This window comes from Melanaphis sacchari, unplaced genomic scaffold (genome assembly GCF_002803265.2).
Source record: "Melanaphis sacchari strain LSU unplaced genomic scaffold, SCAv2.0 Contig96_pilon_pilon, whole genome shotgun sequence".
Classification (NCBI taxonomy): Eukaryota; Metazoa; Arthropoda; class Insecta; order Hemiptera; family Aphididae; genus Melanaphis; species Melanaphis sacchari.
This window is the reverse complement of record NW_020271686.1, coordinates 989-53,877: the sequence shown is the minus strand read 5'-3', so window position 1 is coordinate 53,877 and position 52,889 is coordinate 989. Positions and strand designations below refer to the sequence as shown.

Sequence of the window (52,889 nt, the reverse complement as noted above, 5' to 3'; positions counted from 1 at the left end):
AATAAATGAGATATTAACAACTTACTGTACATGGCATTCGCGCGTCTTCCAATTATAATAAACATTACTAATTACAAATTACCACACTACTATACAATTCATTAATTTTAACATTTTAACTATCATGATAAAAAAAATAATAAATTATAACATGATTCTTAATTCTTATATATTTTTTGTTATAAGATATTTATGAAGGATAAAAACCCTTACACACATAAATAATCGAATACCCATACTGAAAAAAAACATGTTAATTTTATCTTAATTTATAATATGTATTTAATGACCTAACCTAACTACTATAACCTCTATCTGGTCATACGGAATTCAAATTTGGAGTCGAGCCAAACAAAGCACTTATATACTAGCTTTCCAGTTTATATGTCTTAAAAAAAACTAGATCCCTGTGATATGTGAATAAACAATTCATTGCATAACGACTTATACAAATCATACAAGATAAATAAAGTTATATATCCACTAAACAGTTGGTACAAAAAATTCTGTTTAGAACTTAATTTAAACCAAAATATCCTATTTCTTATTCCGTTTCTCGTATGATATAAATCGATATTTTTCTTTAAAAGTATAATACCGTAAACTGCTTTGTCCATTTTCATTTATTACTAAAATAAAAATTGCCACCTTCTTATTAATTTTAATATTATAACTATAAGTAACATTCTATATATTATTTTCATGCATGACCATCAAATATCAAATTTAAATTAAATTACAAATTATTATGATAAAATATAGTCAAAATTAATTTTTTGTACTGAATAGCTTAGAATTATTTTAACTTCAAATCAAAATATAATATACAAATTATTGTATTTTTTTTTTTTTTTTAATTTTATAACATTTATATTATTAATTTATGAGTATTATATATATTATATACATTATACTTATATAAGAAAACAAATCAATTACCTTATTTTTATTATAAATGTTGTAATTTATATGTAATACAAATAAAATAAGTAAATTAATACAAACTAAAATATGTGATGCTTACGATCTGTAATTTTGCCAATAACGAAATTCGAACCAATAATTAAATATTTTATTAATATTATTATAAAAGAATTATATCCTTTTTAAAAAAATAAATACTAGCATTTAATAATAAGTACAAGTATATTATATGAGTACCTACTCTATTATAACATGAAAATCTGACAAAAAATAACTTTCATTCAATTCAAAACTAGTTTTTTATTTCAAATAATATTTCAGTGGTTATTTTATTGTTAATATGTCATAAAGGCTATTATCTAATAATGTTTGTAAAATATTTTAAACGAATGCTCATAATACATATCCTTGTGCGCTACCTTAATGTATGTACACAACATTTAAGACTAACGATGTAATCTAAAATATAAACAGAATATCGGGTGTAATGTTATAACTTATAACTTATAAGCATATAAAAAAAAAAAAAAATCCAGAATTTTGTTTACCCAGTTCTATTCGAACTATATTTGTCCATGTCTTTTTATATATTGATTATATGTGTCAAAATTATTATACTATTTGTAAGAAATATCATTACGGCAAACTAGAACACAGTGCTTTTACGTTGATTGTTATATATCTTAACGATGATCGTTTTATCAATGCATTTTAAGGTGATAAATAATAAAAATTGTCCAACAAGATAACACAATTCGTTACAAAAAATTATAAGCACGTATAAAAATAGAGCTATCAAACAAGGTAATTATTGCATATCTTGCATCCCTTAAATACGTACCTAGTCCCCAACTCTGTGTATTACATAGTGTAATTTTTTAAGCGAGCCCAACTCATTTTTATGTGTTTACGTTATACATTTATTCACATTCTGATCTTTAGCATTTTTAAGATAAAAATAGACTTATAATAGTTACATTATTTTAACACACCTACATATTCTAATTATATAAATGGTTGAGTTGGTTGACATTATTTAGTAGTAACTATATTATAGATATTTTTTAATATTTATAACTTAAAGTTTTCTTTTAACATTATACTTATTTCATATTGGTTCTTAAAATTCGATAAAGTTATACTTAAAGCTTAAATATTTTAACAGTAAAAATCATTGGAATAATTTGAACATTTTGTATCATAATTAATGTTTAAACATTAAATGCATTTTAACTGATTTTTGTATTATACTTAGATATTATCATAAACATAAATTATTATTTTAATTAGATAAGTACTATATTTCAAATACAAAATTAAGGCTGAAATTGAATATAATTAGATACATTCACCTACATAAATTTGGTAAATTAAATACAAATTAAAATATTTAAAGAAATACAATAATAATAAATAAATAGTTGTAACATAAAGAATATTAGAGGACTATAAATTAAATTTAGGGAAAATATGACTATAAAAAAATATAATGTATAATTAATTTTATATTTTAATCTAATACTAACTCCATTTCATCGGGATGTTTTGAGTATTTAGTTTTATGTTCTTCAAATAGTTTAGTAAGTTCATCGATAAATATACTGTGGTATTTCTCTATATCTTCTTTTTCTGGTTTAGCAATTTTCGGTACATCAATTGGCTTGCCCACTAAAATTATATATGGTTATTTAAAATATATTGTAATATCTAATCTTAAATAGATAATGATTATATTTTTTTTTTTTATTATTATTATTATTAATCTTATTTAAGCCCGACAACTAAGGCCATTAGCTGTGCATAGGAACAGTAGATATTTTGTGTAAGGTTTAGTAAAGTAAGGTTGGAACATATGGGTGTATGTGTGTGCCATGGTCGTCACTAAAAATTCGGGTGGTCACCCATCCGAGAGCTAGCTACGCCGGCCAATGCTTGACCTCGGAACACATTATAGTGACCGAAATCAACCACCGCGTCACGCCAGGTCACTAATGATTATATTTAATGGCTATTAAACCAACGTATCCCTCTTCTTCAATTGTTCAAAATATCAAAATTTGTATTCTATCCCTTTCGTGTTTCAATAATTAACCATCTTAAATACACGATAGTCAGACATTCAGATTAGATTAAATTTGCAATAAAACAAGTTATTCTTAGTTTTTTAAATGTTTAGATAATTATTCTATTTTATACTTATCATTCAAAATTAGGTATTTTGAAGGTCCCTAAATTAATTGTAATTATAATAAAATCTGTTCTTAAAATTATTGCTTATTTAGTTGTTTAAAATGTAATATTGCTGTATAAATATTTATGATATACAATAAAAAAATCAGATTTGAAGGTTATAAGTTATGACTATTTAACTAGAATTGAAATAAAAACAATAAACCAATATAATTTTAAAAACCGTTAAACATAATCACATAAAATAGGTATGTAATATTTTACATTGGTTATAGCAATTATATTTCTTGAGTAGAACGAATTTACATAATAATTTAGCTACCTATATTTTTATTTATGATTTAACTAATACTTTTATTAAAACGACTTAGCTATTTTGTTTATTTCTTATCATGAGTAAACTAATACTTAATTTATTATTCAAATTTCTGAATAATCTTATTTATTATTATAATTTTTTATTAGAATACCATTCAAAAGTTTTATTTACAAGGGAACAAGATGTTAATAAATATTTATTCTTATATATATATATATATATACCAGTATTGTTTTAAATTATACTTAAGATATCAACAAAACTGCAGATTATAACAATTAGATGATAGCTTGAACATTTTTAATAAATCTTCAAGAAATATAAGTTATTATATCAGGTAAATTTAATACAAATGGTAATACTGGTCAGTTTATTTAGCCACATATTAGGTTCAATAATTTTCGTTAATTGAAGATCTGTTAAAAATTCTCAAACTGTTATCTAATTGCTATTATTAGTTTTTTTTTTTTGGTTTCTTAAATATTTTCAATAAAATTGGAAAAATTATTGTTTAAAGTATATTAATACTTTTTTAATGTTAAACAATAAAAAATACTATTTTATCACAAGTTTTCAATATACCTAGATTAACAAAATTGTAGTGTATTGTAATACAATAATAGAAGTAATACATTATGTATTAACTTGTATTACTTATTAAGATATCTTCAAATATAAAGATAATTATATAGTACTTATACTTACCAACAGTAACAATTGGATGTCTACGAGGCACGATACCAAAACTATATTGGAAAAATCCACGTCCTACTGGTACTTTATTTCCACTTTTCCATTTAATTAATTTCAACAATTTACCCCAGATTGAATTTGGCTCAGCTTCGCCTAATCCATACACATTTGTCTCACCAAAAGAAAACACGGGCACTAATGATGCTCTATAAATTAAAGTTTTTAATTTATGATAACGATAAGAAACAATTTTGTATCGACATTTCAAATTTACCCAGTTTGTAAAGCAACTCGGATAAATCCCTTTCTTTTTTTTAATATAAGATGGTATGGCCCTGGAAAAGACTTGAACGCTTCGGAAACACCACCTACCATAAGAACGGCAACGTTACCTTTTTTATTATCCAATAAATTCATCAAACTTTTTTCAGATGATTCTTGAAGACCTGTAAAAATGGATTGTTTATTAAAACTTTAAATAATCTTATCGATATGCAATTACATACAATATGATGTATATAATATACTCGTAATATTAATATAATAATATGTAAATGATATTCTTTTATAGTCTCAGTACTAGTATGCGTTTACTAATATGCTACCTGGAGGAAATTTTAAAACTCCATTATAACCCATTGGTCATCACAAAAAAAGTAAATAATAATAGACGTATTATTACAAATAACAATATTTTAACTAATATATTATTTTATATACTCTGATAATCATTCATACATATACATTCATTCATAAACTAAGTCATACATAATTGTATTCGTCGCTTTTCACTTAAATTAAAAAAATAACTGTTTAATAAAACTTTAAAATAAAGTCTTTTGTCTTCCAATAAAATTGATTGTTTTTCACTTAATTTCTTTTTGTCTAGGCAAAATATAATAGTGTACTAAAATAATTACTAGATACTAAAAAGGTAATATACAAATAAGACATTCAAAATTATTATGTGAAATTAAATTATCAATATGTAGAATTAGGGATACATCAAAAATAATGTTTTTTTTACTAAGTCATATTAATACAGTTACATGCTTATACGTTATGTTCGTATATTATTAGGTATAATATATTTATAGATAAAATCATTCAATTAAGTCAAATATTTTTTTTTAAATAATTTTTTTTTAAGTAAACTTTATTAATACAAAATTAAATCATTATCCGACTTAAACATGTACCTAATTAGATTTAAAGATTCACGAGGTAGAAAATCTTATATTTGTATTTAATTTTAAAAACTATGTCAATAAATTATACTTAAATAACAGTTGTTGGTTGTCAATTGATACATACATCGAATTTGTAATGAAATTAATATACTCACATAAACCAATGCCAATTTCGCGGGTGAATGGCATGCTAAAGTGTAAGTTGAGAGTTATAAGATGTGACGTGAGACCAGGAAATAATTCTGAAAATTGGCCTGCATCCGTCGCAAAATTAGAAAATGATCCAGCACACAATACTCCATGAGGATAAGTGGCAAATAGATACGATTTATCAGCTGGTAAATCGTGAGTTTTTACTAGAGATACTGGAAAATAATTCTTAAAGTAAGTCCACCATGCCAACCTTCTCATAAAGCGAAATCTATAAACATAACATATTATATTATACACTAAATATACGTTTATAAATGTACAGTTAATAATAAAAATGTATAGAAAACTATGGAAGTCGTCTATTTCCGGCATAGTAGATATTTAACGATACTCTTTATTGAGTAGATTACTATAATATATATGTTAAATATTATGATTTAAATATTGCATACCAAAAACGACTGTAAGCCAATATTTCTAAAGAAATTTTATAATTTATAAACATTTGTATAAGTCAATTATTTATTTATCAATATTACAGTATGTTGAATTAATTTTTATCCAAAATGAATCGAATAAATTATATGATAATAATTTATGTAATGAATTATTTTAAATTATTCATTTATATTTTAATACTGACGTCCTTATAGGTACCGTAGAACGGAAGTAAAAGGTCTGTAAAATAAATAGTTTAAAATTTGTGTAAATATTTCGAAAATTTTTTTAGTACAGTTAAACAATGTACAAATTGACGAATTGGTGAAAAGTTTTTCAAAAATTATACCAAGTACAAAAATGAATAGCGCTTATAAATATTTTATATACATTTTAAGTACCTATCTAAGGTTACTTGTTTTTATATTACATCAAAATAAAAAAACAATTTTGTTCATAAATATGATATTGTGTAAATATTTCCATTATTTCAGTTTTTTTTTTAGTTTTTCTCGAATAATATTAAGAAAAGTAATTGGGATTTTTTATCTTATGTTTTGCTTAACTTAATTTTTGATCCCAAATTATCAGAAACCCTCATCCCCAAATTTGAAGGTCAAATAACTTTTTTACTATGTATTTTCGAAGTTTTTTTTTAACGCACATTATCGTAAAATGAATGCATTTATTGTTGCTATCTCTCATCAGCTAAAACTATGTGTATTCATTTGCTATAATGTAAAATGATTTTATAATACCGTTGGATCCGGAAGATGGTAAAATATTTTTATATAAACTAGTAATACAATATCTCTTTTATCAGTTCAAACCCATTAAACATCATACGTCATAGTTAATTTTAAATATTAATCAACTATTCACAATGTTACTCTAGTCTAAAGTAAGTCTGATATCTACAAAACAACTGGTTCAATTTATTTAATATTTGTATATTGACCTTTTACGTATCGGTATTAACTATTAAGTAACAAATACCTAATAACTAAAAACTACTAATACGGCAAAAGAACATTATTCTGATAATTTTTCAATACAGACCATTTTAAAAACATAATATTATTGCATGATTCTAATTTTAAAATAAGGATAATTATTTATTTAGTAAAAATGAAAATATTAATTATTTTTAGACACATTTATCTATACTCTATAGCTGTAGTATAAATTTAAAGTGTAATTCTACTTTATTTACTATAAAGAAACATTTAACAACTTCTATAAATTAATATTATTAAACTTTATTAATCGATACAATATCAATAAAAATAATCTTTTAAGCTCAAAATAATATTTTTATGTTCAATAGTTAATACATTTTAATGAATTAATCCATATTATTAATTTAATCGTACAAAATTCAAAAAATAATAATTTTAATTTTGAGTACTCAGCATAGAATCATTTTTAATGAATGTACAATTATTTTTCAAGGTTATACTCATTTCATAATATTTATGTTATTAATAGCCTAGTGATTAATAAATATTTACAGTTATTCAATTTAAAATTATGTAATTTTTGTATGGGTATTATCGCATGTATTAATATTTTTATAGGTATTCATTTTTTTAATGAATAAAATAAGTGTAATTCTATATTATGTAAAATAATAATTTAACAAATATAATATTATGAACGTTTCAAAATTACTAATTCCGCTCTGCACTTAAGTGTAATCTACATTTAATTTTCAAGTGGATTTAGTTTTCAGTATGTTTATTAAATCAATTTCAGAGGATAAACACAAAACGTGAATTCCTTAAGATATAAATTCAGTGAATATTGTGAGAACCTATTCTATGCACATTTTTCTTTTTCAAATAATGTATGGTATGTACCATACATTATTCGAATTACCATATATTATGTATATCTATATAAACTTATCATTTAAAAAGATTATTTTATAAATGTCAAAACAGTACTGAAACTTATAATATCAATAAATGTTGATATTTACTTTCCGTGATAAAAATTGATTTTAATTATTATACTTATTTTTTAACCAAAAAGTCATTAAATGACCTTTGGTCGTGTTTATTTTATGTCTCACCTATTCGGGTTATTCCACGCTACTGATCGGTCAAGATAGATCCATAAAGCGTACAAGAGTGCTGCCCACCAAAATCGAGTAGCCATTAAAATGTACAAAAGAAAAGCCCATCCTGTTATTCCTCCTAATACTACTAAATAAATCCATGCAGCGGCCGCGAGCGTCTCGAGTCTTCGTCTGAGTGGAATGCACAAAGGCGCGAATTCCACGTCTTTCAGCTTCATTGATGGAATCTGCAAATTACATATAACTCTGATATAACTCTGCTTGCTATCTAATATTAAACTTGAAAATCAAAGGAATTACTTTAAAAATACACTGCCAATACCAAGTGAAACGTCGTCGTCAAAATAAACAGAATTTTAGAATTTTCAAGATTTAAGGCATAAACGTTCACTATCGTTACAAAAATTATGTTTTCGAGAACGTGTCAAGTTCAAAACTGCACGTACACAACCATCGTTGTGAAGCGCATCTCGGGCCTGGCATAGAATTAGAGAGGTGGATTTCGATTTGTACTTTGCCTTGGGTATATATCAATTAGATAGTCATTAATTTATATATACTTTTTTTCAATAATTTATAGTTAACTCAAATAAAGAGATAACGTACAATAATGATAACCAGATAACATTATATCAGGTAAAATATGCATTTATACACCCTGTACACACTATTTATTCCCTAAATCACTAATGTACTCTGCTGAATGCCAATAATATTAAATATTATTACCATTATTGCTACTTATTAATTATGGTTTAACTTACCTTTAATCGTGCGATGTTGCCAGATTAGGTGTTAGTGAATTATAAATTTTTAAAATAATTAAATAGTAGGTATAAGGATTTTCTGCTATTACGCTATTAAAATAATTTACATAACCTTATGGCCAAAAAATATAAATCTAAAATTGAATCATCATTAAAAATTATAATAATTATAATTTATGAAATCCACAAGAATCTAATTTTATATTTACAAAAAACTGGAAACTCCTAACTAAGAAAAATTTTTTAAAAAAATGTAGAAAAACATTTTAAAAATTATTATTTTTTATTTTATTCAGTTTATACATTATGTAACAGTATTATTAATATTTATACTCTGCAATCATTTTAATTATTCAATACTTTAAACACTTTATATTATTTTATATAATTTTATTTTAGTTTATAACGTAGCTATAATGTAACATTGTATTATTAATATAGAATTGTTTTTATTTAAAAAAAAAAAATTTAATTAAATTCTCGAACAAAATTAAACATATTCATAAATTATAAAATTGGGAGCGTAGCCTATAAAAACGTTCGCAATCGTTCGTTTTTTGGCTAAAAAATCAAATTTTTTGATTAGCGATATTCGTTGCAGTCGTGTTATAAAAAAGGTAAAATGTTTGCAACCGTGTTGCACCCATTAATTATTAGTATTTATAATATTGGGTACTTACATTCACAATAATATTAATAATTAAATACGTATTTGTTCATTATTATACAAGTAGACTGAAACATGCATGCAATAGTATAATTTATTATTAGTATAGGTACGCAGATAAATAATAACATTTACACTATGTATAGGATATTGATTTGAATACCTATTAAATTTTGTTTTTTCAAGTAAGTTAACTTATTCCGATTCTATTTTTTTTTTTTGTGTTGAATTAATGAATAGGAATTATCTACTACACTTTTAAACTCAAACCCAACAAAAATATATTTCAATTTTAAACAATTATGAATCACGGTTTTTAAATTTCTATAAACATAATAATAATAATACATTGATAGGTATTATTTTAGTATTTTACAACGATTATTTTATGCATGTACATCACACATATATATCATATTATTTTAATACCTCAAGTACAACGTGCAATATTAAAATTATACTTCATAATATATAACAATATTTTTGTTGTTTTATTTTAAGTTATCTAGTAAAATAATAATTGCACTCACACAGTCACATACAGACACTTAATAATCTTAATTAGTATATTTTAATGTTATGGCTCTTGATAATATACGTACTATCAAAGCTGGCCTTAGGTAAGGGTCAACGGGAGCCTTAGGTAAGGGTCAACGGGACCCCTGCCTGGGCCTCGCGCATTTATGTGACATTTTGGCCTTATTTTATAAAAATTATATTCTAAAGAAACACCTAAAACAAATTGCTCCAGGTCTTTCTCCATCACAAATCCGGCTCTGCCTACCATAAATTAAAAATTTTAATTATTATTATAATTAAATATATCGATGTTTTTTATACTAATTGTTTCTTTAAATTGTTATTGCTTATTGTGTTACATTATTATTTAAATTAATTTACTGTTGTTTTTTTTTTAAAATGTAATGAAAAGAAGTCGTCTACTGATGAAATTTCGTTTGTTTTAATTTTTATTTTATTCCTTACATTTGTATAATATACAAATAAATTAATCACTAAACCTTTCTAATCTGTATCAACGTCCAACGACCAGTACGACAGTGTAACACTGTTAATGTATTAGGTATTATCATTAACTTCGTACCCACTACTACTATAATATTAATAAAATATCTACAAGTCAAAACAAATAACAATATTGATATTTGATACATCTACTTACGTAAATGAACTATAAAACATAAAAAATAAGCTATAAAAAATGAAATATTACACAATTTAACTGATTTAAAAAAAATTTATAAATTCTCAAAGTCTAAAGTCACATACACTGTAGTAAATAATCCTATTTAATATAATATTAAATAACAAAATAATTACATTAACAATTAAATTTAAATTGCAGACTACTATATTATATTTAGGTAGAATTAAATTTAATACTTGTTCACAAACATTTAATTTTCAAAATTGTACCTAACTTGAATCATTTGTCCTTTTTTTAACCGTAATGTATTTGCTATGATTTATTTATTATACACCTAATGCTTAAATTTGATAATAAAACTTAAATATGTATATTGTACAGCTTACAAAAAATAAGTCTAAATATCTAATATTTAAAATAATAATTTATAAATCATGCATACATTTGTGTAAGATCATTAATATAATATGAATTATTCATTCCAACTAATTTTAATTTTTAATCATCTTAATATTCGTTTTTACTTTATTCAGCTCAAAGTTTTATAATTACACAAGTAATCAAAAAAAATTAAGAAATTTAATGATTTTTTTATCATTAAAATATAAATTTTATTATGTTATATATTTATACTAATGGCGAATCTATGAATGGAGGGAAATTAAAAAAATGATACACTCGTCAAAAAATTAAATTTTAATAGCTTTTATAACGAAACCCAAAAATTTTAGTAATATAATTTATACGTGACATACAATGTGTAGAAAAATATTTTATATTGTCTTTTACTATTGAAAAATTTTAAGTCACCACCACTTATTTATATTTTATGTAAAACATAAGTAGGTACTATTGTAGGTATTGAAATTTAAAATATTTTGTCAAAAAGATTACAACTACAATTTACAATAGTCGGCTTGAACTGAACACTCATCCCTCCTTGCGATTGTTTTTAATGAGCAAACCTTTCAATGATTACCTATCTACATTATGTTTATATTTAAATAGTTAACTCATTACCTCCTCAAATGTTGAAATTAACTTAATATGTGATTAATGAAGCTTAATTGAATAAATTTTATGATAAATCTAGTGAATTATATTTTAAAACCGATAAGGCGTTTCATTAGAAAACTTTGTTAAAATTACGGTTTGGTGCTAGGAATGTTGCCTATCTTATTTTGATAAGGTTATTACAAAAATAATAATATGTTTTAGTTATTATTAATTAAATCTTTACTCATTATCCAGGTACCTATTTATTTGTTGAATTAAAATAAATGTTGTATGTTACTATAAATAAATTAAATTTTATATCAAACATAATTTTTTAAATCAAAAGTTAAATTAAGTCTATAGTACCCATTTATTAATTGATTGTTTAAAAAAAGAATTTGATTTGTCTCGTTTAACCAATAGCCTATAACACACTAAAATAAATATAAACTCGAAAATTAACCTTGAGGTGGTAATTTAAAGTTTAGATTTTGAATCACCTAAAATGATATAAATGTATACCTAGACGAGAATAAATAGTTTGTAAAGTAGTACAAATACTCACATAGATTTGTATAAACATAATCATATAAATTTTATATTTTTATGGATTTTAATAAAATTTGTCGTAAAAAAAATAATTGAGAACCATTGATATAGGGAGAGATTTTCTAAGTATGCTCACTTCCAACCAATTAAAAAAAAAAAAAATGTATTAACATTTTGGTTTTTTGGTAATTTTAAATAAGCGTAAAAACTCACAAAATAAAATTCATTAAAATCAAGAAAATGTTCAAATTATTTTATAGTTAAATATTCATAAAATTTTCAATTTTAATAGCAGTTAATAAAGCTATTGTAATTATAATTCAAAATTTCATAAAATGTATTCTTGTAAAAACCTAAAAAAACCTTAAAATAAAAATCACAATTTTTCATTTTCATTTCAAATTTAAATTTCGATAATTTAAAAATTTAAATAAAAAATCATAGTCTTCGTTCAAAACATTTTATTTGGAGGAATTTGATACTTTTCACCACCCATATAATTATTTATTTTGTAAAATTGTACCATTAAAATATTTAGATAAATTATTTATATATTATATAGGTAAGAATTTATAGCAAGAATATATTTACACCGATCTGTTGTTATTGACTTATTAGTTAATAATAGTGAGTAATGTTATATGAATTAATACTAAAATAATTATTAATTAATATATATTATAATATGTAAGCAAATTATTTTTGGAAAAAAATAGTTTAATTTACCATATTACTATAAGAAAAATAAATGTTTTAATGTATATACTTACTTATTTGTATTCTTTAAAAAATAATGTGTGCAATGTATAATTATTTAGTAGATAGGTTTATAATACGTATCATTCATATTTTAAAATAAGTTAAAACATCGATTTTCTTAATTAATACCATAATAAAGCTTACTCTTCGATAAACTTCCATATTCATTAAAGATAGGGGACCTGACTGTAGTATATTTCGAATTTAAGTATAAAGTAGTGATAACATTTTCTTACTTTGGTATCTATTATTATACTTAAATCTTCAATATTTGAAATATTTTACACCATTACACCTACAATTTTACAAATTGAAAAATGATTATTTGTGAAGTAGTACCTACCTATTATATTATTTACAATACAATTATCTAACCTACACCAGCTTCGCATGGAATCGTTATATTACTGATGTTAACAAAAATTGATAACAACGATAATATAATCATATATATGAAAGTAACTCATAGTTTATGTGGCATATATAAATCAACACAATTTATAAATATAAATAAATATGTTTTCTTCATCACTATAAAACATGATCCAAACATTCCAAACTACTCTTTAAACTGTTCAGGTATTTCTTTTAAGAATATCCTTTGAAATTTTAATCTGAATCGATCAATTAGCTTTTAAATTTTAAGTCTATAAACTATAACAAACATTGGCCTATATATATATATATAAATTAGTATAATTATTCAATTCAAATTCTAAATTCTTATTTGTTTTAATCTACATTTTTTCACAAAAAATATGACTAAGTCTTGCATATCCCTAAAAAAATAAAATAAAAATAATAGTGTCCGGTAGAGTAACAAAGTAAATTATTAGATAAGTTAAAAATTAATTCAAAAAATATTTAACAAGTTAATTTACTTAGTTAAAATTAACTTAGAATTTCAACTAAATTTTAATTCTTAACTCAAGAGTGAATGTCCAGCCTTGCTGCACGCTGCTACCGGATGACCGGATGCGGAAGCGGCGACACACCTAAATAATATTTATGACGCACGGACATTGTCACCCCACCCTCCAATCCACCACCCAGTAGGTAGCCATGGTTCCTTCCTGTCATTTCCGTGGTGCGAGTCGGAGACACGGTCCGAGGCACATAATAATGCAGAGGCGTAGAATAGTGGTGTCAAAAATTATGGAAAGAGAAAGCTATACATAATATAATCAAACAATTTACCGTACATTTTGTGTGAACTCTACTCTTCACAGCCCTCAACATGACTTATTAAAAATGTTGGCTCTGATATAATATTCATAAGAAATTTATATATATATATATTATATAAATATATAAAAAACAAAATGAAAAATCGACAAATAAATGTATAGTATTTTGAATTTTTAAACAGAAAAAATAATTTTCATTACTATTTATTATTAATCAAGAATGAGCTAGTTTTGCAAATGTATTCAAGTTTATTATTTTTACTCATTATTTACAAATGGAATAATGAATTATACAAGGAATAATTTATCCTAGAAAACATAATTGTACCATTTATTATATCGTTATAAATTTTCACAAGAAAAGATAAAATAGGTATCTTACATATAAATACAATAGAATAATCGATGTATCCCCGTAGAACGATCATTAAATTTTTTAGAGTTACATTGAGTGAAAACTTGAGAGTAAATCATATATAATTTTTAATAAGCATTTGTAGAATGAATTTTGAATCATCGAAATATTAAAAATGTGCAAGTTAACAAATTATTTTGTAGTTTAAAAATTCATAAATATTTATCTAAAATTTGAAAATTTAATACAAGGTTCCATTAATTTTTACTTATAAAAATAATAAATGTTCTATAAATATTTTTTATAAGCATCGGACACTTACATTTTGACAAGATTAGATGTTCGTGTGTAAAACAACGATTTCTCTTAAAGCTATTTTTTATTTTATGTTATTATTTAAAAAGTATTAATCGTAGGAATTTGAAACATTACACCACTACTTAAAATATTATTTTGTACGATCAATGAAACTTTTAAAATATTTTAGTTAATTTTAAGGTATTTGTTGTAATTTTAAATTATCAATTGTTTTTTAAACTTTTATAAAACAAAATGCGAGGTCTTTCAAAAAAGCTTTAAAATGTAATAAAAGTTTCTTCATAAATTGTTTTTATGTTGTTTATAAATACTTAAAATTTACACAAACAATTTTTTTTTTAACACCTTTGAACTTAAAATCTTGGAAAAATTGCATCCCTATTTAAACGAAAATAACAATTTTAAATATTACTTATTTTTTTGTAGTTCAAAATATATTATTTGTAGTGGTTAACACTTATCGGTATGACGTATATTAATGTTTACCAAACACGATACAAAATGTACTATACGTTGAATTGTATATTTCTGTACAATATATGGATATTTTATCTGTTATCGTAGTAGTTGACAACAAAAATAAAGGTTTAATGATGTTATGGAGACGATTACTCTCAGCTTTTAGTGTCAACTACGACCAATTTCGGACCTTTTATTAGTTCTAGGAGCTAATCATATAAGTTGCTGAAATTTGATATTGAATTTCTAAGTCGTTGGACAGACGATCAATGCCTAGTTCGAGATCCTATACCTTACTGAGAATATAGTCGATTTTCATCACGAAGACCTACGTTTCTCACTAGGTCTAGTGACCTGTGGCCTACTATCTAGTGCGGGTCCCACATCCATCACTATGTATCCGAGGTAGGCTCTTCAATTCTCGGAGTGGCAAGCCAATGCGGTGTTTAGCGACCAGTGGGTTTCATTTCTCTCGTGACACTGATTGAGTTTGAAATTAATGACAGTCGTTCAACCCGAGATGAGAGTATCTCTCCCACCATTCTAGTTTCCCAAGCCAACTGACGATATAAACAGTGATACAATTTTTCTGCTATTATCCATTCGTCAATACTTGACTCCCTATACAATAACAAATATTATTTAAAAATTTATTAACAAATTAAATTCTACAATATTAAAACAGACAAGGCTTATATGAAGTTAAATGTTTTTAAATATAATTTAATAATTACGATAGGCATATTGAATATTATTATTAACGGTTTTTAAAATACTAATCATTTTTCGATTAAGATAATTTACAGTAATTGAATATAAAATGGAAACGGCTTATTTTAATCAAATAGAAAAAATATTCTCGCATGTACAAACGATTATCTATAATATTATAATTTAGAGCATTGATATTTTCAAGCGAGGGTTGGTCAGGTAGGCAGGTGGCTGATAGACTTATCCCTCTTAGTCCATCCCCTCCAAACTATATTATGTTCACCGTACCGTCACGTTAACTAGCCAACCTGCCCGTTCGCCATCGGTTCCATCCGTGTCCGTCCTCTGTCGACCGTATTACACATTTACTCTAGTACTAAAGCAACTCGTTCCACGTGACGTATGTGTACGCGAGTGTACGTTCTTGTTATCAGTCGGTGGTGTGTTATAAATTATAATACTGTACTTTATTGTTTGTGAACCGGTACTGTCCTCGCCGGTTGTTAGTCAATGGTCAATTGATGACAGATAAAACTTCATGTAATAATTTTAATAACACATACATGTGATCGTTAATATCGCTATATTGTTATTACACTAAATAGCATTAATAAGTGCTAATTCTCCACAGTCTTGGAGCTTAACTTTTGCCTGTTGTCATAAAACTTTCCCGTCGAGGTTTCATCGAACATCTTAATCAGGTTAATATACAATAATTTATTTTATTCAATTAGCTTCGTAGTTTTACCTAACCTAGCCTACGGTTTAGGATCTTCCATAGCACAATAAATGAGACGTTAGTTAAGAATTTTGGATAAATAGTTTATCTCAGTGCAAGAAAATTGTATATATCATTAAAGATAATGATCAACTAATCATTCCAATCATCAATACTCTCCGTCTAATAACAGGTATACCTCCCTTCGTTTCCAATCATACTTTAAACTCAAATTTGTACGTAATAACCTCTCAAAAACAGCACGCATCCTTTACAAACTTTTCGATCCTACTTATAATCATTCATTTAAACCTCATCGAAAGAGAACTAAATATAAATAATAATCTTGAAAATCCACCAAGACGCTTAGCTCGCAAAAAATAATGATAAGTGTAAATTAGCTTTGATATTCAGTATTTTAAATGGTCATAGGTAATTTTAGTAAAAATGAGTTTGGTAATTTTTCCTTTTAGTTTATAAGCAAACTGCTAAGAAAATCAAAAAAATTACCTCTTAAAAGTTTCAACTAGGAATAGACTAGGTACTAGACAAGATTTTTAAAAATCGATAGGTAAATTATTGATATAATACTCATGAACTTTTATGCTTACAAGTACACTGTAATAAAAAATCAATATATTCCTGGATAATACACATAATACAAAAATATAATTTTTTTATTATAATATTAAATTTGATAACATGTTTATAACATAATAAATTTACAATATTTATGTATATATAACTTCAGCTCAAGTAGAGATTCAAAGGCTATACCATATTGTGATACATACGTACGTTTTAAAAAGATTTGGTAGCGAGATAAGTTTTAGTACCTAATGTGATTGGCAACAATTTGAAATTAAATGTTCACATTAATACTTTATGATATGAAATTGATGTAGTTTCTTCACTTAAGTATTTGCTAATACAGTAGTATTGTTGTCAAAATATTTCATGTGTTGTAAAAAAGCAATTATTAAAAATTATTTGTAACTTATAAATGAATAAATAGTGAATACCGACATACCATATAGTGATATGAATTTGTACGTGGTTTAAAACAAAAATATTAATCGTAGATACTTAAAATATTTTTAATTACTCAAATTATAGTTGTCTATATACGATGATATTTTCAAAATATTTAGACTAATTTTAGGTTATATTTCATAGGTATATAACATTTTTGGATTTATTTTATTTTTTTATTATTTTTAATGTTTATAAACATTTTTATGCTTGGTAATGAAAATGTAATATAAAATTAATCATAAATTGTACATATAGAGAATTAAAAGTATAAAAAATACAAATGCATAATTTTTTAAGCATTTGAAATTTATTAAAATATTAATTAACTTTTTCACGAATATTTACGAACTATTTTTAGGTTAGTACAGATAATTAAGAATTGATACAATTTTTGATTTTAGCAGTTAAGAATTGAAACTTAATACAAAGTTTTTTATAATCTATATGCTGTTCTTATAAAAACCTCAACAACTTTAAAATACTCTAAATGCTCAATTTTCTTTATAAACATTTCAAATTTAAATCACTTAACTCCGACGCCGAATCGGTTTGTCGCTGCTATGTTTTTTTACAGCCAACAACCAAACAGTGTAGAAACTACACCTAAAATAATTCTACACTTCAATATTTTTCACTCTCAACATTTAAATCAGCATATAATGCTGTAAAATAACGATGATATTTTAATCACCGCAATAATACACCAACTGTTGCTACTTATAATGAGGCCAATTGTACGGTCACATTTATTATATTTTATTATACATTTTTACGGTCGTGTTCCGCTATACATTTAACGGTTGTTTTGATTTAGATTGGATTCTGCGGACATTTTGTTTAGTGCAGAGTACTAGTAAATTAGTAGATCTCAGATAGGTACATCTCGACCAGCGTGAGCATTCAGTCGTGCACATCCATCATGACTGCAGACATTTTGATTTTTAAATATAGACTGCCGACTGCGGTAATGTGGTAAATACTGCAGCGTGGATCGATTCCACATAAAATAACATGACATGACTTATGGTTAAATAATTTATTCGTTGACATTATAATGTCACGACAACAACCATTCAAGTTTATTTTTTATTTTTACCAAATCGTTGCAATCAAATACCTCGTTAGTATTGTTCAGCGGCTACCCGCGGGCATACGTTCCCGCGTTCCTAAAATTAAATAATATATTATTAAGTAAAAACCACTATCGAATTGCGCGAAATCATAGTAGGTAAGTAGGTATACCCGTTTTCTAGAATCTGTATTTTTTTTTTATAAATTCATTTTTGCGGGTAAACCTAATGCTTTTACATGATCCAAATAATTACCTTCGTTTTCTATATAAGGTGAAAATTAAGAAAGTTCTTTGCCGTGATACTATAATTGCGTCGATATATATACTCGTATATATCATACGATAATTATATAATATTATATACTTAAAAAACCAGTAAATATGTATATAATGTATAATATAATACATAGTAATATGAGTTGTAGTTAGTAGGTACGTACACACTACACATAATATAGCCATATAGTCAGTAGACAGTATAAGTACCTACTTATGTAGGTACATACCGAATACAGTATAGTAGCCTGCAGCGAGTACCTAGTACGGACAATTGTATTAGTAATGGAAAACTTAAAAATAACGCATATGCTATAAACTTACATAGGTATTACATGCCTAGTTTATTTTTTGAAAACATGAAGTGTGATATACTGGATATACGATAAACTTCCTGCGAGATTTATATCAAATGTGTGATTTATTTCAGTAGTTTTTCGTTGACGTGCTCTTACGCGCTAATAATTTCTGACTGGTGTTATATATAAATACAGGACTTACGTGCATAAACGTTTTCTACAATCGAGTTTTTCTAATATGAATATATTATACATTACGTACATAAAAAACGTTCATATAATACGTTTTAAGAGTAGTGTGTTCAATATACAATACATATTATACTTCAGTCTGCTTATTTTCGGTGTAACAATACATATACGTATTTTACTTTTTCGTTTTTGTTTTTTTCCGTTAACTCAACAGACCAAAACTATAATAATAATAACATCGGTGTATTAGGTAGATATATAACAAAATACCGCTAACACCTGCATTTTATTATAATCGGCTTGCAACTGTTTAAACACATAATATTATCGCATTAAACATCGCTACACTATAATATTGTATTCTCACGTTATATTTTTTAATATATACCATATATTATGTAATACTGACGAGTGACGAGTACTTTACCGGTACAAGCTTTTTATTTGTTTTTTTTTTAGAAGAAATATACGATCTATATCATATCATAGACATAATAAGTATATGTGTTAAGAGAGAAAAAAAACATAGAGCATGAGATAGATAATTTAAGTAAAGAAGCCACCCAGTGATGATACTTTCAATTTGGTTTATTTTTCATTTATTATTATTTTTTTTTTTATTATTATTATTAATGCAATAGATTTCTACATAATTTACGTTTAAGATATCTTGAGGGGTTACTTGGAATTGTGAGGGATGATAAATTCTTGATGAGAGGATTTGAATGAGTAGATAGACGGTGATGAAATTTTCTATAGAAACATTTGGCTTTGTCATGAATATTTTTTAAGTTACAATCTATATGTAGAGTATGGTTTGAGATATATGGAGGGGCATTTACTATTTTTCTTAATGTCATATTTTGAAAAGCTTGTATCTTATTTAGATTGGGCTTTTTAGCGTTTCCCCATAGCTGGAGTCTGTATGTCCAGATGGGTTTTAATAAGGATTTATACATGAGGAGTTTAATATTGATAGGGGTGACCTTGTTACCAATTAAATGTTTCAGCATACGTAGCCTATTGTTTAGAGATAGTCTGTTTTCACGTATGTGTTGAGCCCAAGTTAAACGCTTTTTATTTGTGAAAATGTTTTGTGTACATAAGTAGTTATGGAAATTTATACTAATAAGAGAAATATTTTTATACTATCATACGAGAGAAAACAACTGCATTACATATAAGTGATATAATATTATTTGCATTATTTCGCGCAGTATAATAAATAATAACATAATAAACTATATATTATTTATAAGTTAATAACATAAACGAACATAGGTACTATCGTATCGGTCGTCGTGCTCTTCTGAATTCTAAGAGAGTAATTTATTAGAAGTACCGGTACGTTTACAATATGTCATTGTTACAATAACCCGTTAGATCTTCCACTGACTCAGCTGTTTATTCTACTTTTATAGTTTGTACAATATATCCAGACGCATAGCCTGAATTTCCTTAGGTAAGCAGATGTTATGAAGAACATTTATTTTATTATAGACAATTATTTAAAAAATAAATATATTTGTCAATACAAATATTTATTTTTGAAAACTAATTTATATGAAATAATTTTTAAGGAGGAGGATTGTTACTACACTTACAATATCCACTCTGCATCACATGCGCTTTTTCATATTCAATTAATAACTGAAAATAATATTTTTTTAATTTTTACTATAGAGGTTGTAGAAACATTGCTGATTGCCAACTTCTAGTTTATATTTGAATAGTATAAATCGATATATTTCACTGAGAATGCTTCATTGATGGCCATCAATCTTTGTATTTATTTTTCTTTATGAAACGTCTTGTATACTATTACCTGTATTTGAAAATGTCTTATGATATAGTATAAAATTTCTTATAGTTTTTAATTTTTTTGTAATAATTTATACATTTGTGTTTAAACTTAGAATTTGGATATACCATATACAACAATTTACAAACAAAGTTTATAAGGATGGGGATTTATTCCCCATATCCTACCAACAATAAAAAAAAAAAAAACCAATCAACCTAATTTTGATTATTGTAGTGAAAGTATTAAGTTCGTTTGTCATATAAAACAGACAACAGAGTTAATAATAGGTATATTATTTACCTTTATTCTCACAGTTCTTGAGATAAATTATGGATAATAATCTAATTATGTTGGAAACAATTGTTGCTGTTTTTTAGAATCGTGACAAAAATGTATGAATAACTTTCAAAGACTATAAAATGAATGCTATTTTATTCGTAGATAATATTATTGTACGATCACTACTGTCATATTTTAAATTACTTTGTTACAGTACAAAACTAAAATAAATTAGATATTTTATAGTATACTTTTTAAAAGTTATTTATTTTTAATTTTGCAATAGTATGTATAACAGTTATATTGTTCAATTTTTGAATTTAAGAACATTTATATTATACGTTAGCACTTACTTAGTTATGTGTAAATAATAGGGAGGAAAGTTTGTATTAAAAATATGATAATTACAATATATATATTTATATATAAAATACTAAGTACATTTATACATTTATTTCATTTATTAGGTACAGGTGCAAATGTTCAATATACAAAGTAATACATTAAACAATATATAAAACTGATAAAAGTTGTGTTTTCATTTGTTTCTTTAATTTTAATATGGTTCTTTGAAGTTTAGATACGATGGCCAACGTACAATCTTTAAAAAAATAAAAATGTTGTGAAAATAAACTTTAAAAACGGTAAAAATGATTATCAAAAAATAATAAATTCTAATTGAAATACATTTTTATCTAAAATGTGTCAATTAAAGAAGAAATGATTTAAAATAATTTATGTACCTATTATACCTACTATAATAAAAATCATCAAGTATTTTTATTTTGTTACAATAATTACTTTCTAGAAATGCTTTACGCACCAACATTAAATTCGATTAAATAACTCGTTTTTGAAGAAAGTCACGCTATAACTATAAATATATAACAAATTGTAAGACACAGAACTAGTATTGTTTGTACTAAGTTTTTAAGGTATTCAATTTTTTATTTGTCACATTTAATTTGTTTATAGAATTATGTAACACTATTATGTAAAAATTACAAACAATAAGTAGAAGAGCCCCAGACAGCTCATAACTGCAATTTATAATCATATTTAATCTATATATATATATATATATATATATATAGTAATAATCCATTTAATGTACTTAACACATTTACATTTTACTCAAAACTCTTATATGATTTTTAAAATAATGTTTTTGCTTTTTTTTTTTTTAGATAAATTGATTTTCAATGTTAAATTTATTATTTCTGTTTAGCTAATAGCCTGTTGTAGATCATAATTATCTGTAAAATGAATTTGGTACATTATTTTTTATACTTTTAAAGTCATAAGCAATAGATTATAATATTTTACTCAGAATTGTAAGATAATAATTGTTCATATAATAATACTCGTTTGACCAATTTCACTTTTATCTGATTTAAAAATTAGAAAACTTTCTAGCGTTTTTTAAAATTACTATACTTACTGAGTTTTAATTTTTGTTCGAAAAAAAGATTATTAAAAATCATTCATTGGCAAAATTAAAAAGGTCATCGAATTTATAGCTATATTATGGAATAATTATAATAACCTAACCTAACCTAACCATTAATACCGTCTAATCACTTGACAGTTAGTAGTTATCACTTATACTCCATACAACTTTATTATTATTACTCGTGCATATAGTCAGTAATATTATTTTATATTATGTGGTTTCTCATAATAGTTATAATCAATTTAAGAGAACACTGAATCCGTATGATGTTTGTTGAAGACAACGTATGCAAAACAAAGTTTTATAAACATAAAACATAAAATCTGCTTTTAGAAAACAAATTCAATTTTAATAATTGAATTTATGTCTAATTAATATTAGAAATAAAAATAGTTGTCATTTTTAAAAAGGTTGATAAAAAAATGAGCTTTTATTGATATTTAAATTTTAAAATGAACTATATAAGCATTTTAAAATCGTATTATTTTATATACTTATAACTCACTTTAAAACAAAAAAACATTAATACAAGTCAATGAACAGCACTAGATAATTTTCTTTTCTCAAAGTTAAATAATACGTATGTCGATTTTCACTCCAATATTTAATAACTAACAATTAAACTTTGGTTCTACTAAAAAAAAAATTGAAGAGCTGTACGTTAACATAATGACGGATACAATGGGCTCAATTTAAATCAATCACATAAATTATAATCGACCAATATAAAATTTAAAATAATTCGATTTTAAAGTATATTATTGTAACGAACTCTGAAGTACTGTCTAAAAATATTTATGTAAGATATTTTATGTATGATAGATTACCAATACAATCCTATTGTCCTAAGAAGAAAACTCGTCTTCGTAATTCGTATAAAAACTTATACTAAAAAAAAAAAAGGACAAAAAGGTAACAAATCATCTTTAGAACGCGTACTACGCATCATTATAAAAATTATAAATATGCTTTGTGTAACGGTATTAAGTGTTGACAATACTTAATACAATATAAATTATGTACGTATTTGTACCCATTAAAAGATGGAATGGAAAACCGTGAAGGACAAAATACCTATAACTTCTCGTACTTTGTATAGATTCTATGAGTTGGATTTTTTACCGTTAACCTAACAATGGTGGGTAAACTCTAATACAGTTATATTTAAAATAAGAAAAAAAGTTGAGATTAAATTCATGGTAAATAATAATTTATTAAAAGAAATAAAATTAGAATTTTGATGAAATTGGATATTCTCGCATAAAATAACAATTTTTCATCAAACAATTTTAGTTTTTTGATTTTAGTTCAAAAAGTATTAATCATAAATACTTGAAACATACCGCTGCAACTTCAATTATTAGTTTCTATACTTCAAAAAATAATTTTAAAAATATTTAGACTAACTTTATGATATGTTTTAGAAATTTTAATTTTTGAATTTTGTTTAGTTTTATTTAAATTGCTGATTAATATTTTAATGTTTGGTCAAAAAGTTTAAAAATCGAATACAATTACCTGCAAAAGTTGTTTTTTTTAATTTAAAAATATATAGGTAAGATTTTTTAAAAGCATTTAAAATTCAAAATCATAAAAATAACCAATTTTATTTTAGGTTAAACACGTATGTGATATTCAATTTTTATAGGTAAGGCTTGGACATCTAATACATAGTTCCTCATAAGTAGTTCTAACTGAAACCAAAAAATATATAGGCAATATTTTTTTTATTTACATTTATTAAAGTTAAAAATTTGACAAAACAAGATATTTAAACAAATAATAGCATTCTTACTTATTTTATTGGAGTTTAAATAAATTCATGAAGACTCACAATTTTTAAATACTTATATTATTATTGTATTTTACTTAGTTTATGTAATGCAATTTTCAAAAATATTTAGATTTATTTTAAGCCATTGTTTACTTATATCGTATTATTAATAGTATTTTTTTTGGTTATTTTAAAAAGTATAAAGCAATTTTTACCTCTGAGTGTTTGTTCCTCCAAAATACGAACTAGATATAATTTTTTATACCATAAGGCATTTTTACTATGACAAAAAGTGATAAGTAAAGCAAGGACTTTCATGCATTTGCATATTTTTTCTGAATAACTTTATCGTATGCTTATTAAGTATACAATACAATTGTAATCAAATACTCGACATTTTTAATGCATATTTTGATAATCATCGAGAATAAAGCACTTCAGTAAATTTTTTTCATAAATTTAGGTCAATAGTTATATTTACGAATTGAAACTATAAATTGTTATAAAAAAGTTGGAAAACAATTTTTATTTTAATGGATAGTGGGTTAACTAGATTAGATCTGTATTGACTGATATCATTGTTTTTTTATACGTCAAGTACATAAAAAAATGTATTAAATAAAGTAATTAAAATGAATTAAAAGAATGAAAAATATTTAAAGAAAAAATGTTATTTTTTGTTGTGATATGACATGTGAGTGAATATTTTTATTTTTATTTTTTGATGCATAAATGCATATTTGATGATTTTTTAGTGCATAAGAATTCTTGCTCTAGTGATAAGTAATGACTATCACTAGAAAAAACTTACACATAGTTTAGAAATCAATAGATACCTACATTAATCGCTTCGCTTAGAATATAAAATGTGGTAATCTACTAGTTTACACTAGAAAATAAATACTGATAACAGTTTATAAGATAACGTATTATACTTAAAATTTGTATAAAACAATAAAGCTTATAAACTGGTAACTACTCGTTCGAATTTCAAACTTCGAAGTATAAAAATATGAAATTAAAAATGATGCTATTATTCAAAAGAGTAAAAAACTAAAAAATTATAATGACAAATAGTTTAGTTTATGACCTATAAAAAATGACTTAAAATTAACGTAATATATTTTCCAAATATGTAAAAACTTTTTGACAAAATTATTGTTCATCTTTAACAAATCGCCATGTAAGATGTTTGCCTATGAATAATAATATGTTTATTATGTTCATATGCGGTCACGTCATCGCATAGATACTTCCATACTATATTACTAGTATTTCGCGTGAGAACACAACTCATGGTATTGTTATAATATTATTATTATACCTATTGCCAGACACACAGTTTTTATTTATCAGTTATCACGGTAGGTACTGTATCCAAGTTGCCATCGTGTCACGCGACAATACATTCAATGATGATGACAACTGTAACGAAACGTAATTACGAGTTTATGCATACGATATAGTAGTATAGTACAATATGTACTTATGTTATATGATACATATAGTATACATATTATACATAATATTATAACTACGTAAGAATCTACTACATACTATCACGTCAAACATTACAATATAAATAAATACCTAATAATATGGTAAGTAATAAGTATAATAAAACGCACGTGTGTATACAACACCGCCGTCCGCCAACACAAAATTAATCAGAACCTAGTATATTTTTTACAATATTATACAAAGTGGAGAAAAAAACGATAGTTGCTTAAAAGTTGATTGTATATAAGTTTCCCACACATTTTGATTTTACGTGATGCTTTTCGAGCACTCACTCAGCTAGAAAAATGACCTTTAATTGTATAAAATACTCCTTCACGGCTTCTTCCTCAGGAAATAATTGTATGGTAGAATTAAAAATATTAGTCACAATTCTTTCGAGATTAAACTCCGCCAATAAATAAAATTTCCGTATGATGTGTTATCTCGTATTTCTACTGCAAATCTGTCCCGAATACGGATAATACCATAAAATCATAACTGCAGTCTGTAAAGTAAGTCATAAAGGAGACATTGAGTGTCAATGAATAGATATGCTTTTTCATGATTTTATCATTAACTAAAAATAGAAAACTGTTGAACGCTTTACTTTCCTGAAAACAAATGTTTAGCACTTAAACCATTGAAGTAAAACAAAAACCTCTTTCACAGTAGGTAGTCATACCGCTCGAATAACAATACAATAGTCAATACTCTATCGTGCATTCGTGAAAATACATGCCAACTACATCAAACTATTTTTTAAATATCTTAAATTCACAATAGCTGGTTATTATCAATATATATAGTTAATATGTTTTAATCGTTAATCAGCTTTTTTACCAATAGTATAATCGCTTTGTGTCTGTATAGTTATTTTTTTACTTTTCGTAGTCTTAAACTACCATTTTGGCTATTATTCTATTAAAATTTATATATTTTTGCATAAAAACTTGGCTGTATATTATATATGTTATATTATTACAATGTTTTATTCAAAAATGTCTATTAATCAATTATATATACCAATTACGAGAAGGCGCAATTTCAATAAAGAAAAAATTCTTATAGTTATGCGATAAACCAATTAGTATGTATTAAATCATTTAAATATATTATTGATTTTCTCCATGAAAAATACATTTTTAAGTAAGCTATTATGTATGAGTTAACTATTATTACGTAATAATTTCTTTTACTAAAAGTTAATATTTATGTAATGGTGTAAAATTAATTAAACTATTTTATATTTTTACTATACCTATCTATTTTATTTGTACGTAGATACGTTATTTAGGGAACCAATGTGTGTTTGACGTACAATACTTTTGCTTTGAGCGCAATAAGGCTACCTGTACTAGGGTCGCAATCGGGCATCACCTTCATCCGCTGATCCACTTGCAAGTGTATAAAAAGTTTAATTAAGTATATCGGTACTTACATTATTGAATGATGATATATTATATCATTGAGTATGCATTTTATTATAATATACCACATAGATAATGACATAATGGCAACTATGTGATTAACACAAAAGTAATAAACTAGATTAAAGACGCATATACATATGAAAATGGAACGTTCTGCACAAGTGAGAAATGTATACATTATTAATTAGAATCACGTTGTCACTTGTCGTCATTGTTATCATTCGCTGACGGGCTGATGACAAAACTATAAAATATAAATAATATAATATTAAATACTTTAATAAAATTCATATATGTATCATACATATACAGGTGCACTGAATACTATCTACGTTTACATCGGCATCCGCGGTATTGATAGCCTTTATTCTAACTATATAGGTAGTCTTTCGTAAATTCGTTGTTATTTATTCTTTTCGTTCGTACACCGTTGATTAAAGTTTACATAATATATATATATATATATATATACTAACTCACATATTACGAAATACACAATGTTCACTGTAATGGCAGTGAAGAGAAATAGTTTTTGAAAAAAACTATCTTATCTGCAAACATTAAAAATATGTATAGTTAAATATAGGTATCTATTGACATTTATTACCATTTGCGAAAATCGTATATTAAGCAGTGAGCACCCTACCGCTCGTAAAATAATTATACAGCTAACACCGCCATTCCATTATTCTGTATGCACATGGCACTACATAATATAATAATATGATGTAATATCTTAAATAATTCATTTTATTTAAAGTTCCTTCTTGTTTAGTCGTTCAAAAATATTCTAAGTTCATTATATTATTCCCATTTACAGAACTAATTATGGGATAAGAACCAACTAATCTATTGAATAATGGGTCTGGACAACGAGTCCCCCTTTTAGTAGGTATTATAGTTATTATACTATTATGCCGATCTACGACCTATTTATTTAGTAATTATTAATATTGAATACTTTAGAATTTTGTCAGATCAGTCTAATAATAAAATTGGTAAATTATTTTAATTTTATCATGATTTTTATTTTCTACATTTTAAATGATAACTTGTTTATTTTATTTATATTAAGTTTTGTGAATTGTTCTATTTATAATAATGATAAGTAAAACTAAATAACATGATATAAAATATAATATTATAATTATTAATAATATCTAGATGCCTACCTTTAATATATGCGATGTTATAAGCAAAAATTGGAACACACCAAATTACTTATGGAAAGCATAATTATTGCCTACCTACAATTAGAAATATTAATAAATTATACAGGTTGAGATTCCGTGCGAAGAGGTTAAAATTGTTTATCGTTTGCAAAGATATTATATTGAACGATGAGGTATAGTGCGAGGGGCGGTGGTCGTTTGGGCGAAGGTAATAATTTTTACCAAAAAAATAATAGTCCATTTGGGCGACTATCATTTGTACCGTTTGGGCGAGTGAAATTATTTTTACCTGCGTGCGAGGTAAAAACTGGGTGACAGATAGATACTGATGATATTATTGCAATATTGCTAATCGTTATTAATCACTATTATCGAAAATAAGATTACGATTCAGACACGCTGTCCAAGTTGTACATAATAACACTGTAGTGTGCTATGTGTAGTGTCTTGAATAATATTTTCATGTACAAATATTTAAAAATTAATTTTAACAATAATAGTCAGTTGTAAGTTTTTTTATTTTTTTACATTTATCTAAAATGGATTTAAAAATCGAACATATTTTAACTACGAAAAAAGGTAAAAAATGTATAGCTATCGAACAGTTCAAGTACACGGAATCAAATATTCTTCAAAATGAAACAATTCGATTTCGTTGTACAAACAAAAAATGTAAAGTAAGTGTCTTAATTGATAGTCATTTAAAAAATATATTAGAGATGACAACACATTTACATAATCATGAGCTAAGTACAAAAAGATCTTTAGCTATAGATATAATTCGAAGTTCTTCTAAAAAAAAAAGTTACTGAACAAATACATGAAAAACCTAATAAAATTATTAGGAAAGAATTATTAGTAGATAAGTCAGGACTTCAGGATGAACTTAACTATTCTGATATTGATTTAATTAGGCGATCAATTTATCGTAGTCGTAAACAACAGTACCCAATATTACCAAAATCGCAAAAAGAGTCATTTGATCAATTATATGATATGCAATCAACAATTAAATACAATGATCAGCAATTTTGTTTTATAAATCAACAAAAGTCAATTGTAATTATAACGTGTCGTAACAATTTACAATTCCTGTGTAAATCTAAAAATGTCTTTGGAGACGGGACATTTTCGTATTGTCCCAAGTTTTTTTGTCAACTATATACATTACATGTCTATACTTACAATTATTATGTACCAGTAGCATATATATTTTTAACATTAAAATCAAAAAACAATTATTTAAATATGTGGTTTAAAATATCTAAGTTATTTTATTATTAATTATTCATATTTTATATGATTTTGACTGTAAATTACTTATATTTTATATGACTTTGACTTATTATTAATTATTTATGCGTTATATGATTTTTGGCTGTAGACTCCTTATACTTTATATGATTTTTGACCAAATATTTACATTTTATATGATTTTTGACTTATTATTATTAATTATTCATATTTTATATAATTTTGTTTAATTAATTGTTGAGTGTATATTATAAGCATTTTTATACCGCTTAAACAGTATTTTTAATTGAATAATTCTCGCCCAAACAGTAGTTTTAGTTGACTAAACCCTCGCCCAAACGGTATATAGTTATTCGCCCAAACGGACTATATTTTGGGTCGATTCGCCCAAACGGTCTACGCCCAGTGCGAGTGCAAGTAGCAGGTACTTTCCAAATATATTATAGTATTATACAGCATATTATACAAAGATAATCAAAAATGTATAAACTTATGAAGTTAAACGTAGTTTAGTCATATTTTAATTGTTTTTCGGGAAAAGAAATTTTTAGAACGGAACGGTAAGTTAAAAGAATGATAGCTCTATCATTATAAAATATAACGATAGAGCTCTCTATCGTTATATTTTATAATGTAATAAATTAGCACCTGACTGGTTTTTGAATACGGTAACAGTATACCTTCACTATGTACTATAGATAACGCAGTCTAATTGTGTAACTTTTGAAACTAAAAACTAATTTCGAATCCTTTAAAGTGCTTAGGAGGGTCAAACATTGATTAACAACGAGTTATAAATGTGTACAAATCTGTCCATTTATACAACTATTATGTGACTATTTTTTTATTTTTTTTTTTCAGTAGATCATAAAATTATACACAACGTCAGCAAAATGAATTAAATTAAATTTTAATGGCAAAACAGCTATAATTCGAATCTGAAATAATGACATTCTGCCCAAGCCTATAAGCTAAATTCTATATAATATAATAGTAAAATATTAGATAAATACAATATTAATATCTATGTACCGTTACGAATTGCTTAGGTATCTATTAATCATAATATTATATGATAATAATATCATCTAATTTTAATAATATTCTTATCAAATTTATACCCAACTTATTATAACAGGTGTCGGTAATCATAGTAATCTCGGTTTTTGGGCGGTTTGGCCGTAATGCGTCATAACATTACCACGATTTAAAGTTTAAACAGTATATCAAAGTAGCGCGAACTCGGGCGCACGTCTTAGATCGTGTTCCGCGACGGAAATCACCAATCGCCCATTGTGTCCGCTGACATTACATCCTCGGATCATCCGTGCCCCGTGGGATTTGTGATAATACTTCACGCAGGACAAACACGAAAACGACGATAACAATAATATTAATATTATAATGACACTCGAGCACGGCTTGACGTCGTGCTGCCCGCGGACAAAAACTACTATTAACGTTATCTGCGTACAGGTGTACTGTGTGTCTGTGTGACGTGGTGTACGGACTGCGGATAATATTTGAAGCAAAACTTCCACGATTGTCCGTGGTATCATCGTAGAACGTAACGACTAGTAAATAGTAATCGCTGCGTGACCGTGGTTGTGGGTCGAGTGTACAGTGAACTCGTCCGGCGCGGCAGTTGTAGTACTATCAGTCGTTCCCTCCGCCGCCCCCCCCCCCCCCCCCCCAACCCGTCTTCACCCGCCCCTTGATCGCCAGCTCCGCGGCGACCTTATTGTCGTGCGAAACTGCGAAATGTCAGGTTGAAGTGTTGAACTTTCGTGGGCGGCCGTCGTACGGACCATATTACACAGTGATGGCCTTGGTCCGCTGCGGGGCCCCCGTCGTCGCGGTACCGTTCGGTGCGTTTGTCGCTCTTCAGTTTCCGCCGACACACGTGTGGCCGTAAAAGGCCGGACGCAATAAGTTCCACACCCCAAAAAAAAAAAAAAAATCGTCTGCCCGCAATGGCCAAAAGGTAAAATGCCGTGTCCTTCTCGTGACGTCGGTTTTCTAAATTTCTCTAACCCTCGATTTGCGGACAGTATTCAACGCCCGTTACACTGTTGATGAGCTTTGATAAAATAATAATATTTCTCATTAACCGTTCTAATATGCCTTGTCCAAAGGTTTTTTTTATTGCCTCGAAATTAATTCTCGGCTGATAAAATTATCCGTGTTCTTTTTTTTTCAGAATGGAACAAGTGGTCTGGGTGCCGGACCCCAAAGAGGGCTTTGTACTGGCCACAATTGTAGATCTAGGAATGGACGAGGTCACCGTACAACCTGTAGGAACGTCAAAAGCCCATTTTACACTACCTTTGGACCGGGTGTATACAGCTGATCCTCATTTTGACAATAAAGATGTCGATGATAATTGTAAGCATACTATTAATCTACAACAAATCCAAGATTGATATGGTGACTTAGTTTTATTCCCGATTTACAGGTTCTCTGATGCATTTGAACGAAGCCACTTTATTAAACAATGTCAAAATAAGATACTCAAAAGATAAAATTTATGTGAGTGATTTAAAATATTTTTTTTATTATATCTATTCAATATTATATTTTTATTTTGAAATTAATCTGGGTTAAACTAAAAACAGTAAAAACTATACTATTATACCTTGCCTAGTGTCTGTGTTAGATTAATTTTATATCACTGTAATAATTATTCATAAATAATCATAAACAGCTATTCATTTTATGAAAAATCATTAGTAAGTACTAATTTTCAAACAATTTTTCAGACCTATGTTGCTAACATATTGATATCTGTAAATCCATACATAGAAATCAAAAATCTTTATTCAGCTGATGTTATGCAGAAGTATAAAGGAAAATCTCTTGGCGTTTTACCTCCACATGTATTTGCAATTGGTACCTATTATATTTAATAAATAAAAAAATAATTTAAGAATATAAACTCATATTTTATTTTTATCTAGCTGACAAATCTTTCCGGGATATGAAAGTTCTTAAACAATCACAGTCTGTTATTGTGTCTGGTGAATCAGGTGCTGGAAAAACAGAATCTACAAAGCATTTGTTACGATACCTATGTTATCAGTGGGGATCTTCTAATGGACCAACAGCTGATCAAAAAATTTTAGATGGTAACAATATTAATTGTTCAATACAAATTAAAAATTTAGTATGCTTAAATATATATATTTATATTTTTTTTTTTTTTAGCAAATCCTGTCTTGGAAGCTTTTGGAAATGCTAAGACAACACGTAACAATAATTCATCAAGGTTTGGAAAATTTATGGAAGTTCATTTTGATAATTCATGTTCTGTTGTTGGAGGATATATCAGTCATTATCTTCTAGAAAAATCTAGAGTTTGTATTCAAAGTTCAGAAGAACGTAATTACCACGTATTTTATTTGCTATGTGCTGGAGCCCCACTTGATTTACGTGGTAAATTATCACTTGATAATCCTGATGCTTTTAATGTAAGTTAACTTTAAGAAAATATGTAACATGTATAGAAAATCAGTATCATATATTTTTATAGTATTTGAAGAAAGGCTGTACTCAATATTTTACTAACAACCAAACTAGTAAAATGTTAGAAAATGACCAAAAGAGTAAACTTCAAAATAAACAAGGGGGTCTTAAAGATCCAATGTTAGATGATGTCAAAGGATTTTCTACAATGGACGAAGTTAGTTCTTTAATTAATATTTTAAAATTGTAAAATGTATAATTATGTTTTTTCATTAATTTTAGGCTTTGAGTAGACTTGGGCTATCTAACAAAGAAAGATGTGACATTTACACAATTGTAGCAGCTGTTTTACACTTAGGGAATATAGAATTTGAAGAGAACATTGAAAGCACTAAAGGTGGTTGTAAAGTGACAGAAAAAACTGAATGTAGTTTGTCTGTTGTTGCCAAATTGCTGTCTGTTGACGTTGATGAGCTTCGACAAGCACTTATTACTAAAGTAATGATGACTAATCGAGGTGGTCTCAAGGGAACTGTAATTATGTATGGAAAAATATATATTAATAACTGTATTAATTCTGTTTACTAATTAAATCAATTTCTAATAATAGGGTACCATTAAAGCAATATGAAGCAAATAATGCTAGAGATGCTCTTGCTAAAGCCATCTATGGAAAACTATTTGATAATATTGTTTATAGGATAAATTCAAGTATACCATCTAAGGCATCTAGTTATTATATAGGTGTATTAGATATTGCCGGATTTGGTAAGTAATTAATATTACTATAGTATTATATCATAATATTAAAACTACAAAAATATTTTTATGATTATTATTTCCTTTTAGAATATTTCACCGTTAATAGTTTTGAACAATTTTGCATAAATTATTGTAATGAAAAACTCCAACAATTTTTTAATGAACGCATTCTTAAAGAAGAACAAATGCTTTATGAGCGCGAAGGTTTAGCTGTTAGAAAAATTGAATTTGTCGACAATCAAGATTGTATAGGTAAAAAATATAAACTACTAAAATTAAGACATTACTGATAGTAAAGTACCAACTATTAAATTTGTTTGATTATGGTTCATATTCAGATTTAATTGAATCAAAAAATGGTGGTATATTCAATTTATTGGATGAAGAATCAAAGCTACCAAAACAAAGTTCAGAACATTTTACAACTGAAGTGCACAAACGTTGGCAAGGGCATTTCAGACTTGCCTTAGCTAGAGCTTCAAAACTCAAAGCTCATCGAGAAATACGAGATGATGAAGGTTTTATGGTTAGACATTTTGCTGGAGCTGTATGTTACCAAACTGTAAGCATCAATATATATTTTTTATAACTTAAGATTTTTCATTATTTAAACTTAAAATTAAATTTAAACATTATATTTAATATTTATAGATTTTGTAGTAAATTTGTATTAAAATTAATGTTTCAATTGTCTTACTAATGTAAAAAACCCATTGCCTTTCTTATTTTATTACAATTAAAATATAAAATTATGAAATTATATTTTTTATTTATATGTATAAGACTTATTAAAGTTGTTACTTTACAGGGCCAATTTATTGATAAAAATAATGATGCTCTTCATGCAAACTTAGAAGGTCTAGTTCAAGAAAGCAACAATCCATTCTTACAAAGCCTATTTGCTACGAGCACATTATGTGCAAACAAAGGAAAATTAAACTTTATAAGTGTTGGATCAAAATTTAAAAGTCAATTGGCTGAGCTTATGGAAAAATTAAGGAGTACTGTAAGTTAAGTTATTTTGGAGTAAATCAATGTTTCATTTGTTTTAATTATTTTAAAGGGTACAAACTTTGTTCGATGTATTAAACCAAATGACAAAATGGTGGATCACCTGATAGATGGTGGATCAATTCTATCCCAATTACAATGTTCTGGCATGACAAGTGTATTAGAACTTATGCAACAAGGTTTTCCATCTCGTGCTCCATTTCAACAACTTTATGATATGTACAAGCAAAGACTGCCTCCAAAGCTTGCACGCCTTGATCCAAGAATATTTTCTAAAGTATTTAATGAATATATGATAAACATTTTTATAGATATTAATAAATTAATAATAATTATAATATTTTATATTAGGCATTGTTCAGAGCAGTTGGAGTTAATGAAGGTGATTACAAGTTTGGTGTATCAAAAGTGTTTTTTCGACCAGGCAAATTTGCTGAATTTGATGCTATTATGCATTCAGATCCAGAAAATTTAAAACAAATGATTGAAAAGGTGCAAAAATATCTGACTACTTTACATTGGAAACAATCTCAATGGTGTGCTTTATCTGTTATTAAATTTAAGACATTTTATCAGTTTAAATATTCTGTAAACGATACACCAATACTTACAAGGCATTAACTTTGTTATAGTAAAAAAATAAAATATTGTATCGACAATCAAATCTTATAATAATTCAAAAAAATGTGAGAATGCATTTATCAAAAATTAAACACAGGCCTAGATATATGGGAATAAAAAAAATAAATGGTCTTAAAGTGAGTTAAATACTTAAAATCTATTATAATTGCAATACTATGTATTATTTATCAAATATTAATTCTTATAATCATCATATATATTTTTTTTTTTTTTAGACCATATTAAATGAAATGGAAACATTGGCAGGACAAATTAAAAAAGATAATGCTCTTTGTTTATCTGATGCTCAAAATTTACGAATCGAATTTGATTTAGCTATTAAAAAGATTAGAGTAATTAATTAAAAGTTATATAATTGTCATTATTTTTAATTCTTGATTAATTATTTTAGAATAATGAAAATATCAAAGCAGCTGAAATAAACAATATTTATAATAGTTTGGTTAAAGCAGCCAATTCACAAATGGAAAGTTTGAGAAAGAAAGCAGATGCCGAAAGAAGTGCTGAAGCTGAAAAACAACGTTTAGCTAAATTACAAAAAGAAATGGAAATGGTTAAGGCTATTAAGGATAAAGAAGAACATGCCAAATTAGAAGATGAACAAATTAAAAAACAGTGAGTGAAATTATTCATAATTTTTAATGTTTAATTTTATTGTTTTAATTTAAAAATTATGGCTGACTTTTGTTTATAGAAAAATAGAAATAGAACTTCGCCGTAAAGCAGAAGAAGAAATACATAAAAATGATATTTTCTTAAGTAAAGTAAGTATTGTTCAAAAGTATATTACTAGTTATTATGTGTTATTTATTTATTAATTAAATTTTAAATTTAGGAAGAGATTGATAAAGCTGCATTAGCCGAAGCTAAGTTTAGAGAGCAAATGGAACAAGAGCGACGTGATCATGAACTCGCTTTACGATTAGCACAAGAAACAAATAGTTTTGTTGAAGATATCTCTAGTACCTACTCAAAGTAAGTATAATAAATATAATGAATATTATTAGTATAAATAAGAGTAAAAAAAATGTATACATCTTTATCAAATAGGAGATCTACAAATTTAGAACAACCATCGAGTAAATATGATTTGTCTAAGTGGAAGTATTCAGAACTTAGAGACACTATCAACACTTCCTGTGATATTGAACTACTGGAGGTAAATCTAAATTCAATATGATTGATTTTATTAATGATGTACAATAATAGAATTTCTGCAATAGGCTTGTAGAGTGGAATTTCATCGTCGTCTCAAGGTATACCACGCTTGGAAAGCCAAGAACAAAAAACGTACTTACATGGATGACAACGAAAGAGTGCCTCGTTCCATAATGGATACTGGTAAATGCCATAAATTATAATTAAGTTATTTTTATCTATCAGATATTGATATAAGTGCGTTACATCATAATTTTTTTTTTTGCAGCTAATCAGTCCAAGGGAGTCAAGCATTATCAAAACACAAAGGTACAGCCAATAATTCCTACGAGTAGTCAGCGTTATTTTCGCATTCCGTTTGTACGTTCAAATACACCCACTAGAGCACCTGGATCGGGAGGAGATCAGCATCGCGGATGGTGGTATGCACACTTCGATGGACAATATGTTGCTAGACAGATGGAACTACATCCTGATAAACCAGCAATTTTGCTTAATGCCGGTAAGACTTCAATAGTATCGATTATATTTAGTCAACGAGCGTCTAATCTTTTGAAAACTTGTGTGTTATGTTTTAAAAACATTACTCGTTGAATAGATAATAAAGTAAAAATATATTTTCATTCTAGGGAAAGATGATATGCAGATGTGTGAACTAAGTTTGGATGAAACAGGATTAACTCGTAAAAGGGGTGCTGAAATATTAGAAAATGATTTCAATAAAGAATGGGAAAAACATGGTGGCAAAACATATACTAGGAATAATGTTAATTAAGTATCTGTAGTTTGTATACAAACTTGCTGTTAAGATTGTTGTTTCAAGTAAATGTTTAACTATAGGTATAAAATTAATCCAAAATGTCACATTCCTTTCAATTTTGATCTTTTTTGTATTATTTTATGTTTTGTTCCTATAATTGGGTGTTTGGTTTTTATCAGATTGTGATAGATATGATAAATAAATTACAGTATTCAATTATTGTTTTAAACATTTTTTTTTTTTTTTTTAGTAATTTCTTGTTGATGTAATTGTTGCACCAATATCAAATCTCAAATTTGAAAAATTATTTTTTGGTTTTTTTATTTATTTAAAAATTAAATATTAACTATTTTATATTGTTATTTCTTAACAAATTTCTAATCACTAAAACAAATATTGAATGTTAAATGTTCTAACAGTTTTTTATTGAACACTAAAAACAATATATCTATCTATTATAAAACTCGTTACAAATTATTGTATTAATATTTAATATAAATCTGTGATAATAAGCTGGGAACTTGAAACAAATATATAAAATTGTTATTTGGACATTTTATTATTTACATAATCATATTTATTAATTTATGAAATATTTTATTTAAAAACAAATAATGAGAAAATGTAATGAATATATAAATTATAATGTATTCTGATTTTTATAATAATTATTTTCATTGATACTTGTTTTAAGATCAATAACATTTTTAACTATGGCATATGTGTATGTTAAATAAAATTAAAACCATAAATATTTATATGTAGTTTGAATTTATTATGTTTTTTAGCGAGATTAGCTACTTCCATGTTCTATTTCTTTACAGTATTATAGTTAATTAACAGTTGTAACACATATTATTTTAAAAATATGCTAAAGTACATTAATTTCTCAATAGGTAACTTTATTCTAGTTGTATAGTATACAACTACCTATACACACGTGTATTATCTGATAATTATAATATTATCAGACTAAATGAAGCTTTACACTAAACGAATAATTGTGTGGTTAATAACCCCCCCAGAGCTTGTCTTTTTAAGCAGTCCAAGACATTACCATTTTGAGAGTTCAGGGAAGTAACACAAAGAAAACTTTTTCTAAGGAGACGGGATCATACTTTGTTTCATATGCCAAACGTTCTGAACTGCTCATTCATGGGTAAATCTTTGTATGCTGGTGACACTGGGTGTCAGGAATGCTTTCATACTTCAATATTTTCAAATGGAAGGAATCTCACTATCTGGATACATTTAGGGCTCAGGCCCTAGATCTCAAACAAGAAAGTAAAATATTAACTTAAAACACTGTTATAAAAAACAAAATGTTAACACTTGTTGAATATATATATTTAATATTTGGCATTCGTGTAGCAGGTGATCTAACGCTATTTTTTAGGTATAGTAAGTAATCCACTATATTACATTAGGTATAATTGGTGACTTACAATTATTAAATTAGATGAATGAAAACCATTTGTACAATTTTATATAGTAATGCTTTTGATCATTTGACTTTAAGTCTGTAAACCAGAAAATTTTCTTAATTCACAAACAATTAATGTACTTACTATTTATCTATACACTATTTTAAGAATTATAAATATTAAATTAATATAAATATTTGGTGAATATTTCAAGTGTCTAGGATAATATTTGTTCTCATAAATTTATTCTTGAATAAACAATGAGTTTGACAACAAAATCTTGAAAGTTGGAGAATATTCAAATAATTGTGTTGTATTTCACTGGCAACATTATACAGCTAAAATTTTCATAACTTCTTTAAGGGAAAAACGTTTGCGGATCATCTAGAAGTCAAATAAATTACTTTAAAGCACTATAAAAAAACTAAAATATTCTTAGAAATAAATTATGTCTTTGCTCAGGATTATCATTCCTATGTAATGATTAAACACATAACACAACTTACTCAATGAAGAGGTACACTTGACACATTGTACAATAGTGAAGTTACATACTTTCAATCTTTTTTCTTTATTTAACTTAAAATTTATCTATATTAACTTAACAAGTTAAACTAATTAGTTAATTTACTTATTAATTATTATTGATAAGCAATCTACATGTAAAATAATAAAAATACTAGTATAAACTATACTCATAAATCATTCACTAAAAATATTTTTTTTTCACAAAAAAATAAATATATAACTATATGTATGCTTAATAAACATAAATAATTCATTTTTTCATAATTTATTATATGCCTAAGAACATAAACATTTTTTTTTATAAGATTATAATCGTATTATTACAAATAAACAGTCAATACATCTGAAAAAATTATTATACAAAGGAAAATATTTAATGTAGTTTCAATTTATACTGCTATTACATTTTTTTTTTCTAAATTAAATGATATTTATAAAAATCAATTACAAATCAGAAATTATAACTTGAATTTGTTATTAGAATAAGGCAGTTTTACAAATAGTTAATTATATATTTTGAAACATATCATACCCATGGATACATAATTAAAATATTTTATGCCAAATAATTGAATTATAAATATTTAATCGTACATCATTTGTTAAGAATGTTCTTGAATAACTCTATTTAATTCTTCATCTCGTTTTTGTTTGGTATGTGACATAAACTGATCCAGCTGTTGGTCTAAATCTTCTTTAGAAAATACTTGTTCTTTACGAGGAAACTGATCCCTGTAAAACATACATAAAAAACAATTATGTAGATTTTAAAGCAATACATGAAATTACAATTAATTACTATGATTATTATTAACTATATTTATCACTATACAAATGAATTATTTTTTTATACTGACAGTCACCAAAACTAAATGGCAAAATAGTTAGTCAATTGAGTAATTTATTAAACAATAAGACAACCATATTTACTTAAAAATATAGTAAAGAATTTTAGAATTTTATCATTATGTTGATACTGACTTTAATGAGCAGCCAGTATGGGAAAAAATAAGGGTGAAACAACTGTACTTGAAAACTTGTTACTAATATTGCATAATAATATGCAAACAATAAAAATAATAATACTATAAGAAAAATTATGATTGGGACCATAGATCCTTAACTTCATATTATATGAAACTGATGATTAAGGGTAATTTTTTATATTTTTTTTAAAGTATTGGAGACGGTTATTTACTAAAGGACAAAAATTTTAGCTTTCTAGTTATGTTACATGTATAGCAGGCCATAAGGAAAACGAATACGACAAATAATTTTTTTTTTTACTTAAAAGGGAACACTTTTGGATTGAACACTGATTTTTTAATCAATTTTAAATAGTATTATGATAAAACTTTTTTAATTTTTAAATACTTATCAAAACCTCAAGAAATATTTTCTTTTAAATCAGAATCTAATGTAACTGGTATAAACTGTTTATCTTTTAATAAAAAAAAAAAAATAAATATCAAAATCTGACTATTGCATGAGATGCAATTTTTTTTCTAGAGGTAAGCTAAAGGTACTTAAATAATGTTGGTCTTAAAATTTTTAACATTATAATTTTGATGTTAACATTTCAATTTATATTAGTATTGTTATTTATTTAAATAAAATTAAAATCAATTAAACAGCATGTATTTGTAATAATTACTTATGTGTTGCAATAATACATTTTGAGGTTATTTCATTTCAAACTTCAGTTACTAATTTATTTTAAAATAAAATAATAAGATAACATCTAATTATCTATAATATTGGTCAAAAAAATATAAAAAAATGTTTAAATTTGACATTTAGCCCAATAATACTCTTTACCATTGGAATGAACATGATATTCGTTATAATTTAATTAATTATATATTAATTATACTTTTAATTTTAATTTTAAATATGATTTTATTTTATACTAATAGCACGATTTAATTATGATTAAAGTTATTAATTCAAATTTACAATTTATAAGAACTATTTAATGAAAAATGTTCATAACTAACCTCTGTTTTGATATCTGTCGCTTTTTAGATTTAGAAACCTTAGGAACTCCTGGGTTATTTCCATTTGTATTTACATTAAGTTTAACAGCTTCTCGTATTTTAGTCTTAGGACCTCCTAAAATAAGTGGTTTATTATGCAATTCAAATATTAATTAAAAATTGACATCGCATTACTTCTTCTTCTTATTCTTCTTCTATCTTCCATCGGTGGAACTCTTCCTATACTAAGTCTTTCATGAACAGGAATACCTAATCTATCTGATGATCTTATCATATTATGCATAATACTGTTATACATGCGATTGTTAACTTCGGGTCTTGGAAGAGGTAATGGTGGTAGAAGTGGTACTCGAAGTCGTTCTCTATTCACAAATTCCTATACCAACAAAAATGTAAAAATAAAATATTTGTAAGTACAACAATCTAATGAAGAAATAAAATATACCTGATTTAATAATAAGGAAGCTGCTACTTCAGGTCTACGTTCCATATTAAATGATAGGATACGATGTTTCCTGACAAGTTCATCTTCTACGGCTGGTTTAGATTTCTTTTGTATTTGAGTGAACCTACATTAAAAAAATTCAGGACAGTTAAATAACAAACATAAAAATAAAAATTTGGGATGATAAACAAAATCTTGTACAATACCTGTCATTCAAGCTCATTCCAGTGTTTTTGACCAGTAAATTGCTTTTTCTTACTGTCGACATTGCTAAAGCTACTCTGACCATAGAACAGAACACAGATCAATATAAATACCAGCAAAAAAGGCTTTAAGAACGGTGCAACATGATTTTCGTGATAAATACGTGAACGATGACTTTATTGACTTTACTGGATATCAAGAAAATTGTACCAAACACACAAAAAAAAAAAAAAAAAATAGTGCGGGATATTAGTACAATTAAATAAATTACTGTAAATGGCGTATAATTATGCAGGAGTTAACCAAACACGAACACACGACGGTACCGAAAAGAAATCAGAATAATCAATGATTATAAAATAAATTCACAAGTGTGAGACGTCTAAAAGGTATAAATAACAATCGTATAACCATTGAATACAGCACCTACTTCATAGTTCATATTAATTAATGAATAATGATATTGTTGTTGTACAACATTTACAATAGCATTCGGAATATCGGTTGATAATAAACTAAGTAAATCACGAGAGGATCGAGAGCAAAATTCAGCGACCAATCAGAAACAAGTAAGGATTATTATCATATTATCATATAATTATTAAGAAACATACATTACCCGCGCATTTTTAAATATATTTTAATATTTATATATATTATTCATAACATTATTTATATTATTATTTATATATATACATATACCTATTATAGTATTTATATTTATATTAAATATATTGTAAGAAACATACATTACCCGCGCATTATCATAATACCACAACACGTATAATTGTGTTTATTCGTTGCCATTTATTTTATAAATGTTGTAAGTACAATGTCGTCTACGTTTTCATTTATGTGCAATATGTGTAAAAAAGTTTTTGGGTACCATCGGAATTTAGTAGCACACAAAAAGAAGTGTGACAGAGGAATCGTAGAAAATATCAATAAAAAATCAATAAAATGTCCAGACAATAAATGTGGACAATTATTCAGCGGACATGCATTGCTACGAAAACATGTTGAAGAGTATCACAAAATCGTTCTAAAAAAAGAACATATTTATTTTAAAACTCTAAATGGTAGGTAAAATAGGTAGTAATAATATCCTATTTATCAAATAGAACTTTTAGAGTCATGATTATATCACCTTTTATTTTTATTATTCATTAATGATGTTGGTCTTATGTTTAAATATTACAAGTATCTATTAATTTCCAAAAATTAAAAAATGTATTTACCACTAACCAATATGAATGAATCAATTCTTTATTTAAAATCATAAGAAGATATATTAAACAATAAATCTGTTAAATAAAAGTTCCTTTTATTATAATATTGACAATGGTTAATGGAGATTTTATATTATACCTACCAATAATGTATACCGTATAGTGTGAAAAACTGAAAACCATTCTTTAATTAAGCTGCTGACTGCTGTTTAATTGTCTAGGTAGGTAGTGTAAATATAGTCTCTAAGATACATTGACAGGCAATCATAATTCATAGGGCTCTGTGGAATCTAATGAATATGTTAAGTAGCCAGTAGGTATAATGTATATTAATGTATATAATATGCGCTTTCTTATATTTAATGTTATTATTGGTATAGTGCTTAAAAATACATTAAATTTTATCATAAAGCTGTAGGTATGTTATATAATTATTAACAACTATATATTTGAATATATAGTTATAAGGTTTACTGAGAAAATATTTATGCAGAAAATGTATGGATCATAATTGATAATTTACTAATAATAAAAATTAAGAATTACTTATTTCCAAATTGTTTAGATGTTTATGAATAACTATATTAAGTCTCTTTTGGAAAATAAATTAATAATTAAATTGAAATGAACACTTGCTTCGATTATCCAAATCTTAATATTGGAATTAAAAAAATGAAATCTTATAAACTAAAAACAATTAGAAATGAAAATTTTTAATAGAAAATACAATAGTGACTTCACTATTATTATTAAATAATAATTAGATTGATTAATATGTTTGATCATTATTCATTACTAATTAGTATTATGGACTTGTAAATGTATAGTATATTTGTTTCAATTTTTGCTGCTGGAGTGCTGTTAAAACTGTGTACAGTGCAGTATTATAAAAGATACTTTTAAAATTGCATATAAATAGAGATACCAATACATTCATTCAGAGTATATTATGAATACTTAATTAAACAAGTATTTACTTAAATATTTTACCATACTGGACTATAGTGTAATTTAATCAAAGAATAAAATATAATAAAATGAATACCTGAATATTCACTAAGTATATAATATTTTGCAGATTTTAAGGAATGGAAACAGAAGGTTGAAAAAGAAAATGTTTGTTCGTATACTACAAAATCAACGGCTAGTATTAAAAATGGTAAACGAACTTATTACCATTGTCATCGTAGTGGATACTTTAGTAGTAAATCATGTGGGATCAAGCGTATTAAAAGCCAAGGAAGTAATAAGATAGGATCAACATGTACATCTTCAATGGTAAATACTAATTGTGATTGTACCTAAACTTAAAAATAGATATCTAGATTCTAGATGTCTATAAACTAATTAAGTATTGTATTACTATTTAGGTGGTGACAGAAGATGCTAATGGAATAAATGTTGATTATAGTAGCACTCATTTTGGGCATGGGTCTAATTTAGGTAGATGTAGGTTAACTGCTGATGAACGTTCAATGATAGCAGGTAATAAACTTTATTAGACAAGTTTTAAATATTTCCTTACAGCTATTGTATAATATACTTAATAAATTATAAATCAGTAGCACCATTTCAGTTTTAAAATAGGACCTCCAAATATTGGGCAGGCCCATTTTGGTCTAACAAGCCTCATGAAAATTTTTAAATAATTAGAAATTGTAAAATTGACAGATTTAGACTATACCCCCAAATCATTCCCTCCCTCCCAAAAGTTAACAGGAGAACTTCTCCTGGATCTGTATCTGCATATATGTATGGCTAAGATTAGGTATTATTTGTGGTAGCATCATTATACACTTTATTATAATTAACAATTAAATCAATTGTTCTACTCAAAGAAAAAAGTAATAGTAATAATAAAGTATAATATAATGTTCAATTTAATAGTTAAATATCATAAAAGGTTAAACAATATTTTTTTTTGTACATTACACATGATAAAAATTAAAAAGGTGGACTTGTTGGTACACTCTGCTGTATAAGAGTTGATGAGCATATCATTATAATGGATGTGTTATATTTATATATGAATGCAATGATAAATTATTGCATACAAACCGATTCTGAACAGAGACGTTGTGGCATACTTGAATAAATAATCAAAGTGAATAGTTAAAAAGTTTTTTATAAAAATCTAAAATATTATTTCATGGCTATAATAATTGGGTGACTTTCCAGCAAAGCCTTTCTTTTAATAGAGGTAAAAATTTGTTGGGAACCTTCAATATGAATTTTGATTGTTAGTTATGAAAGGAAAAACTTAAATGAATTTCTAACTGAAAAATAGTTTGAAAATTTTCAAAATTTTGCAAAATATAACTTTAATGCATATAATAAATACTCGTGCCTGTGAATCATAAATATTTTTGAACTTACATAAATGAAACTTAAAATTAACTTTGTTTTAAATTTCCAAACTTATTTACTAAGTGAAAAGGTTTTTAGTGAGAATAGTTATAAAACAAATTTACAAATTTCTAAACAATTTCTTTAGGCCATAACTAGCTCAAAAATAGTCAAAATATTTTTAAATTGTTATCATTCATTGAAAATGTTAATATAAATATATTGTGATGGTTTCAAATGTCTACAATTATTATTTTTTAAGTTACACCAATTGAATTTTTGAAAAATTGGTTTTTCATAAAAATTACCACAATTCTTTTACAGTTTTTACTGTTTTTCTTGACGCTTTCTAAAACTTCTTGAATTTTTCAATTTTCACCTTCCAAAAGTACCAACAAAATTTACTTTTCTATCAGGAAAGATGCTGATCTCGAAAATCAGAGAATTTTTACTATCCAAAATGTTACTGAAAGATAGAAAAAAAAAATTAGAAGAAAAATACACATCATTGTAAAATCAATGAATTCTTTCACTCCACCCAGAATCTAAAATTTAAAACATTTAATTAAAAAACCCTTGTAAAAGAAACAAATTTATTTAAAAAAATTACTTATTCCAAAAAGTACTCAATTCTTTTATGTTTATTTTAGGAAAAATCTCAGAAGGAGTTAGCTTTTCAAAAATTTTAGACGATATTAGAAATAATGTTCAAAGTATTTATGACGTCACCACTGTTATCTCAAAGAGAGATTTACGAAATGTTGAAAGGGATTTCAATTTAGTTGAGGGTAAAGCTCATTCTTCAGACTATGTTAGTGTACGTATATGGATGGAAAATATGAATAGTTTGTCTGAAGAAGAAAATCCAATCATTTATTCCTATTTGGAAAACGATGATGTATTTTTGATTATTGCAACCAAGTTTCAATTAGAAATGATTCAAAAATTTGGTTATGAAAAAATCTGTGTAGACTCTACCCACGGTACCACAGAGTATGACCTTCTTCTTACTACACTAGTTGTAGTGGATGAGTATGGTAATGGATTTCCTTGTTGCTTTTGTTTTACCAAGAAAAAAGACACCAAAACATGGATCACTTTTTTTACAAAAGTTAAAGAAAGAACTGGCAATATAAAAACGAAGGTTTTTATGAGTGATGATGATCCAGCATTTTATAATGCTTGGTGCAATGTCATGGGTAATGCTGAGCATAAACTTCTCTGTAGTTGGCATGTTGATCATTCATGGCGTAAACAAATACAGACAAAAATTAAAGGTTCATTCGAAAAGAAAACCTATATTTATAAAACACTCAAAATCTTACAACATGAAACAAATGTAGAAGATTTTGAAAATATGTTGGCTGGAATATCTGATGAATTGAGAGATGACAACGATACAAAAGAATTTTATCATTACTTTCAATGTAATTATCTTAATAGAGTAGAGCAATGGGCATATTGCCATCGTAATTTATGTGGCATCAATACCAATATGTATTTGGAGTCTATACATAAGACCATCAAATATTTTTATTTAAATGGACGTAAAAATAAACGTATGGATCAATGTATAAATGCATTACTCAAGTTCATACGTGACAAGATCTTTGAAAGGTTTATTAAATTAGCCAAAAATAAATACTGCAGTAAAGAAGATAAAATTATGATTAGCCACAATGCTGCTGTTAAAATATGCGATGCTAAAATTGAACGCATGTCTCCTACAACTTGGAGAATTAAATCTACTACTGGAAAAGAATCATCCTATGATGTCAGTAAAGTACAAGAAATCTGTGATTTAAGCAATTGTAAATTGAAATGTCGTTTATGTAATATATGTAATCATATATATACATGTGGCTGTCCAGATTTTATGATTAGATCAAATATTTGTAAACATATTCACTTAATTTTACTGTCAGAAAAGCATTTAGTTCAGACTTTTTTCACACAGCCCGATGAATCAACTGAACAGTTTGATAATTTTGAAAAACTTCTAGTGAATCAAGATATTGTAGAACCTGTTGAAAAAGAAAAAAATGCAATTATTAACAAATTAATGGTGGGTGTCGGTTTAATGAAATCTAATGATTATTCCATGGATGATTGCACTGATATACAAAAGAAACTTGATTCACTTTTGGATACCATTCAAAGAAATAAAAGGAAGCTAATAGATACTAACAACTTAGAGCCTTCCAATAAAAAAATTGATAAGCAGCTTCGACTTGTTACAAAAAAAACTAATTGTAAATCTCAACTTCAAAATATTACCACTGAACATGAAAAAAATGAAATAAAACAAAGTTTTAAAAATACTCCAGCAGTAGGAGCTGAACGAAAAATATTATACATCCATAATACAAATGACCATACATATTAGTTATTATATTATTATTATTATATTTTATTCTTTGATTAAATTACACTGTAGTCTAGTATGGTAAAATATTTAAGTAAATATTTGTTTAATTAAGTATTCATAATATACTCTGAATGAATGTATTGGTATTTCTATTTATATGCAATTTTAAAAGTATCTTTTATAATACTGCACTGTATACAGTTTTAACAGCACTCCAGCAGCAGAAATTGAAACAAATATACTACACATTTACACGTCCATAATACTAATTAGTAATGAATAATGATCAAACATATTAATCAATCTAATTATTATTTAACAACAATAGTGAAGTCACTATTGTATTTTCTATAAACTAAACAATTTGGAAATAAGTAAATAATAAGTAATAAGTAAATTATCAATTATGATCCATACATTTTCTGCATAAGAAAGCGCATATTATATACATTATACCTACTTAGCATATTCATTAGATTCCACAGAGCCCTATGAATTATATTATTCTACAGAGCCCTATGAATTATGATTACCTGTCAATTAAAGAATGGTTTTCAGTTTTCACACTATACGGTATACAATATACATTATTAGTAGGTATAATTATAATATAAAATCTCCATTAACCATTATCAATATTATGCGCGGTTTCATAATAATTATATGATAATATGATAATAATCCTTACTTGTTTCTGATTGGTCGCTGAATTTTGCTCTCGATCCTCTCGTAGTAAATCGGGTCTAGGAAGGTCCCGTGTTTCAGTAACAGATAAATAGATAATAGTATATACAAAGGATATTTACCATCACACGGTCTTAGCCACAAATAATACGAAATCTTCCGAGACCGTGGTTACCGCACTGGTTAAACGCGGTTGGCGGTATGTTTTGTGTGGTTATATGATAGATAAAAACATAATTTTATCAATCCGCTATCTGCCAAAATTTGAATTCAATTGTTTTCATAATATTATCTTAATAACAACATTACCCACTTCGTAGGCGGTGATCGGGGAGCCTCCCAAATTATTGAACATTTTCAAAGTATTAAACAGGTACTTACTTATTTTGCAACAACGTAAAGAAAGATTCAAGCCCCTCCCCCCTAAAATCCAATCAAATATCCGCCTACGCATTACTTACATCGATATAGATACGCTCAAGTATACATAAACGTGCACGTCTCGACTATGTCATAGTAGTCGTAGACCGTAGTCTCGTCGCCATATCGTGTTCCTAATTATCAAACAGTGTTCGCGTCGAGCCAGGCTTACAGCTGCAATAGCTTACTGCCTATATAGTGCCTACTACGTCGTTTGCAGAGTAGGGCGTTATTCGAATGAAATTTTATTTAGATAATATTTTATTCGAATAAATTATTATTCGAATGATTTTTTCACGATTATTCGAATAATTTCAAAACGTTATTATTCGAGTAATTTTCGTTAATTTTGTTTGGGTAACCATAGGGTTGGTAATTAAAAACAGGCTAATAGTTGGCATTGTAGGTATTTTAAATTACATGATGATGAAAATATTATAAAATATTATGTATAAAATAGATATAAATCTATAGAAGAAAGTAAAGAATTTGACGTTTTTTTTTTTAATAATAATTTAGTAATATTAAAATATGAATATTTTTTTTTTTTTTTATTAAATAAAGGCTTCAAATTCAAAGTTTATTAGCCTACAATGATTTACGTTTTATACATTTTTTTTTTTTAATTTAATTTGAACATTATAAATAAATAAATTTAGATTTCCGTTGTTGCTCCAGGTGTTGAGATGGTGTTACAAGCTCGTTGTGAGGTCAGCTCTTTTGATGAAATCCACGATTTTTGATTCTTGTCCGGGGCCGAGTGATTCTTTGAGTGAGGTGGTGTTGATATTCGATTCCGTGCGCGCGTGTTGGTAAGTCGGGCATTCAAGAAATATGTGTTTCACTGAGAGTGCGCAGAGACATGTTTCGCACACGGGTTCAGGTTCCTTGCGCATCAGGTGTGAATGAGTCAGTCGCGTATGTCTGATGCGTACTCTGGTGATCATTGTTTCCTCGTGTCGTGTGAGGTTGATTGGGGGGATTTGCCATTTTTTTGTATATGTCTTTATTTGATTTAGTTTGTTGTTGGTTTGTTTTTCCCATCGAGTCTGCCACAGGGAATGGAATTTGGTTTTAAGGGTGTGGATAACGTCTTCGTATGTTACGTGTGGATATATTTTTGTATCTGGAGATCTAACTGCTTTCGTTGCCAATTCATCTGCAAGTTCATTTCCAGGAATGCCTACGTGGGATGGGATCCACATGAGTTTTATGATTTTGTTGGTTGCGAGGATTATATTTTGGATGCTTCGGGCGAGATTACATTTTGTGTGTATGTTGGCTATTGACGTAATTGCGCTCATAGAGTCGCTCAGGATGAGGATTTTTTCGTGGGGAGTGGAGAGTGAAATAGATATGGCTTCGAGTATGGCGAACGTTTCTGCAGTGTATATGCTGGAGTAGGGAGCAATTTTGTGGAGGGTATTGCTTTCGAAGTGTGTAGTGGCAAAGCCGACATCATTGGTTGTTTTGGAAGCGTCTGTGTAAAAATGGTAGTAGTTTTTGAATTCGTTGTTTAATATTTCGTGGAAAAAATTGATGATCTGGCTGTGGGGAGTATCTTTTTTGTTGAAATGGATGAGTTCTATGTTGACTTCTATGTGGTTGAAGTTCCATGGAGGGATTGTTGAGATAGTTTCTATAGTTTGTATGTTCTTGATGTTAAAAGATATTTCATCGAGGATTTCGTGGAGCTTTATATGGAATGGTTTGGTCTTCGATGAATGGTCGTGGTAGGGTTTTGAAATTATTTCTGTCATGCGTGTTTGAGGGGTAGACATCTTTTTGGCTGCGTATTTTGTGATGAGGAATTTTTGTCTGATGTCCAGAGGTAAGCAGTGGGCTTCGCACAATAAACTGTCTACTGGACTTGATCTGAAAGCTCCGATGGCCATTCTTATTCCAGCGTTTTGTACCGTATTCAGTATTTTTAGGGTGTTGGAGTTGGTGAGGCTGTAAATGGTTGATCCATAATCTAGAGTTGATTGTACTAAGGCATTATAGAGGATTAGGAGTGTCTTACGGTCAGCCCCCCATTTGAAGTGACTGACGGATTTAATTATATTCAGTTTTTTAGTTGTATTTGTTTTCAATTTTTTTAGATGTTCTTTCCAGTTGAGTTTGTGGTCGAATGTTAAGCCGAGGAGGCGTACGCTGTTTGTGTTTGGCAGCGTTTTTTCTTGCATTTTTATCTCTGAGACTTTAATTTTCTTCTGGTGCGTGAATAAAACCGATTTGCATTTTGAGGGAGAGAACTGAAATCCTGTTTCTGCAGACCATTGACTGACGTTGTTAATTGCTTTTTGTATGAGCGAGCAGGTAGTTTTGATGTTAGATCCTGAGCAGTATATGTTACAGTCATCAGCATATAGTATGGTTTTGACTGGAGGTTTGATATTATTGCTGATGTCATTTATGGCTATTAGAAAGAGTGTTACACTTATTGAAGATCCTTGTGGTAGTCCATTTTCAGTTTCAAAGGTTGAAGATAAGGTATGTCCGGCTTTAACCTCAAAAGTTCTGTCTGTTAAAAAGTTGTTGGTAAATTTGAGAATGTTGCCTTTGAGGTTCCATTTTTGAAGTGAAGAAAGTACTCTGTGTTTCCATACTGTGTCGTATGCTTTTGCGATGTCTAAAGATACAATGAGCAAGTGATTTTTTTTTTCCAGCGCGTCGCAGATGTTTGTGTGGATTGTTGTTAGAGGGTCTATGGATGATCGATTTTTGCGGAAGCCGAATTGATGTGGTGAAAGGAGTTTGTTAGTTTCTAAATACCATGTTAGTCTTGTGTTGATTATGCTCTCGAGCGTTTTGCTCATTGTGTTTAGGAGGGATATTGGTCGGTAGTTGATGATTTCGAAAGGGCTTTTGCCGGGTTTGGTGATAGGTATTATGTGTGATGTTCTCCATTGTTTGGGGAAGGTGTTATTAATCCAGATGTAGTTAAAGATTTTGAGTAAAAAGTTAAGAGCTGATTGAGACAGATTTTGGAGGAAAGAAAAGGGTATTCCATCGGGGCCAGTACTTTTGCTTCGTTTATTGATTAGTGAGGTGTTTAGTTCATTGATTGTTAGAGGGCTGTTGATTGGATTGTCTGGATAGTCTGCTTCATATTTAATTGGTGAGTTTGTTTCGATTGTTGTTTTTAGGGTCACAAAATCGTTATTATAATTTTCATTGCTATTGTTTGATTGAAAGAAGGATCCGAAAGCATCTGCAATTTCTTTTTTATCTGTTAAAGTTTTGTTTTGGAAATTAAGTGTTTTTGTTT

General features: G+C 26.6%; 4 protein-coding genes across 5 annotated transcripts; 2 read left to right on the top strand and 2 right to left on the bottom strand.

Annotated features, from left to right (window-relative positions):
- Window positions 1-2,369: 2,369 nt before the first annotated feature.
- LOC112603117 (2-acylglycerol O-acyltransferase 2-like) lies at window positions 2,370-8,445 on the bottom strand. Its single transcript, XM_025351547.1, has 6 exons — window positions 8,288-8,445; window positions 7,982-8,214; window positions 5,472-5,737; window positions 4,401-4,572; window positions 4,139-4,332; window positions 2,370-2,592 (listed from the first exon to the last, which is right to left on the bottom strand). Exons 2-6 carry the CDS (start codon window positions 8,203-8,205, stop codon window positions 2,435-2,437), a joined length of 1,014 nt encoding a protein of 337 aa, XP_025207332.1. The 5' UTR covers window positions 8,206-8,214; window positions 8,288-8,445; the 3' UTR covers window positions 2,370-2,434.
- Window positions 8,446-16,319: 7,874 nt separating this feature from the next.
- Window positions 16,320-38,162, top strand: LOC112603118 (myosin heavy chain 95F). Of its 2 annotated transcripts, none has more exons than XM_025351549.1 (23): window positions 16,320-16,621; window positions 32,379-32,563; window positions 32,634-32,707; window positions 32,938-33,067; window positions 33,136-33,303; window positions 33,383-33,645; window positions 33,708-33,857; window positions 33,923-34,182; window positions 34,251-34,408; window positions 34,490-34,654; window positions 34,741-34,964; window positions 35,211-35,408; window positions 35,466-35,690; window positions 35,765-35,973; window positions 36,048-36,171; window positions 36,271-36,387; window positions 36,447-36,670; window positions 36,750-36,819; window positions 36,891-37,030; window positions 37,106-37,214; window positions 37,279-37,396; window positions 37,482-37,715; window positions 37,843-38,162. In XM_025351549.1, exons 2-23 carry the CDS (start codon window positions 32,380-32,382, stop codon window positions 37,986-37,988), a joined length of 3,690 nt encoding a protein of 1,229 aa, XP_025207334.1. In that variant the 5' UTR covers window positions 16,320-16,621; window position 32,379; the 3' UTR covers window positions 37,989-38,162. The 2 variants fall into 2 exon arrangements, with proteins under 2 accessions (XP_025207334.1, XP_025207333.1); XM_025351548.1 differs by lacking the exon at window positions 16,320-16,621 and adding an exon at window positions 32,152-32,162.
- Window positions 38,163-40,312: 2,150 nt separating this feature from the next.
- LOC112603116 lies at window positions 40,313-43,148 on the bottom strand. The gene is made up of 5 exons (XM_025351546.1): window positions 42,574-43,148; window positions 42,368-42,491; window positions 42,097-42,298; window positions 41,923-42,037; window positions 40,313-40,657 (listed from the first exon to the last, which is right to left on the bottom strand). The coding sequence occupies exons 1-5, from the start codon at window positions 42,654-42,656 to the stop codon at window positions 40,528-40,530; spliced, it is 654 nt and encodes a 217-aa protein (XP_025207331.1). The 5' UTR covers window positions 42,657-43,148; the 3' UTR covers window positions 40,313-40,527.
- LOC112603122 lies at window positions 42,848-50,303 on the top strand. The gene is made up of 6 exons (XM_025351554.1): window positions 42,848-42,852; window positions 43,103-43,140; window positions 44,879-45,078; window positions 45,171-45,285; window positions 46,797-48,420; window positions 50,297-50,303. The coding sequence occupies exons 1-6, from the start codon at window positions 42,848-42,850 to the stop codon at window positions 50,301-50,303; spliced, it is 1,989 nt and encodes a 662-aa protein (XP_025207339.1).
- Window positions 50,304-52,889: the final 2,586 nt, after the last annotated feature.

Excerpts from the sequence above, each read along its gene's own strand:
- LOC112603117 (XM_025351547.1), bottom strand. The coding sequence starts at position 8,205 with ATGAAGCTGAAAGACGTGGAATTCGCGCCTTTGTGCATTCCACTCAGA. Across the intron at positions 5,738-7,981 it reads GCGTGGAATAACCCGAATAG|ATTTCGCTTTATGAGAAGGT; the intron begins GTGAGACATAAA and ends TTATGTTTATAG. Across the intron at positions 4,333-4,400 it reads CGAGTTGCTTTACAAACTGG|AGCATCATTAGTGCCCGTGT; the intron begins GTAAATTTGAAA and ends TTTAATTTATAG.
- LOC112603118 (XM_025351548.1), top strand. Across the intron at positions 32,564-32,633 it reads TAAAGATGTCGATGATAATT|GTTCTCTGATGCATTTGAAC; the intron begins GTAAGCATACTA and ends CCCGATTTACAG. Across the intron at positions 37,716-37,842 it reads AGCAATTTTGCTTAATGCCG|GGAAAGATGATATGCAGATG; the intron begins GTAAGACTTCAA and ends TTTTCATTCTAG.
- LOC112603116 (XM_025351546.1), bottom strand. The coding sequence starts at position 42,656 with ATGGTCAGAGTAGCTTTAGCAATGTCGACAGTAAGAAAAAGCAATTTA. Across the intron at positions 42,299-42,367 it reads CTTCCTTATTATTAAATCAG|GAATTTGTGAATAGAGAACG; the intron begins GTATATTTTATT and ends TTGTTGGTATAG. Across the intron at positions 42,038-42,096 it reads AAGAAGAATAAGAAGAAGAA|GAGGTCCTAAGACTAAAATA; the intron begins GTAATGCGATGT and ends CACTTATTTTAG.
- LOC112603122 (XM_025351554.1), top strand. Across the intron at positions 43,141-44,878 it reads CAGCGACCAATCAGAAACAA|ATTTTAAGGAATGGAAACAG; the intron begins GTAAGGATTATT and ends AATATTTTGCAG. Across the intron at positions 45,079-45,170 it reads CAACATGTACATCTTCAATG|GTGGTGACAGAAGATGCTAA; the intron begins GTAAATACTAAT and ends ATTACTATTTAG.